The sequence below is a fragment of the Clytia hemisphaerica genome, unplaced genomic scaffold, assembly GCF_902728285.1.
Source record: "Clytia hemisphaerica strain Z4C2 unplaced genomic scaffold, Clytia hemisphaerica genome assembly, whole genome shotgun sequence".
Taxonomy (NCBI): Eukaryota; Metazoa; Cnidaria; class Hydrozoa; order Leptothecata; family Clytiidae; genus Clytia; species Clytia hemisphaerica.
The window spans coordinates 7382-72381 of NW_027104535.1; the positions used below are offsets into that span (position 1 = coordinate 7382).

Genomic DNA, 65000 nt, shown 5'->3' on the forward strand with positions numbered 1-65000 from the left:
ATCCACTTGGGGAATGACGTAATTCCCGTGAAATTATAAGTGTAGCTTTTCTATTGTTACGCAGTTTTATACATAATGACCCTAGAGAATATCATTTGCTATATATTCGTAGATTTTTTAGAGATCATTCTGCTCGTCAGGATGAGTTATGATTTACATCAATAGAGAGAGGACATGTATGTAAAGGAAAAGGCTGACTTATGAGATGTCACATTATACAAAGTAAATACTTTGACTGATACTTCACTGAGTTTTACTACAAACCGAATTGATTGATACTTTACAGAGATACTTTACAGAGTTACTTTACAGAGATACTTTACTACAGATTATATTCATCTATGAGATTATGAATTGTTACTAATTTATCGACTACATAGAGAAGATATTATACAATAAACATAGCTATTGATATTGTCCATAATTCACTGACCTCCTAGGACGAAGTCCACTTAACAATAACTCATCAGAAGCATTTTAAAGAAGAAGAAATTGAAGAAGAAGAAATTGTTTGTTTTTTAATTTATGGTTGTGGTTACTTTTATAGTTGTGGCGTTTTCCTGTCAAGAACTCAAGAGAGGACATCAAGAAGGGCAACACAGAATTGTTCTTGTGGCACGGGAAACTCTGGTGTGGCTCATTGAATACTGGGACCTGGTTTCTGTTTGACCTGTCTGTTGATAAACCGTTTCAGTCTCTGTCCTGTCTGGCTCTTATTAACGTCTGGCCATTTGAACCGTTTGACCTGATCCGGACGGAGCTATCCGACCGCTATCTGGCCTGGTTTCCGCTTCTGACCAGTTTGAGTAACGTCCTAACGTCTGACCGTTTGAACTGCCTGACCTGACCAGCACGGAGTTATCCGATCGCCATTTGACCTGGTTTCTGCTTCTGACCAGTTTGAATAAAGTCCTAACGTCTGACCGTTTGAACCGTTTGACCTGAACCGGGCGGAGTTATCCGATCGCCATTTGGCCTGGTTTCTGCTTCTGACCAGTTTGAATAACGTCCTAACGTCTGACCGTTTGAACCGTTTGACCTGAGCCGGACGGAGCTATCCGACCACTATTGGGCCTGGTTTACCTCTGATCAGTTTGAATAACTGTCTTAAACCACCCTCCCGCCCGCTACAAACACCGTCCTCATTCCCAACCGCTCCGCCTATTCCGCAAACACTGCAACTATCGTCACCCGCCACCAGCTTACACCCCCGCGCGCGCATCACCGCCCAGGGGCCTTAACAAACATCGACAAAAAATCAAACCTGATCGCAGATCACACCATAACTTGATACAACGTTCACCTATCCAACATACGCAAGGGTCGCACAGAGCCCATACAAATCATACTGAACCAATCCGAATCGTTACCGAGACATTAGAATATCGTCAAGAATATCCCCATATCCACTATTATGGCCTCTAGTATCGAGCGTCAAATCTCCCAAGCGAAGCGCAAGAGAAACGGGAAAAAATATTCTATCGGGAAAATGATTCAAGAAATAGAAACCCATGTCGCGTCGCGGGGAAGTCGAACGAAGCTGCGATTTCTGAAAGATACCTTGCAGCAAGAGAAACTGGCCGCTATAGAAAGACATGAGGACTTCATGCTACTCTTGACCGACGGACATCCGGAATTCAATGACCGATGGATAGATGACCTATCCATAAGGGTGAACGACTGTTTGGCGAACATTGAGCAATACTTCGTCGACAGAGAAAATGATACTCCTTCATCACTATGTTCTGCTGAAACTCAAAAGGCGAGAATCGAATCCTGGAGACAAAGTATCCAATTTTTCGAGGATGCAGAAAAGCTCGAAGGATCTGAAGCAGAAAAGCTCGAAGGATCTGAAGCAGACAACAATAGCGTCATTGAAGCATTCTCGAAGTTATATATTGAGCCGGCCCACTCCAACAACACTATGACCCAGACAACAGGAAACAGAGATCCTGAGAATGCGGAAGTCCGGGATACTCAGGCCATGAATGAATACGGAAGCAACTCACCCAGAAGGAATGACCCCGAAAACCGGTCCCCGGAACCTGGAAAGGGAATTTTACTTGAAGCGAACCTAACACGACTCCAAAATACCGAAACTAAACCTCATGTATCCGGAGAACACGAAGTAAGAACCCCGGACGATACGTCCAAAAGACTAATCGTGTCCGAAGCAGCAGACGTGTCCGAAGGAACAAGATATCAAACATATGATGGGACGAGGGGGCAAACCCATCACCTTGAGTCAACATCAAGAGAAGTAAAGTTCAAAAGGAGCCCTCAGGAATGGAGGGACCCCCTTCCTAATCGTTGCCTACAAAGTACATATATTATTGATAAGTACCCTCCCAAGGATAGACTCAACCCAGATGCTACTCCTTTCCCAGCCACAATCAATAAGTACAATCGATCTCGGGTCAACCAAACCAACGAAAGACATCGAGACGAGCGTTGTCAGACGAATGATAATAGGGGATCAGTTCGACAATCAGTCACCCAAGAAGGGGAGAGATCCATCGATTCATGGATAGATGAGCTGAACCTCGAGAACTTGAACGTCCAACCATTGTCCCAAAGTTGTGATATCCAGATGCAAATGTTAATACAACAAAGACTGCCTACTCAGATCATACCACAGTTTGATGGCAGTGCAGACCGGTGGGTGACCTTCATCTCGAGTTTCTACGACATGGTGCATCGTCAACCCTACCTTGACAGCTTTCAGAAGAGAACTTACCTTGTGCAACATCTCACTGGAGAACCTCTCAGGGCGGTAGGAGGTTACCCTAACGATTCACAAGGGTACATCGACTCACTCCAAAGACTCAAATATATGTTTGGCAATCCCTCCATAGTCGCACAAGCAACCATCAAGAAGGTGACAAACGGTTCCCAACTATCTGATGACGCAGAGACTATGACCGACTTTTACTACTCGCTGTCAGAATGTGTCAATACACTGAAGAAGATGAACTACATTGCAGACATCCACAGTACTTCGGTGTTACGTCAAACGCTCCGGCGCCTCCCTGATCGTTACTTGCACAAATGGGCGGAGCATTCTTTCAGGATAAGAAAGAAGGAGGAGCCAAATTTATGTCACGTCGAAAGATGGCTACAAGACAGAATCATGGCAGCCAAAGACCCATACTTGCCTTCACCTAAGAAGTCAAAGTTCAATGGCCATGTTGGAGGGAACGATAGAGATGATGAGAGGAAAATTGTCTGCTCGCACTGCGGCGAGAACCACAAGATATACCAATGTGAGGAATTCAAAAGGAAATCGTCGCAAGGGAAACTCGAGACAGTCAAGTCGAAACTCTTATGCTTCAACTGTCTCCAGAAAGGACATGGTGTTAGAGATTGCATGGTAAGAAGGAATTGTTCTGCACCCGATTGCAACAGAAGACATCACACTTGGCTCCACAAAGCCTTGTCCAAGAACTCAGACCAAGTTCTGAAGAGAGGGAATGGAGAACAAAAGCAGCCTCAGGTTCACACAGACCCAGACCAAGCTTCAAAGGAAGAAGTCAGAGAGCGAGGACAGCCTCCGGACTCTCATTCAGAGGGGAAACTAATATCGGCGACTGGAATCGGGCAGCACGTTTTTCTCCAGATCGTCCCTGTGATGATACTGAACAAGTATCGGCAATGGGTCACCACATATGCTCTCTTAGATAGTGGCAGCCAGTGTACGCTGATCAAGAAGAGTCTTTGTAACAAGTTGGGGCTCAGGGGACGTATGGAGACGATCAAGATCAGCACTATAAAGGATCACGAAGACATCAGGGTCAAGACTCTGAATATATCAATATCTTCGGCGGACAAAGGGTTCAGAGCAGAGGTGGAGAGCGTCCATTCCATCGAAGATTCGAAGTTCCGCATGCCAAGCCAAGCAATACCAAATGACATAGCAGAGAGCAGAGAATGGCAGTATATCAAAGGACTGAACATAGCAAATGTGACGTCAGGCCAAGTGGAAATGTTGATCGGAGCTGATGTTCCAAAGGCTCTAATATCATCTGAAGTGAAGTTTGGAGGTCACGGTTTGCCACATGCTTCAAAAACACCATTCGGATGGTCCTTGATAGGAAGCTACGACAAGGGAGGAGCCAAAACCAAAAAGGTTTTGACAGCACATCTTCGAATGGATGAGGAAGATTCACTCGACAGACTTGTGAGAGACTTCTGGGAAACAGAATCGTTTGGCACCAAGATACAAGAAACTAGACCATTGTCGATCCAAGACCGTCAAGCCATAGAGAGATTAGATGAAGAGACTGTTGTAAAGGATGGTCATTACGTAGTTCCAATGTTATGGAAAGGATCAGTCAAACTTCCGAACAACTATGCACAAGCTGAACGACGCCTCAATAGTTTGTCCAAACGCCTGAGGAATGACTCTGATTTCTTCAGAATGTACCAGAACAACATCTCAAGTTACCTAGAGAAAGGCTATGCCCGAAGACTCGAGGTTTCTGAAGTAGAGGAACGCACGGACAGAACATGGTATCTCCCACATCATGGCGTTATAGAACCTCATAAACCGGGAAAGATACGAACCGTCTTTGATGCGGCGGCAGAAGTTGCGGGTACCAGCCTCAATAAGAGTCTGTTCACAGGTCCTGACCTCCTAAACAGCTTGATTGGCATTCTTTTGCGATTCCGAAGATATAAGGTCGCTGTTACGGCTGACATCGAAGCCATGTTCCACAGAGTCCACTTAAACGAGGGAGATACAGACGCTGTTCGCTTCCTTTGGAGAGATGATCCCAACTCAAAATCGCCACCCGAACACTACAAGATGTTGGTTCATATCTTTGGAGCAACCGATTCCACCTGCTGCTCCGCCTATGCCTTGAGAAGAGCCGCTCTCGATCAACAACAAGATTTCTCAGATAGAGTGATAAAGACGGTGCTTAAATCGTTTTACGTCGACGATCTATTGAAGTCAGTACAAACAACAGAAGAGGCAAACGAAACATTCCTCCCCCTGATCCGGCTTCTAGACAATAGAGGCTTCAGAGTTACGAAGTTCAATAGCAACTCGGCCGAGTTCCTGAAAAATATCCCTGAAGAAAGAAGGGCAAAGGAAAACATCACCTCTCTTAAGATCGACGATAAACCAGCGGTTTCACGTGCTCTTGGCGTCCGCTGGAACCTGACCAAAGATTGTTTCTACTTCCATTCGGTCGAACCTTCTGCTAATAACACCAAAAGAGGGATACTAAAGACAACCTCGACCGTCTACGATCCTTTGGGCCTACTAACGCCATTCACCTTGAAGGCAAGATTGATACTACAAGAACTCTGGAGAGCAAAGTACTCTTGGGATGATTCAATCGATGATAATCTCGCAAAGGAGTGGAATCGATGGCTCGAGGAACTGCGCCAGATCGGTACTATCGAGGTACCTCGCTCTCTCGACATCAATGGTTACGAGCTTCAACTCCACACTTTCTGTGATGGTTCCGAAAAAGCCTTCTCGGCTTGTAGCTACGTGAGAGTCAATCGAGGAGGAGGAGTGACGTGTCACTTACTGATGGCGAAGTCTCGTGTTGCCCCACTTAAGAAGATTACCTTGCCAAGGCTCGAGCTCCAAGGTGCAGTGATGGCTGTACGTTTGCATCAAACAATCGTCGATGAAGCGGAGATGACTTTCAGTGCCATCCACTTCTGGACGGATTCCACCCTTAACCTCCAGTATATTTCAAATGACAGCAAGAGATTCAAAGTTTTCGTAAGCAACAGGGTCTTCGAAATAAGAGAGAAGTCAGAACCCGATCAGTGGCACCACATCCCAGGGAAGCAAAACCCATCTGACTTGGGAACAAGAGAAACAAATATTCACCGGCTGACATCAGATCCCATCTGGTTCAAGGGACCAGAAATCCTCTACAGGCCAGAAGAATCTTGGGGAGAGACAACTATCCCTGATATCGACCCAGATGATGAGGAAATTAAAAAGGAGACAATGAATCTAAACATCAAAACTGAGAGACCGATGATCGACTACACACGATTTTCAAAGTGAGCGAGGTTGACCAGGACAATTGCCTGGATAATTCGACTTCAACTCAAGAAGAAGCACAAGGAAAAGCATCCCAAGACACATTGACCCCAGCAAAGGAGCTGGATAAGAAACCCCAGCAAGAGAGAAGCTTAACAACATACGAAGAGAGACAAGGACGGAACGAAGTTCTGAAACTAATCCAGCAGGAGGTATTTCAAGAAAACTACAAGCAAGCTTCTTCAACCACAACAACAACAGAGTCGAAGGACGTGCCCGACGAAGTCTGCCACCCAGCCTCACCAACAACAGCAGAGATGAAGGAAGCAATCAAGGAAGGCTGTTATGGAGCTTCCCTAACACCAACAAAGACGAAGGATGCACTCCAAGAAGCATTCGTAACAAAAACAAGCCACCTTGCAAAGAAGAAAAGGGGTCCACTTATGAGGCTCGACCCTTTCCTAGACAATGAAAGTATTCTCAGGGTCGGTGGAAGATTGAAGAATAGCACACTCCCATTCGCATCAAAACATCAAATCATCCTTCCTGGGATACATCCAGCTGTAAAGCTTCTCGTGCGTCACTATCACGAAATCAATCATCACCCAGGGAAACAACACCTCCTGTCCCTCTTGAGGCAGGAATTCTGGATAACTAAAGGAAAATCAATCGTCAATGCTGTGACTCGTCAGTGCGTTACTTGTCAACGGCACAAGTCATCACCAATGGAAGTTAAGATGGCTGATCTACCAATCGATAGGATCAAGACGTCAACGCCACCATTTTTCCAGACGGGGGTCAACTTTTTTGGTCCAATTGAAGTCAAGATCCTGAGAAGTCGCATCAAACGATGGGGATGTATCTTCACCTGCCTGACGACAAGGGCAGTTCACCTTGAAGTTGCACCTTCATTGAGCACGGACGATTTCATCAATGTACTTGAAAGGTTCATAAATCGTAGAGGCAACCCAGATGTCATTCGTTCCGATTGCGGGACAAATTTCCAAGGCGCCACCAACGAACTCAAACGAGAGCTTGAGCGAATGGATCAAATGAAGATTGATCAGTCAATGAGGAGGAGGTCAATCACCTGGAAGTTCAATCCTCCAAACGCACCCCACATGGGTGGAGCGTGGGAAAGATTAGTTCGGAGTGTGAAGACGAGCCTTAAAGTGATACTTGCGGACCAATCGGTAAGCGATTTTACTCTGATTACTGTATTCACCGAAGTCGAAGCGCTTGTTAACAGTCGTCCTCTTACACACCTTAGTGACGATGTTAACGATCTTGAACCTCTTACACCAAGCCATTTTCTGATTGGACGAGCGAGCAACAACCTTCAACCTTGCGTCATTTACGAAAATGAGATGACATTCAGAAAACGTTGGAGACAAGTACAAGCGATCACAAACCAATTCTGGGGACGTTGGCAGAGGGAGTACCTACCAACACTTACGACGAGGAACAAATGGACTACGGACGTACATGAGGAGCTCAAGATGGGGCAGCTCGTGCTCTATTCCGACGAACAACAAATGACGAGAGGAACGTGGCAGTTAGCGAGGATCGAACGACTTGTGACGAGCGACGACGGTAGAACCAGAACGGTCGAGATTCGCACCAAGGACGGGACGTGTGTTCGGCCAGTACGAAAGCTGGCTCCGTTGGAACTCTCCGATTGATAAACGTTTATACACCATGAGAGTGATGGTGAACCTTGTGTTAATGTAGAACTGACATTCTAAACATGGATTGTTTGGCCGATGTTGCTTGATTGGATGCCATAATGTTGAAAGACATGTCCTTTCAAGGAGGGGACTGTTACGCAACTTAGCTCCCAATAAATTCTTAATTGGTCGATTTCGTTGATCCACTTGGGGAATGACGTAATTCCCGTGAAATTATAAGTGTAGCTTTTCTATTGTTACGCAGTTTTATACATAATGACCCTAGAGAATATCATTTGCTATATATTCGTAGATTTTTTAGAGATCATTCTGCTCGTCAGGATGAGTTATGATTTACATCAATAGAGAGAGGACATGTATGTAAAGGAAAAGGCTGACTTATGAGATGTCACATTATACAAAGTAAATACTTTGACTGATACTTCACTGAGTTTTACTACAAACCGAATTGATTGATACTTTACAGAGATACTTTACAGAGTTACTTTACAGAGATACTTTACTACAGATTATATTCATCTATGAGATTATGAATTGTTACTAATTTATCGACTACATAGAGAAGATATTATTTCCACTTAACATTATACGTATAACAGGTATATTACATATTGTAATGTTTGTAATGTTATATGATGGTTACATATAATAAAACACATCGCTCTAAAACTACCTTCTCAGAGAACTCACGAGCTTCTGATTGGTGTAATTTTATATCCAGCCATATTGTTATCATCACATTCGGTATGGTAAATATTCTTGGCGTTTTCCTCTTGCAAGGCATGATATTTTGTGATTCTGTCAATATTTTTGTCAAAAATTGTCATTAAGTCATTAAAATAACAATTGAATAATTAATTAGTTTCATCCTTCTAAAACCACTCTCTTAGGGACCTCACAAGCTTCTGATTGGCGGTTTGTGTAATTTACGATGCGCGATCCAACGATTCACGATGCACGATGCACGATCCATGCATATATTATGTTAATTATTCTAATTATGCATTTACAGGTTTTAGTAATCACATATTTTAATTCCTTCTTTTGTATTCCTGGAAAATCAATGTAAAGTATGCGTGTATATATTTTAACCTCAACAATCAAATCGAATCAAAACATAAACTTTTTTGCCCATGCTGGGGCAAATTGTTTCGCTGCTATTTTTCACATCTTTGCCCCAAGTGCCACCAGGTTCCAAATTGTTTCTACAAAATGTGTCTAAAAGTGGCAAAAGTGCTTACATTTTTTGCCACCTAATTCCAAATGATCGTTTGTATCCTTTGTGTTAAAAGTGGTAAATTCTCAATCTCCACCAAGCAAAAAACAAATTTGTTTTGTTTCGCTCAGTTTGTGTGAAAAGTAGCAAACAAAATGGCAGCTTTCGAATGCATAAATTTGATTTTAACTTTGCATTAATTATCCGTCGCTATGTAACTAGAGAATAAATTTATTCAAAGATGGCAGAAGGCATAATTTATGTTGTACCAATTGAAAATGTAATATAAAGACCTAGAATAAGGCTCTGTTGCCGTCGGAATTTTACCTAGAAGGACCACTGTTTCGGGCCCGTATTAGAAGGAACGTGGTCTCGTTTTTACACATTCCCTGACACAAGCTAGCTGAAGGAGCCACTTTTCACACTTTTTAAAAATGTTTCAACATGATGGTGGCAGAAGTGGGAACAAGGGCAAAAGTGGCAAAAGTGTAAGTGAAACAATTTGCCCCGCTTTGAATTGAATATCTTGTATAACCTTTTTGCTTTCTTTCTTAAAAAAAACGTTTCTCCGATTAAACCAATCAAATGCATCGGATTGAGACAGGGTTATAAACAAAAATTTACAATGTTGTGGTAAAGTAGGGAAGACGTTTTTTAATGAAGAGCGCGTGTATGAACTCACCTTTTTTGAGAAAGATCAAATAAATTAACTTGATCATCAAACAAAGAAAAAGATCAAATAAATGAAAGCACCAGTTGCAATTCAGTTGGTGATGAAAGGCTTTTATAAGAACATGCCAAAAGTAATAATGTAGCCAATGATTCCTTATTTACATTATTCACTGTTTTAAAAAAAATAATGAACGTACAAAAATGAGTTTGTGTTTTAATAAATTTTTCGCGCTAAAACTTTTCTATGACGTCAAGGCTTTTTCTTTCATTTTAAAAACGAGTGAGGCATGCGGCGAACATTTTCTTTCTCTCGCTATCAATTTTTGGTTTTTTCTACACAGAAGATATAAGTTATTTCAATCATTATGATTATGATAATTTATTCCCCCTTCTTTTTTAATTTTGTTTTTCGTTATTGTTATATGATGTTTGTAGTTAGCATTATGAAAACTTATTCGTGCATAATTAGAATAAGTAACATAATATATGCATGGATTGTGCATCGCGCATCGTGAATCGTTGGATCGCGCATCGTAAATTACACTAACCGTCTGATTGGTGCCGTTTTATATCCATTCACACTATCAACATCACATTCTGTATTATAAATATTTTTCGTGTTTTTGTCTTTTCTTGCATCAGATTTTATGACTCTGTTAATATTTTTGTCAAAAATTGTCATTGAGACATCAAAATAATAACTGAATAATTAATTAGTTCCATCCTTCTAAAACCACTCTCTTAGGGACCTTGCAAGCTTCTGTTTGGTGCCATTTTTTATCCATTCACACCATCCACATCACATTTTGCATGATAAATATTTTTTGTGCTTTTGGGGCCATTTGTTTCTTACCTCAAAACTTCCACTTTTGCCATTTTTTCCCCAAATGCCACCATCGTGTGAAACAAATGGAAACCGTGTTAAAAATGGCAAAAGTCTACCATTTTGCGAACTCTTAGTTACGTCAATAATTGCCGCATAAATTATGTCGGAAATATAAACAAACTAACAAGAAAACGAAAGTGAAACGCATCGTAATTATGCATTCGATTATTGCCGCCATTTACAATAACATTCTTCCACTTTTGACCCAGAATGCAGAAACAAATGCGAATTTCTTTTTGCTTGGAAAAGCTTGGCAAAATTCCACTTTTGACACAAACAACACAAATGATCAATGTAAATTAAGGTGGTAAAAATGTAAGTATTTTTTAACACTTTTGAACACATTTTGATGAAACAAATGGGAAAAAGGTGGCATAAGTGGCATAAGTGGCATAAATGGTGATGAAACAAATGGACCCTTTGTCTTGTTAGGCATCATATTTTATGATTTTGTCATTATTTTTGTAAGTAAGTGTCACTAGGTTGTTATTCTATTCAATTGTCATTTTATAATATCTAAATAACATGTATTACTTTTTTGTAATTTAATGTGTTATGTATTGATGTTATGTTATGTATATGTTATGATCTTATTATCTTTTTTCCGGTCTGCACTTTGTTGACCTGTAACCTGTGACCTGTAACCTGTGACCTGTAACCTGTGACCTGTAACCTGTAACCTGCGTCCTGTAACCTGCGGTTTACACAAACCGCTAAAATAAGAACATAATAAGGATTTCTTGGTATAAAAAATGTGTTATGATACTTTGCGCAAAGTAACGGAATTTCGTTCCGTCTTTTTCTCTTTTCTCGTTTTCTTAAATCAGGGGGTAATGTACATCTACAAAAATTGATCTTGTTCATCAAAAATTGAGAATATTTTACAATATATAAGAAAACCAAAGGAAAATTTATATTTTCAAAGTAGATGAAATATTTTGCATAATACTTTCATATATAAGATATTGGAAAAAAGGTTTAATATATAAAATATTGCTTGGAGAAAAGGTAAAATATATAAAATATTGAAAAAAAGGTAAAAAATTATAGCATCCAAAAGTTATATTTTTTGAAATGCATGTCAAAAAGTTAAAAACTTTCAAAACAGGGAAACAATTTCATAGGGAAACAATTTCATAATTTCAAACATACACTTTTTTTGATATAAGAACAATTTATAAGAACAACGAGGCTCAAAATCGCCAAAAAATAAGAACAATGCTGAGCCTGAAACTACTCAATTTCAAGCATTGTAGGGGTCAAAGTAATAAAAATTGGGTATAATGCCTAAAATACCTCACTTACATCCTACCAGACGGTGTCAATCGAACAACTTCGAACAAAAATTGCAATCGAACCAATCGAACGTAATCGAACGCGATCGAATAATTGCGATTCGATTGTCGAACATAATCAAATCTCAATCGAACGGCCGATTCCTGGGTAATATTCGATTGTGTTCGATTGCGTTCGAGTAAGGTTAGATTGGTTCGATTGATAGTTGACTATGTTCAATTGGTTCGATTGATTGTCAATTACATTCGATTAATCTTCGATTTCGTTCAATTACGATTATGTTCGATGAGTTTGATTGCAATTAAATTAATTTGGATCACTCTGTTAGAGCTATTTAGCGTAGGCGGCCGAGCGTACGAAAACAAATAAAATCTAATACAATTGAATCAATCGAACATAATCGAATACAATCGAACATAATCGAAGCAATCGAACATAATCGAAGCAATCGAACGGCAAGTCCTGAGTAATATTCGATTGCGATTCGATTGCGTTCGACAATCGAATTGCAATTATTCGATTGTGTTCAATTGCGTTCAATTGATTCGGCGTTCGATTCGTTCGATTGACACCGTCTGGATCCTATTAATAAGAACATGATAGAGACTCAAAGTGCAAAAAAAGAAAATAAGAACAGTCAAGGCTCAGAAAAATTTTACTGGTTCTTATATAAAAAAAAAGTGTAATGCAAAAAAAGAAGAAAAAAAATCTCATATATGCTGGGAAACATTTTCATAATCTGAAAGGACGTCAAAAGGAAAAAATTCCCCTAGCATTGCATAATTTTCAAAAGCATGCTGCAAATAATTAGTATATTCAGGGCTTACTTCATACTGTTTGTACATAAAAGTTATCTTTAAAGTTATATTTCAATGATCTTATTACTTAAGTCATCAAAAAAATCAAATAAAAATGTTTTTTTCTGGCTGGCCGCATGAAAGCTTTTTCCGGAAACACTACATTTTTTCATTTTTGCCTGACAGCAAAACTTTTCTACATTTTTAAAATGCACGTGGAAGAAAATGTCCAAATTCACAGCAAAAATTTCCACGTTTTAAAAGCACGTGGAAGAAAATGTCCAAATTCACTGCAAAAATTTCCACGTTTTAAACGCATGTGGAAGAAAATGTCCAAATTTACAACCAAAGCAAAGGTTTTCCACGTTTAAAATGCATATGGAAGGAAAAGTCCAAATTCACAACCAAAAGTTTTCCACGTTTTACACGCACGTGAGAGAAAATGTCCAAATTCACAGCAAAAATTTCCACGTCTTAAACGCACATGCAGCAAGAAAATGTCCAAATTCACAACCAAAAGTTTTCCACGTTGCATTTTTAAAACACCAAGGGAAATTCAATCATTAATCAGTAAATTTTACTCTGGGTTTAAATTTTTACATTAAAGCTAACCAGTTCAATCCAACCGCAACCATTTCCTTGGGTGCCGCATCTACCATCTGACCATCCATAAAAAAGCGAGTTCAAACTTTTTTGATGTTGCAAGTATTTAATTTTTCAAATATTTAAAACTGAAAAATGCTGATTTCTGCTCTGCGGGGGGTCCAAAATTACCTGAAAACCTCTAAAATTCGTCTTAAAGCATGTTTCGGACCATTTTGAAGGGTTTGCTCCTAGCCAAAATCACTTTTTTATGAAATATTTAATATTTTGCAAAGGTCCAATTTACGAAAAGTCAAAAACGTGAAAATTTCAGGAAATTTTGACTTTTTTTTGAGTTTCAGCCCTTAAAATTGAAGAAAGGGGATTTTTGAGCCAGAAAATTTGCTTTAAACTTGAAATAAGAACCTCTGCTGAGCAGAATTTGTCATTTTTCAGATCCTTCCAGAAATATTTGAGACAAATGGCAAATTCCCCAGGAAGTTTTGAAACCACAATCGATTTGTAAGTGCTCTAAAGTAGGTTCGAAGGGTAGAGTTTTAACTCTGAGTTTTAACGCTAGACTTAAGACTTAGGACCTTAGGATCTTAGGATCCAAAAGTTCAAAAATGGTCCAGTACGGCTCCAAATATAGCCTGGAAGTCTGCCTACCAGTCTCAAATTGAAATATTCGATTAAACTAAAGAGATAGCCCAAAATCGGCTTTTTCGCCTGAACTTTAAATCTCGAAAAACGTCAAAATAACCGGAATTCTCAATATATTTCTTGAAAGATTGTAGCAAAATAAGAGACACTCTAAAAATCCCACTCATAAAGCCGCTATATATAGAGACAGGGTTGTAAGAGCCTTAATGCCCCAAACACACCGCCCGCGCATCGCTCTTTTTTTTCCTTCTAGTTATTCTAGTGTAAATGGTGCCTTAATAAAATCGAACGATATTCGTCGAACGATCGAACATTTTTATTTGAATCACGAATCGTCTGTCGAAATCATCAAACATTAAAATAAAGCAAAAACAAAAATGTACAAAGATGGCTTGCTGGTTCTTTGGCAGTTTTGATTTATTTCTTGACAAATTCGACAAATTTGATTACCTCCGTACTTCTTTATCATAGAATATCCACTTGGTTTTGCAAGGTAAGTTTTGTTCACTAAAAGAGCACTCATCCCGCCCGCGCGATTTGCAAAAACCTCGCCTCATTGATTGACTTTATTTGATACTTGAAACTTGCTGTTAAAAGTCAAGGGATGATGAAGATCCTTTCTGTCACCGTTCAAACTAATTATTTTCCCTTTAACAGCAAAATAAACATTTAAAACCGAAGAACCAGTTTATCCCATTCAAGTATAAGCTTTTAAAATTGAAATTCCCTTTTCAAAATACATGAAAATGTGCTAAATTATTTTATCTCATTTTTATTTTAAAAACTGCTAATTCTGCAAGAAAATGATTATTTTTATATACTGTAGCTGGAAACTTTTTGACCAAAGTGAAATATCAAACGTTCAAAATTTGAATTTTAAAATCTTATTTTAATATAAGAGAAACACTGATTTCAAGCTGGTCCAAGAAAGACTTGATTCAGTCTGCACGTGGATCAATATATATGTCCTAATTCTTTTTGAGTCACCCAGTTTAATTTTTTTTTAACAGTTTGTAGAAATGAAATCTTGGCTTCATACTTTTATTTTTGTTGCTGTGCTCCATGCCCAATTTGAAAATGTTTTTGGAGCTAGGAAGAACCACACAAATAATTGGGCAGTTATAGCATGTACATCAAGATACTGGTTCAATTATAGACATATTGCAAATGCTCTGTCGGTTTATCGTAGCGTTAAAAGGTTAGGTATACCAGACAGTCATATTATATTGATGCTAGCAGATGAAATGCCTTGTAACCCAAGAAATTCACGTCCTGCTCGAGTTTTTAATAATGTTCAACAGAAAATCGATGTTTATGGTGATAATGTAGAAGTTGATTACAAAGGTTATGAAGTTACACCAGAAAATCTTGTTAGAGTATTGACTGGACGTGTCAATGAAAATTCACCACGCTCAAAACGTTTACTCTCAGATGAAACGAGTAATATTTTGGTTTATCTTACTGGGCATGGGGGAGAAGGTTTTCTCAAATTTCAAGAAGCAGAGGAGATTACAAACATTGAATTAGCTGATGTTTTTGAACAGATGTGGCTTAAGGGTCGCTACAATGAATTATTGTTATTAACGGACACTTGTCAAGCAGCTTCTATCCATGCTAAATGTTATTCTCCAAACATTCTAGCAGCTGCTAGCAGTCAAGTTGGGGAAGACTCTTTATCTCACCATGATGATCCAAAGATTGGTGTTCCAATCATTGACCGATGGACTTATTACATTTTACAATTTCTAGAGGGAGTTCAACCAGATAGTAAGAAGACCATGAAAGAGTTCTTCGAACAAACAAGTGATTATTATCTTGTACGTTCACACCCCCATGTACGCTCTGATTTGTTTCAGAGACCATTAGATAAGACCTTGTTGACAGATTTTTTTGGCAGTGTCCACTCTACAGAGATAACAAAACAGTATGATTTTGAACTTGAAACCGAAGAAGTCACTGTCACTGAAGACAAAACAAATATCAATAAACAACCTAGCAAGAAATATTCTTTTGTTTCCCAGATTCCAACATTGTAATATTTGGTGAACTGGATAAGCTTTCTTGTGAAATATTTAAGACGTTTTGTAATTCTTATCATTTTTTTTTTCAATGTAGAACCAAAAATCTTATTATTTATTATTTTGTTTTTACCCCTGTTTGTCTTTTGTCTTATCATTTTCTCCTGCCAAATCATTTTAATTTGAGCGAAATATTCTTTTAAAGTGGTTGCTCCACAGTGAAATATTTAATCATTTGATCACAGTATTGAAATAAGGATGTTTGAGGACTCAAATTTCATAAATTTCTTTTCTTTATTTAGTGAAAATAAAATAAAGAAATAGAAAGATGTTAATTATTGCATATGGAGTGACATCTATATTACTGGTGATTGGGCTTGTGCTTGGGTTTCGATTATGGCAAGGAAAGAAGAACCAAGTTGTTATCAACAATCCAGCCTTTGTCAATTTCCAACAAAAATATTTCCGTGTTTATTTCCTTGCATTATTAGCTGAATGGCTACAAGGACCGTATTTATATAAATTATATCATGATTATGGTTTTGTTGATCCTTTCATTGGAATTATTTATGTTTGCGGGTTTGTATCGAGTATTGTTTTTGGTACCTACACTGGTATACTTACTGACCGGCTTGGTAGGAAAAAGGTGTGCGTATTGTTTACTATTTTGTATTCAATATGCTGCTTTACAAAGCTTTCTCGTAATTTTTTTGTATTATGTCTTGGAAGAGTACTAGGTGGAGTATCAACTAGTTTACTCTTTTCTGCATTTGATTCTTGGTATATGTTTGAGCATACACAAGCTTATCAGTTCCCTACAGAATGGATGGATGTCACTTTCTCAAAAGCTACCTTTTATAACAGTGTTATTGCAATCACAGCTGGCTTTATTGCTAATTTGTTATCTGAATGGCTTCAATTTGGACCAGTTGCACCATTTTTATTTGCAATACCTTTTCTTGTTGTGGCTGGAGCACTGATCCAAGTCACCTGGTCTGAGAATCATGGAAGATCTGGCCAAGCATGTAAAGGTTGTTTTGAAGGACTACGTCTCATTGTTATGAATCGTGGTATCTTCCTTATCGGTGCTGTTCAAGCAATGTTCGAAAGTGTCATGTACATTTTTGTGTTTTTATGGACACCAGTTTTGCTGCCAGCTGAACCCCCCCTTGGTGTTGTGTTTGCTTCTTTTATGTGCTCTATATGGATCGGAGGAAGCTTATTTGAACATCTTGTAGCAAGAAAATATAAAACGACAACAATCGTTTGTTTTGTTGTCTATGGAGTCATGTTTGCTAATGGTGGAGCAGCTTTTGCTAGTGCTAATCATCCCCGTACCTCGTATTTATTATTTTTAGTGATTGAACTACTTTGTGGTATATACTTCCCAGCTATGGGTTACCTGAGAACCAAAGTGTTGCCAGCTGCACATCATGCTGTTATAATGAACTGGTTTCGTGTACCGTTGAACGTGATTGCAAGTATAGTGTTATTGGTGTTACACGATAGTCATAGCCCACACGGTATCACGCAAATGTTCACACTCTGCGCATGTCTCTTGATGGTTGGTGGTTTGTTTGCAACGTTATTGAAATTTACGGTGAATGATAATGAAATGGATGCGAATACAGAAAATGAAGAATTGGCTTAGATTATCTCTTCAATAAAACTAAAATTTTCATTTTTCTTAGTTTATTCTGATCAAAACAGGATCCTGACTAACTATCAACAAAGTTAACTTATTTGAGAATAAGTGGAGTTCCCTGCAAAGTTTTAAACCCCACAAAGGATTTTTAAAGTGAAATTGCTTACTTCCATTTCCAAAATCGAAATATCCAATGAAATATATAGAAATTTTGAAATTGACATTCTCGCCCAAACTTTGAATTCTGAAAACATTAAAATTCCCCGAGATATTAATATATCAATCTCAACCATGATTGTAGCTTCTCTTACTCGTTAAATTTTCAAATGTCAAATGTCTTGTTGTGGTGAGTCTAAGGGTGTATTAGGATTTTATTTGGCAATTGAACTTAAAATAATGTTTTATACATCTAAATCTTTTTTCCGTGGAGAACATAATTAGATATTCTAATAGGTGACTGTCATTTTTTATTATTATTCTTTGTATAGAGACAGAATCATTGGTAGTTTTAGGAGGGGGTACAGCCGCAGGGTACTAACCCATAGGGTACTAACCCTGATTTACAGAAATATTTGTGTAAGGTACCACCACCCCCTTTTTAGTACCTGGCACCTACTTTTTTGAGGAAAAAGGGAATTGGCAAAACTTATATTGTGACTTGCCAAAATCGATAAATTTATACCCATTTTAGTTTACCAACTAAATACCGATATTAACACTACTTGAAAGAAATGTGATAAATTTAGTATCGGGTACTAACTTTTTTGAGATTCAAAGTTAGACACCGCCACATGGGTCAGTACTCTGCGGCTGTACCCTCCCCCCTGGTAGTTTTATTTTTTATTGAATATTAAAATCTCAAAAATAGTATAAAAAATTTTAATCAAATATTTTATTTATTCTTTTAGCAGAAAATATATCCATAGTAATTTGTAGTGTAAAGTTATCATTCAGTTGATTTCAATTTTCTGTACAAGAATACTTTAGCATTATTTACAATCCTCAAAAGATTAGGCCATGCCCAGCATTTGCAGCATTTTTTGCATTATTTTGCAGCTTCTACTCTCAATCCTCACGCATTTTACATTATTTTAATTTATAATACTGTGATGATCAATCCCTTTTATTTCGGCTTTTAAAAATCTCCATACATTTCTTAATATATTATTTTATCATTTTCATTATAAAAAAGCAAATACGAAAAAAAAAGTGAAAATGGCAGCCGTGGATACAAACGAGGTTAAAAAGGAAAATCAAAGTCAACATGTGAAAATTGACCGGCGGCCGAAACGAAAAAAGCCTGGTTTCCACGAAGAGATGTTTGATGAAACAAAGTATTACTTTAAGAAAGGTATTAAATCTTGCACAGTTTTATTTTGATTTCACATCTCATCATGTCTTTAAAAGTTTGAGTCTGTTTCCTTTGCCTTACCCTTAGAGAGAGGAATTTAAATTGGCGTTTTTGGAACCCTTAGAGAGACTTTCCTCAAAATCTTTTGTCGATTTTCACTCGATTTTTGTCCAAATTTTGGAAAATCACGACCCTTTGAGAGAGGAAATTTTGAATTTCGTGATTTTTGGACCCTTACAGAGCCTCAATTTTCTTTTTAGTAGTTTTTGCACCCCTTTGAGAGACTTTCGAGGGTGTGAAAAAGGAACCCTAATGGCTCGCACATACCCGGCACCCTTTTTGCCTAAGTACCCCCCCCCCCTCCTCCGCGTTTGCCTTACACCAAAAACTCCATGAGCTTGTATTTGTGTCATACTGGTTCGAACGACATATCAGATATCAGATGTCTGATGTCATTACATTTACGAGCTTACAGATACTAGTCTACTCAATTCGTGATATGCACCACTGCAATGTCTTCTGACATTACATCACGGACCCAATAGTTGATTGGTTCTAAGTGACGTAAAATCAGTCAATACGTCACTTTCAACCAATCAGCTGTTGGCTCCATGGAAGACATTGCAATGGTGCATATCATGAATAGACAGCTCCAGTATTTTAGGCCTTACGACACCCCTGTGTCACAAACCCGCTGGGACCCCAGCCCCACTGGAAAATTCGGCGACAATTTCGTCCCCGCTGGAATTTCGGATTTGGAAATTGAATATTCAATGTTCAAAAAATAATTATACTTCAAAACCATCCCACTGGAGTTTTTAACCTTGGAACAATAGAATTTCTATCCCCATTGGGATTTCAATAGGAATTTTTATTTCTACTTTGGAAAAAAGTTCCACCGGGCTGTGAGACAGGAGTGTTTTACGTTACGCTCAAAACGAAGCAAGATATGATATGATGACTTTTGACATTTTCTTTTATCTTTGTAAATTTGAACCCGTTCACGTCTTGCTTTGATAGATGCTAAAGTAATGAGTGCACTATTATTTGGACTACACGATTTTTTATAAGAACATCCAAAACTTTTGAAGCATTAAGATTTTCTTATAATGCTCATAATGAGTATTCTTTTATGCAATTTCCTAAGAAAATGAAATTACAATGTTGAAATTAGACTAAATTAGGCGAGACCAATTTGATTAGTTGTTTTATTTTACGGGCTCGACCGACCTGATATTCTAAAAATCGAAATAAAAATAAAATTCATTTCGGTAGTACATTCTTATTTTCATTGCTTTACAGACTGCCAAATTTTCAAAATTTTGGTTGTTTTACCAAGGTTTTCAGAATTTTATGTTCGATTTTTCATTTTATCCATGAATTCGACCTTTTTGTGTTTTTTTTTTATTTTTTATTCTCGTCACGATATTGTGGTTTGTGCTGCCTTTTTAGAAGATTTTATAGGTGAAATTCTAATTTTTGTTTTTTCGACGACCGACCGGTTTTTTTTTCTTTTTTTTCCTTCTTTATAATTTGAGAAACTACATTACGCCTTCTTTTTTGGGTAGCTTGGCCCGTAAAATAACAAAATAAATTTGCTTCGCCTTATAGTATTTAATAATTGAACTCAACAAGCCGAAATGAATAATATTGACTTGGCGAACATAAGTATAACAGACGTCAACCGTTTGATTCGATGAATTGCTAAAAAAAGGGGAAAAGGCGATCGGATCCAGTGTTTTTAGAGTTCATTAAGTCTTAAAATGTTCATAATATTTTGGCCAAGATTTATGTTCTTATATAGTTTGTTCTTATAAAAAAGCGTGTATAATTATAAAAATGTAGTTTATGCAAACTGATATTATCCTGTAACATTTATCGTATTATCATATAATACCAATATTACTGTATGACGCGGATTATAAACGATTCAAGATTTTCTTTGTTTTTACAGGACTGCGTTTCGTGTACCCATATCCTTTCACTTTTACTGCACACATCAAGAAAAGATGGTTGAATTTGAAGTTGATCGAGTTGTTTGAAAGAGAATTTCACATGGAAACCATCGAATATTATGTAAATCTATCTTTGTTTTTTTCTCAGGTCAACCTGGTTATAGAGATTTCAACTTTTTAAATCTTTGAGAGAAGTTAACTGTATCACTGAGGCCTTTCAGCAGATTTACTCGTCATGTCATGCCATCACGTCATTATTGTAAAATTCTAATTGTGCCATTACGCCAAAAATGTTCTCCTATTACGCCATCCCACCTTTCTGATGATTTTTTAGGCGTTGAGTCCAGTGAAGTAGACTAGAGAATATTGCCATATCGGAATTTTTGACATACAGTTGACGCTCTCTAATTCGATCTTCAAGGAGAATCGAGTTTCCATCGAATAAGGGAGTTTATCGAATAGTAGAGCGTCGTTTATGAGAGTTTCTTGTTGACGGTGAGTTTCAATATTATCGAATAAGGGAGCGTATCGAATAATAGAACGTCGAATAAGAGAGCGTCAACTGTAATTCTTTTGGTCATGGTTTTCTGATTTCTTTTCTCCATAAAGGGACTGGATCTAGTGAAATGGATTTGCTGCTTGCTCAAGCAAAGACAAAAGAAATCTGCCAAATTACACTGAGTCACTTATCAGCGCCATCCAGTCTATCAAAAAGTAATAAGTGGTCCTCGGGCTAATCACAGTAATGCTTGATAACATATTTTGTTTGTTTTTTCAGGAAAACGCAATCAAGATTGGAAAGATAAAAGGTATCTTTTGATGAAAATCTTTTATTGATGAGAACCTGGTACCCTAAATAAATCTCGTTGTAGTTCTTAAAAAATTTCGAAACTTTTCTTTTGGGCGGCATCTGAAAGCTCTTAGAATGTGTTTTTTATGAAATATTTATGTTTTCATTTCATGCCCGAAGAATTAATTGTAGACCATTACGGTTCCGTATCATTTCGAAACGAAACTGTTCTGAAACAAGTGCGAACGTCAAAATTTGAAACGTCAAAAAAGAAGACGTTACAAAGGCAAAACAGATCGAAACGCTCCACTTTTTTCATCGGAACGGAACTGCTCCGAAATGGTTCCGAAACCGCCAATGTGAACACTCTCGATCTGTATAGTAGAAAACCCTAACAGAAAGACACGAAACCGTAACGTCTGAACATTTATTCCTTGTTTATTCCTTCATTGCTATGTCCAATAATTTTCTTTCAACAGTAAACGATCAGATTGTGACAAGAGATCGCAAGTTGACAAGTAAAGACATCCTCAAGACAATTGTTCACCGGTAAAAGCATGAGACTTTATGAGTTATTCCCACTGACCTTCATAAACCCTTGGCCAAGCTATATCCGCCATCTTTAATCAGAGCTATCTTTATGAAAAAGGGTTTCTGCAATGAATCCATTGCAGTGTTGAAGCCTTGCCTAATGTTGAACTTAACCCGAAAATCAATACTATGTGTGTTGAATTTTTCAAATTTGCAACATTTTTGCAACTTTTCCAACGATTCGAACGTTCTACAGCCAAACTCACTAAGTTAACTTTATATTTACGAATTTGTTTTTTTTAATATGGTAAGTGCAACCAACCATAGGAAATCGGGAAATAGGCAGGAAAGTCAGTAATCGGCAGATCGGGATCCCCCCGACAACAAGAAAGTAAACAAAACATTTTTGTCAACAAAACCAAAAAAGAACTGAAAACCTTTTGTTTAAGGTGACACTACTGATTGGCTGGGTTTGTCTTGCTACTTTGACTACATTGAATTGATTCAATTTGCTTTAAAATTATCAACAACATTAAAAAGTGCAATTAATTTCAATAGGCAATTAAGATTAAACATTATTCTCAACTTCAGTTGAGTTAGAATCTGAGAATGTGTGTCTGTCTGTGTGTCTGTCTGTGTGTGTGTATGTCCCAAAACTTTGGGGCAGCCTGGAGACTTCAAAAATTGTTCGATTTGGCTGAAATTTGGCACACTTGTTCCTTGGGTGAATATCTGGGGGTGTTTTTTTCATTTTTCAAAAATTTTGATTTTTGGGGTCTGGGGACGAGTTTTTCGCCAAAACGAGGCTAAAACTTTGGGGCAGCCTGGAGACTTCAAAAATGGTCGGATTTGGCTGAAATTTTGCACACTTGTTCCTTGGGTGAATATCTGGGGGTGTTTTTTCCCATTTTTTAAAAGTTTTGATTTTTGGGGACTGGGGACGAGTTTTTCGCCAAAACGAGGCTAAAACTTTGGGGCAGGCTGGAGACTTCAAAAATAGTCGGATTTGCTTAAATTTTGCACACTTGTTCCTTGGGTGAATATCTGGGGGTGCTTTTTAAATTTTTCAAAAATTTTGATTTTTGGGGCCTGGGAAGGAGTTTTTTTGCCAAAACGAGGCTAAAGCTTTGGAGCAGTCTACAGGCCTCCAAAATGATCGGATTTGGTTGAAATTCGGCACACTTGTTCATCGGGTGAATATCTGGGGGTCTACACCTGGGCCTATGAATGATTTGAAGCCACTGAAGTTGAGCCCAGTGCGTTGCGCACGTTCGACTATTAGAATAGAGAATTGACATTAAAGCAATAAAAGGAACTTGTTCCAAACGTCTCTTCCAAAATCATTACACATTTCTTATCTCTAGACATGAACCACCTGTTGTGCACGAACCTTTCGAATTTCTACAGAACGACCAAGATATGATTGTCATCAACAAACCAGCCTCCATACCGGTCCATCCCTGTGGCCGGTACCGTCATAATACCGTGGTCTTCATTCTCGGAAAAGACCACGGGCTAGAGCGGCTGCATAGTATGTATGTTTATCTGTGGGCCATAGGTAGTTAGGACTGGTTGCGCTCTAGTAACGACTTCCGGTTGGTTAGACGCAAAGATCGAATTAGAGAAGATTTTAAATTGAAGATTTTCAACATTTTTCAAAACTTTAGACCAATAGTTAGTCGACATTAGCGCGCAGTGGCCCTGATTACCCATCATGCTTTGTGACTATGAAGTGACCTATTCGACTGACCGTGTTGTGGTAAACAGTATGGAAATACTTAATTGTTGAATCCATCTTTTATGCGAATCTTAATCTGTGTTGAGTCACGTCTCTACAATACGCATGTTGAAAGGTATAGAGTTTTTTTAACGTAATTCCCGCCATTATAGAAGCAAACGTTCGAATCTGTAGAGGGGATCCCTTACGCAAATCGAACGTTTGCTTCCATAATGGCGGAAGTTACGTAATTTAACAAAACATGAGAAACCTCTATTTTTGTCTTGATTATTCTTCGATCATCCGATCGTTTTTACTCTTTCCTTTTGTTTTAGCGATCCATCGAATCGACCGTTTGACATCTGGTATACTTATGTTCGCCAAGTCAGTATTATTTCGACTTAAGCTAAATTATTTAAATACCATACGCTGGTCTAATCTCGACATCCGTCATCTAATTAGGACACCCTTCTTTACAGTTGGGAATAAAAGGACGGTCGGAATAATACATCAGTCGGAGTTGCTGATAGAGAAACTATAATTTTGCTTAGAAAAAATCTTTGTCTATCAGTGATTCCGACCTTTCTATTATTCCTATCTTTAAAGAAGGGTGTCGAAATTAGATGAAGGATGTCGAAATTAGACAAACTCACGGTAGTATCTTTGAAACTATATTTTTGTTTTTGCTTAGCGATCAGATAGGAAAAAATCTTTTGTGTATCAGTGATTTCGACCTTCTCATTATTCCTATCTTTAAAGAAGAATATCGGAACTAGAAGAGGGGTGTCGACATTAGACCAACTTACAGTAGTATTTTTGAATCCTTCACAACAGATGAATATCTGGTCAGAAGCAGAATAAGATACCCAACCTCGTCCACGTGTAACCTAGGCTTTATTTACGATAAATGATGGACGCCAGAGATTATCATTTGGGTGTCAATTGTCTGTACACAAACCCGATATCTACGGCTTATTTCAAAATTCATTGCCGTATAGGGTCTGTTGTCATTGTCTTCAAACCGACCGCTGCGATGGAGTGTTGGTAAGAGAGGGGAGACGAAGAGAGAAATGTTGCTATTTATAAATCATACTTCATCGCAGAGGTCTCCGTGGGGGAATTTTTTTATCAAACAGACAATGCGCACAGAGTGTACTACGAAGCGATAAACGTGAGATACACTCTGGCACAGAGTAGGTATAAGTAAGTATCAAGTATCAAAAGCCGATAATACACGGGGTACGAGGTTTTTGGCCACCGTATCAGGTAAAATGGTCTGTTTCTCAAATTTTTACCCCCTTTTCTTCGATAAGATAAGATTTCTTTCACCGAAAGAAAAACACATTTAGTATCTATCTTGAAACAACCCAGCTGGCACACAACGTTTTTTCGACGTTTATCTAACGTTCACAACGTCCATATAACGTTAGATGAACGTTGAAACAACGTTGTGGGCCAGCTGGGAAAGGGCAAAATGTTCCCTTTCAGAACACCAGAGAAAGCTAAAGCAATGGAGACAGCAGTTCACGGACGGAATGTGGAGAAAGTATACTACGCTCGCGTCGAAGGTGATTTCCCTAGGTAAGTGGAAAGTTGTTTGTTTTTGTCAATACTGTTTGGCAACATATATACTCTTTTCTCGAGTTCTTTTCTTTTTTGTCGATAAAAGTTTGACCCATCATGTAATAGATTTTTTCTTGACTTACCCTTAGTTTCTGAGAATCTTTTTATAGAATTTTTCTCGAGTCTGAGAACTTTTGTGTCACGTGAACAGCAGCTCTCACTTGAAAAATAATGATCATAAGAAACTATGAAAAATGATCAAACATATTTCTTTAGTCCGCCCATTATTAACGACTTTTAAAGAAAACCTCATTTTTTCATTACTAAGCAATGAATATAAAGTGCTCATTAAAAAACATTATCCAAATGAAACCGGACAGGCTGTAAATTTCGCATCTACAATCAGTGCCAAAATACTTGGCACAAAAGGGAAATTCCCCACGAAATTCTATAAACACAAACAATTTGGAAGCGCTCTAAATTAGGTTGGAAGGGTAGAGTTTTAACTCTGAGTTTTAACGCTAGACTTAAGATCTTAGGATCTGAGGATCCAAAAGTTCAAAAATGGTCCGGTAGGGCTTGAAATATAGCCTAGAAACCAATAAATCCCTCACAGATCGAAATATTCGATGAAGCCAAGTTGAAGGCCCGAAATTAACATTCTCGCTCGAACTTCAATTTTCGAAAAATGGTAGAATAGCCAAAATTGCCAATATGTTATGGCACTGATTGTTGGTCTGTTTGTGTCTGTGCTTGACCATCTAAACCTAATATGTGGTTAGACTGGAGATTCAAAAATAATTAACTGGAATTTGGCGCAAAGCTTCTGATTGTCTGTTTTTTTTTCATTTTTCTTATTTTCACATTTTCAGGTCTGCGGACTTAATGATATTCTCTACAGTCAACACGGCATATTCTCTTGTTACAAATTTTTCCAAACCATTAAGGGAACTTATTTTGGTGAGAACTAATTTTGGCAAATTTGATGAGTTTAGACAAAATTCGCCAAAATGAATTTTTGTTGTTTTTTTGTCTCAATATCCTTAAATTCATCAAAATTGCAAAAAAGGACAGGTTTAGGTTATTGTCATTCGCCAAAATTAGATCTCGCCAAATTTACCAAATTTTGGACCATTCGTCAAAATAAGTTCTTGTCAATATTAAAAATTTTCAAAATTTAGTAATTCGCCAAAATTAGTTTTCGCCGAAATAAGTTCGCTAAATGTAATGAGCTGTTATTGAATAATTGCCAACTCCAGTGCAGGATTTCTCGTTGTCAATCAATTTCGTTCACTTTGGTTTATATTTCTAGTGAAAGTATTGTCGTTGAAGAACCGTTATTAACCATGTCTCATAAAATCGGTGTTTGTCAAGTTCATGTAGACGGGAAACCATGCTCTACCACTTTTCACAAGATATCGTTCAATGGTAAAAGCAGCTTGGTTCGTTGTAAGTTAATTCTCATGCTTCATTCTTTTTATTAGTGTTTTTTTTTTCTTTTGCACTGAGGTTTTTAAATGAAACAATAGAGTTTCGAAATCTAAGCCAATCAGCTGTGCTTTAAACATTCTTTTGTTTTAGATCTCTATTGATAAACTTCTTTGGTTAAAAATTTCTATTATGTTTAATCCTACTAATAGGTGAATTCCCGTTGGGGGTCATATATACAGTGGAGTCTCCATAACTCGAAAACCACACGTGTAAAACAAAGTTGTTCGAGTTAAGGATATTTCGAATTATGATTAACATTTAAAAGGCATTGTTAACTGAAGGGACGAGGAAGCTTGTTCAAGTTAATAAGGAGATATTCAATTTAAAGAGGTTGAGTTAAAGAGACTCTATTGTATTATTTCCAAAAGGATCTTTAGTCCTTGTACACGAGCGTCACGGGTGATTTTTCACTTTTAGAAAACTTGATAGGTTAGCCTCCGTACTTTTTCTTTCCGAAGAAGAAGAGTTTTGTTTCATTTTTCCATAAATGTACCCGTTTCATATCAGACACATATTTCATATCAGGACAGTGTCTACCTATTGTTATATCATGCTGATATAAGCAAAAAATGGTTATTATTTCCTCTTTCTGACCAATCTTGCTCCACATCCGTTTCAAACCAAAGTGAAAAAGCTTGTAAATTAAAATTGACGAGTAAGCAAACGATATCACTCTTATTTAAAAACAAAACCTTTAACATGTAAGATTAAATAATGTTTATTTCCAATCCTTTATTCGGTGTAGGTTTACCACGTACAGGACGTATGCATCAGATACGAGTCCATTTGCAATGGCTTGGTCACCCCATTCTAAACGATCCGATTTACAATCATGCCACAGCTTGGGGTGAAGGTGGTGGAAAGAAAGGGACAGAGATTGATGTCAAAAAGGTTTGAAATACGTGTTGGGTATAGCCTGGATATATTCTTTTTAATCAAGCCTGGAATCAGAAGCCTGATATAAGGCTGACGGCAATAGCGAGTTTATGTATTCGAGATAAATCGAGGGGGACGGTATAAAGCAAAGCTGACATGGGGTCAAAATCGCCGTCCACTTTGCTCGACGACGGTAAAAACACCAAGATACCGTCGTCTGTTTAGGTGAGCAAAGGCGATATTGAGCCGTACATCAACTATCGACTTTGTTTTGTATCGATTTCACTTACCGTCGCCCTCGATATCCTCCGATACATAAACTCGGTAATATAGCGTGTTTAGGTGGTGTGTTTAGCCTCTACGCTATATGTCTTTTTAATCAAGCCTTGAATCATAAGGCTTAGCTAAAGCTGATGGCACTAAAGCGTCATCGGCGCTTAGCTTTTTTAAGCTTTTTTAATTCTAGTAAGTGAAACTAGCTTGGATTCCTAGGATATTCTAGAGATTATTATGATCAAATCTAGAATCACAGGCTCATAGGTACGGAAAAGTTTATACCGATAGAAATTGGGCTTAAAATTGGGAAACCGGTCTCTCGGAAGACGCTCTTTTTCAGACCTGTACAAATAAAACGATGCTAGTATTTTGTTTGATGAGAAATAATAGAATTGCTGAACAAATTCCAGGTGGTGGCTGAACTCATCCGAACACGTAAGGACAAGTCGTACGACGACGCCACTGGTGGTCAGGACGAAAATAGAGCTACGGCAAAATCCGAGAAAGACAATAATAATCATCGTCAGTCGAAAAAGCTGAAAACAGACGACGGGGGTTCTGTCGAAGTAAAAACGGAGATAACGTCTAATTCTTCGAATTCAATAGACGCTGATGCTAATCAGAAAAGTAAAGTTCAAAATGGCTGTTCACTAAAAGGGGTGAGAGAAACAGACAATATAAAAACGAACGGTACTTCAGACAAGTTAAGTCATTTAAATATTCAGAAGGCAAACTCAACTGAGTGTGAAACAAACTCTACGACAGAGAGCGAAACTTCTGCAATGGAGAACAAAGTTAAAGACCTTTCTACTCTAAAATGTGAAGAAAATTCTAATAAGGAGAGTGTGGCGGAGAAGAGAGAAGGAAGCTCTGGGAAGGAGGGTGAAGGAAAGCTAACAAAACGAGACTTTAAAAACATAACTAATACGACAGAGAGCAATGGAAAGATAAAAGAAAACACCGCGAGGGAGGGGAGCGAAGAAACCACGGCGATGGAGGGGAGAGAAGAAACCACTGCGATGGAGGGTGAAATTGAAGAAGAAGAGGAGTCGTACACTTCGCTTGATATTGGAGAACAGTATCATGACCCCACGTGTACTGAATGCAAAAGAGCCTGGAAACTACCCAAACAATCCGAACTTGTCATGTATCTTCACGCTCATTCGTATAAGGTACGTTGCTTTCCATTGAGTGAGTGAGTGAGTGAGTGCTTGCTGTCCTGCCTCTTCGAATTTTAGAAAAGGGTGGACAAAAAGTGAGCAGAAAAAGAGTAGTTAAAATATTGCTTATAAAAGATTTAATGAAGTCATTACATTAACGTCAGAAGAGGGCAATTTATTGACTTTTGACAGCCAACCTTCTGCCCATTTAATTGACAATCAGAAAGGCAGGGCGAAAAGTGGGGGCGTCTAAATCTAAGTTAATACATTTATAAACCTATCCGAAGTCGTTGCATGGAATTTCTAACAGATACAGACCACAGATATCTTACATAAAACACTAGATAGAGCTACTCCGTCCCTATTTGAATCAAAATAATCCACCATCTTTAATAAGTGGACCATAGTTCAGTGCCGGCAATTTGATTGATCAAGCCCTCGTCGCTTCGCGCCATTTAGATTTTTTTTGCTTGGCTGAACAAATTGCCGGCACCGAACTGTGACCTACTTTCAGCAAAGGTGCCGCATTATTTTGCTTCACCTCCCTTGCTTGGGAAAATACAGAGTAGCTCTATCTAGTGTTTTATTTAAGATATCTATGATACAGACTTTTTCCGACATTTCTTCCTTGTAAGCTCTGATCTAGTCTCTTCATTCTTTGTATTGTGGTCAATTATTTAATTGTCTAAGATATTCGTAATTATGTACCTGGTTTTCCTTTCAATTTTCAGGGCCCTGGTTTCGAATATAAAACAACATTACCTGAGTGGGCGAAAGATGATTGGTTAAGAGATTGATGAAATTAAGATAAAGAATAATACAAGAAAAACTTTTACACGATTAACGATTAAGACATTCTCCATGTGTATTTTTCTCTTTATAAAATCCCTCTCTAGTTACTTTGCTATAAATTTCTTACAACTTTTACGTGCTAGATATTAGGGCGCGGGGCCTTTAGTTTCATTGTCACATTTGTTCTCTGTTCAAAAATACGCACGGCGCTTTGGTCCTCGTTAGACTGCTCTGAACGATACATTTCCCAGAAGATTATCTTACGTGAGGCTTCGGTTGTTCTTTCTTTAATTTGCTCCTAGTTTTTCTGGATTGTGCTCTCTGGGGTTTATCAATCATTGAGGTCGGGGGAAGGGGGTTAGGGAACTAATAAGCATAGTTAAGGAGTTCGTTTTAAGGTTTACTACAAAAATTTTACAGAGCTCATAGTAGATAATCGATTATATTGAGCCTCGTATATTTGTAAAATATTTTATTTTCACACACAGTAAAAATTAAACAAAAAGTAAGATATTGGTTGAAAAATCTGGAAAATGACGATAGCAATAGGATTTGAAGGAAGTGCAAATAAGATTGGGATTGGTATCATTGAAGATGGAAATGTTTTATCAAACGTTCGACACACTTATATCACACCTCCTGGAAAAGGTTTGATTTTGAAATTCATTTTTAGACGGGAAGTAGAGAAATCTTTATTAAACTAAAAAAATTCCCTCCCTTCCTGCCATCCTTCTCATGGCGTTTCATTTTTTTCCAATCTAGTAAGGGCCTAATACTATATAAACATTCAGAAGAACTATTTTTATACAGCAGTATCGCCATGTAATTACAATATTGATTGCCTTTTCAGTGCCGTAGAAGCATTTTTATTAATTGGGCTGAGGATTGGTAACAACGCGAGGACAAACCATGGTTTGGCCCAAGGGAAAGCCCCCATGCCCCTGGCACTTCTTTTTATTGAATTTTTATCAAATTTGATTGGATTCTGTGTGAGTGACTTATTATTGATAACTATTGACTAATTTCGTTCATTTGTTTTTCTTTCCAGGATTTCTACCACGTGACACGGCTAAACATCATCAAGAACATATTTTAGATATTTTACAAAAGTAAGAACATCTTTTGTAGAAATCCTAATGATAAAAATATTTGCAAAAATTTCAGGGGGGGTCATGCAATTGCTCCATGACACAATGATCAGTAACTACCATTTTGGGAAAGTTTTTGTCACATCATCGCCAGCAAATTTTACTCCGCTGTTGAGTAACTTGTTTTCCATGCTCAAAAAAAGCACATCACCTCATAAAATAATTTGCGGATTAAAAATTAATTTCAATTCAAAATTCAAATTTCAATTTCCTCTAAAAAATTGCAATCATAAGCTCAGTTACTGAATTCCGGATATTCTTAGTAAATTTTTAATGCAAATTTCATCATGAATAGGGTGTATTCATAGTATGGTGTATTTAAGGGAACCTTTCTTCTCTGCATTATCAATTCTTTCGGCAAAGAAAAACAACGTTAAACCGGCTATATCCAATTTTATCGATTATTTTGTTTCTTATTCAGAGCACTGGAAGATGCCAATATCAAACCAGAACAAATCGATTGTGTTTGCTTTACAAAGGGTAAGGTCTATTGCGCCATTCCATTTTATCTCCATACAGGGGGCGGACGAACATTTCCACGGGATAATCCGAGAAAGATTTCCTGGATTTCGTCCACCGTCACTTTAAAGTACAAAAAGAAATTAATTTTTTCCTAGGTTTTTTTCAAAATTTGCCATTTTCCAGGGGGTATCCTCACATTTCCAAGAATTTTATTCTGACTTGAAAAGGTTCGTCCTCCTGTATGGAAATTTAATGAAACAGCCCATTTTCTTTGTTGTCCTCGCGAGCGAAATAGGTGCAGTTTTTGAAAAAGGGGAATTTTCTTAAGAGAAATAGAACGGGAGCTAGCCAGTGGTTTTAAAGCTACTTCCTTGTGTTTTACCATTCTAGAGAAAGGTGGGAAGATCGAGCAAATCTTCAAGTGTTTTTCCACTGAAAAGGCTATTCCATCACTACAGTCGACTCTCGCTTATCCAAACAACTTTTATTCGAATCTTTCTACAATTCGAATTTATTCTTAGTTCCCATGAGAGAGAAAACCTCTTAAGATATTTTCTAGGATTTAAATATCTCCGTTATTCGAACAAATAAGATTCCTCGTTCGAGTTCGAATTAGCGAAAGTCAATTGTACATATTTGGTGATGTTAAGAGAGGTAACGTCCGATAACCATATTATTATATTAACGATAACACTAAAAAAACCTGAAAAAGTGATCTGAATAGAAGTTTTGATTTTTTGTAGGACCAGGTATGGGAGCACCTCTGGTCTCAACGGCTGTGGTTGCACGCACTGTAGCTCAGTTATGGGATAAACCTCTGGTTGGTGTCAATCATTGTGTTGGACGTATCTTTTCATTTGAGTTACAATGCCTTTCACCATCAATGCCGTTTTCCGTTCGTGGCATCCCCACATATTTTATCCAAAATGATTATCCAAATGGACTGTTCCATTAAATTTCCATTCAGGGGGGGGGGGTTGGACGAAGCTTTTCAAGGCAAAAAACGATTCTTAGAAATTTCTGGATACCCCCTGGAAAATGGCAAAATTTGCAAATTAATCCTTAGAAAAATTCTTTTCATACCTTAAAAGTGAGGATGGAAGAACTAAAATCAGTCTTTTACTCCCTGGAAATTTTAGAATAACCTTTAACCCTCTTGAAAAATGAAAAAATACTGCTTTATATCTCCTGGAAATTCTTCTCCGATTACCCGCTTGAAATGTTGGTCGACCCGTTCTGTATGGATATGAAATGGAATTTCGTACTCGATTTGTTCGTTTACCTTATTAGGAAAACCTCATCCTACTGAGCGAGTGGTTCTGCAATCCTGATTCCTTCGTTTGCCTCCTAGCTATATCAGGATTGGTCAAGCAGGAATTTTTCTAAGCACTTTGAGCTGGGCCCTTTTTTGTAAACTTAGATTGAATTTCTAATATACTTGAAAGGGAACTTGCTCTGCAAAGCTGTACATTGATGAAGCTGGGGGTCTTGTGGGTGTTCAGAGGGCGAAGCTCCCAATTTTTTTGAATATGTAGATAATAATTAGTTAGTTTTGCTCATAAAAAACAAAAAAAGTTTAATTTCGCTAGAAAAAATCTATTTTGGATTGAGTTTCAATCCTTGGTCAAACCACCACACTATTAATAAAAGTCAACTTTACAGCTATATCAGTACAATAAAATATGAACCCAATATGTGTCAATCCTTAACAAGAATAATTATAAAGATATTGAAATGGGGCGACTCGTAACGGGAGCGCAAAATCCAGTCGTTTTGTACGTCAGTGGTGGTAATACGCAGGTCAGTGATTTATTTCTACTCTATAGTATCTTTCCAACGTAACGTTATGGTCACCGTTATGCTAATTATTTATTGTTTATTTTGCAAGTTGTTTTTTTTAGCTTGAAATTTATTGTGAAAATGTCGAGTGAAAATCAAATCAAATACGTACTGTAAATAATGGGTTGTTATATAAAGCCTAAAGGGGTTAGTGTCTTAAATTGGGTGTGGATATTTTGGGGTGAAAGATAGATCAATGAAAATCTAGTGGTAACAGATTCCGTGAAATAACATTTCTATCACATAGGATAAAAAAGACCGGAGAGACCCAATGATCTACTATTTAACCATGGGCTTTGTTAATGACTCTCTTGATTTGGATGAACAACACATGATTCTTAAATCATTTCTTTTTCAGGTGATCGCATACTCACAACAGAAATATCGGATTTTTGGTGAAACTATAGATATTGCTATTGGTAACTGTTTGGATCGATTCGCTCGAGTATTAAAGGTATTTCTCATTTTTTTTAACTGATTAAGATTAGATTTGAAAATGTTGGAATAGAGAGATTTTCGTAAAAGGAAACTATTTAATATTTCTGCCAGGAACCATTCATCTGATTTATCTGATTTATTAATTTCAATTTTCTATGGACCCTGCTAAAAGGGTTCAATTGAAAGTTGGACTTCCCTTATAATTATTCTAGTTATCAAACGATCCAAGCCCTGGTTACAACATTGAACAAATGGCCAAAAAGTAAGACACATTTCAAACGTTACCACATATCGTTAAATTTTTCCAATATAATTTTCTCTCCTGAGACACCATGTATTCAAACGAGCCCGCAGGGTCGGATACAGGAGGTAGGCTATCTTATTCATGGAGAGTAATTAGTTTCAATATAAGGTAATACGATAATAAAGTGCACTCTCCTCCATTGGTTATAGCCTCCCTCTGTATCCGAGCCTGAGCCCGGCTGCTTTATTAAATCTACGGTGAAAAAGCGCTCAAGGGTTTCTCGTGCAAGTGTGTCTGATTTAGAATTCGACTATTCCGCCATGTGGATTTCTATTTAACCTTAGATTTTCAAACGTTTGAATTTCAAAACATTCGATTCCGGTAGGTCGTCATTCAGGATGAGAAAACATGACGGACTAGTCAGCTCAAAATTTTGGCACATTTCCCTTATTATAGAAAGCCCAATCCAGTCAAGGAGTTATAAACTGTAATTATATGGCTGATTACATTTAGCTTAGAAATGTAAGGGAGGAGCGGGGTGATTAATCCGTAATAGCTCTGCTGTAATCACCCCTCCTCGAAAAGAGAAAAAGGAAATTTTCGAAGAAATGCCTTACGTTCAAAAACTAATCGATTTCATAGTTGCGCAATTCGAATATTTTAACTGTTTGGTTGATCATAGTGGATAAGTGACACTTGAGTGTCCCACTTGAGTGTCCCGCTAGAGCGTCCCACCGTCCCACATCCCACTTATCTAGTTTGCCAGTTGGTTGTCATTCGCTTCTATTCAGTGACAAAAGTAAAAAAGGAAGATTGGAAAAATATGTGAACAAAAGTAAGTATTTACACTGAAAGTTTCAAGCTAATGGCCTTAACGTGTCTAGAAACTCCCGTAACTTTCTGTTTTCTTTTATTACCAGAGGAAAGAAGTACATCGAGTTACCTTACACTGTAAAAGGGATGGATATCAGCTTCTCTGGTATCCTCTCATTTATTGAGGTATGAATAAACCGTTTTGTTTTGTCCCTTACGAATTTGTTTTTCCCAGTTTGTTAGAATAGTTATACAGTGCGCCCCAAAAAAACGGAAAAATTGTCATATAAAGTAAAATCCTCATAATTTAGGCCAAATTTTATGACTCGTATACTTAATATTTCGATCTCCAAAATTTGTTCAATCATCTTGGAAATCTATTGATTTCAATTATTCCAAGACCAGCTTAGATAAGGAGTTTTGAGGATTTGACTTTATATTTGGCCGTTTTTTTCAGGACACGCTGTATGTAAGTTCCAATTAAAAGGTCCGCAAATTGGAGAGTAGACTGTGCAGTAGAGATCCTTCTGTTGAAAGATTCTTTATACAGATGGATGTGTGTTGTCTTTAAATCCAATCTTCCTCATGTCTGGAAATGAAGCTCTCGTCCACGAACGAGAGTCCCTTTACCCTATTCTCGAAACAAATTTCGATGTTTCTTTCATACTATTTAATAATTTAATGGAGTCTCCATAACTCGAACACGTAGGGGAAAACACAAAGTTCTTCAAGTTAATGTGATATCGAGTTATGAAGTAAGGTTTATAAGGCAATGTTAATTAAAGGGGCCATAAAACTTGTTCGAGTTAAGGAGACATTCAAGTTATAGAGGTTCGACTTGAAGAGATTCAGCTATATTTATAGGGTTTGTTAAGTGAAAGGACCATAAAACTTGTTCGAGTTATAGAGGTTCAAGTTAAAGAGATTGTACTGTACTGTACTGTATATCGTTTTGTTCAGGCAGCAGCTGACAAGATGATGAAACGTGGAGAATGCACTGCTGAAGATCTTTGTTTTTCACTCCAAGAAACTTTATTTGCTATGCTCATTGAAATTACTGGTGAGGTTCGATGAACAGTCGGTACAAAATAATTTGATCACCTTAAGGAAACTTATTAAATAATTTGCTCACTCGCCAAAATAAGTTCCCGCCAAAATCAATTTTTTTGTTTTTTTGCCTAAATGAACCCTGAAATTCACCAAAATAAGGCAAAATAGAACGCTGTCATTCGCCAAAATTAGTTCCCGCCAAAATTTGAAAATTTCGCCATTCGCCAAAATAAGTTCCCGCCAAAATTAATTTCTTTTAGGATTTTTGCTGCCCGCCAAAATTAGTTCCCGCCAAAATTAGTTCCCTTAAGGTAATCCTTCTCAAATTTGTGGTTTTGAGAATTACTAATACAAATCTGAATTGTTGTAACAAAGATAATAAAAAGTTTGAAGGGTCATGATGTCACATAGACTATCCTATCGTCGACAGAAGGCCACTAAAATGGGAATAATTCAGGAGACGGAATAAATTTGAAAATGAAGTTCATCCCGGGGCCGAAAAGCAATGGCTTCCGCCATTATTTTTTTCCGTAAACCGCCGTGTTGGCTGTAAACTTTGTTCATATATCTATTTCCCGCGTTTACTATCCTTCTATCGGACGAAAGCATCGTGTAGATATAACAGCAAAAATTGAGATTTCTGTGGTTTTTTTTTGTCCTGAAGAATGCTTTTTAAAATTTTGCAAGTTTTTCCTTTCATTTTTTCTTTACACTAGAGCGAGCAATGGCGCACTGTGGATCAAACGAAGTTCTTATTGTGGGTGGTGTTGGATGTAAGGAGTTCATACTCATTCATACGCAATTTCCTTACAAGCCCTACTAAAGATATCTATCATATTCTTTTTACACACTAGATAGGCTAACTGCTTCCACACCCTTGGAAGTGTGTCCAGTTTTAGTCCGCCATGTTATTTTCCAATTTACCTTCGATTTTCGAACGTTCGAATTTCAAAACATTCGAATCGTGCTGTTGATGACCAGAATTGAAAACAAGACGGCGGATTAGTCAGCTCTAAATCTGGACACGCTTCTTGTATACGGGTTGCTGTAAATCAGAACTTTTACCGTCCTCGATTTTGCGGGGCGGAATTGCGGGTTATTCCAAATGGCTTCAGTCACTCTACCGTCATCAAAAGTGCAAATACATAAACTCGCTATTACATCTAAAGTAGGGGTATAGTGTAAATGGCAATGTTTTTTATATAATTTCTATGTTCGTAAATCTTATTTTTTGTAGGCAACAAGCGACTACAAGAGATGATGGGTATGCAAAACTTTTTATCATCCTTTTCTCAATGAAGATGAAGATGTTTGATATTTTCGTAGGCTTATGAGAGAGTTAATGTAAAATTCCTACATTTGCCAAAAATTGCTAAAAAACAGATTTCACCATCCACAGCCGGACCAGGATAATTTGTCAATCTCAATGTTTTGATTCCTCTTTGAGTATGACGAACAGACTTTATTTGCAAATTGAACCCGTCATCGCTCGATAAGATCGTTTCTTTTGCAAACTTTGTGCTCGACATCCTCACAGTGCCGTCCTTTAAACTACCTATGTGTATCTTTACATTATCAGGTAAAATGGCTGAAGAGAGAAACGGAAAACTATTTGCCACGGATGAAAGGTAAACCTTGAAAAATTGAAATTGCTTAAACTTTACACCAATCTGAACCGATCATGAATTTATTGTGATACTAATACACAGGTAGCAAAATTAAAGTCTGAAGACAAATCACGCTTTAACTCGAAATCTTTAAATGCTTGTTACATAATATTATTATCCATATAGCGGTCATTAAGTAAGTCTATCGGGCGAATAATCAAACTGCGCGGGCAGAAAAGAACAACAACGACCTCAAACTGAACGCTATTGTTATATTTATTTCTGATTGGTCGGAATTTATCAACAAGTAAAACAAGTAACATGGGAAAACAATCACGTGATATTATTATATTATTTTGCAACCCGTGTATTCATACCGTTGGGAAATCAGTTAAGTTTGTCAAAATTCTTACAACTCTTGACGAAAATCCTTTCAAGCAGGAAAAATTGATAAGCATGATAAATTTGTGCAGATTTGTTACTATTTTTAGATTCGTCGCGTTGTGATGCTATTTTTTTCGAATCGGTACGAGTTATATAAAATACGAGAAAGAATATCAAATTGTTTATTTTCGTTTAGGTTTTGTATCGACAATGGAGTGATGATTGCTCAAGCAGGCTGGGAAATGTTTCGTTCAGGTCACGTGACCCCTATGGATGACACGTGGTGCACTCAGAGGTGAGGAGAGAAATTATTCCTCTAAATTTCGGAGAGTAGAAAGTGATTGTTTTTCCTGAGTCACTATCCATGTACTCTGTACCAGAGTGAATCTCGTGTTCATCGTTTTGGAGTACAAAATAAAAATTCCCGTACTGAGACCTCTGCGATGAAGTATGATTTATAAATCATCATCATCATCATCCTTCGATCTAGGTCCGAGAGGAAACAAACAATAACCCTCTCTCCACAATTCACGATCAGCCATTACTGTTCCGAGCTCTAGCGTTTCCAGGCCTGTTTCCCGCTTTAGAGTGTCGAGAAACATTCGTTTCCTCGAACGTTTAGGACCGACAGGACACCAAAGTAAAAGATCTGAGATTATTTCATGTTTTGAACGATGATCTATAAATAGCAACACTCTCGTCGTCTCCTCCGTCTGGACTCAAATGCAGCGGTCGGTTTGAAAAAACTCAAATCAGAAAAAACGATGACAACAAACCCTCTATGGCAATGACTTTTGAAATTAGCTGTAAACATGGGAATAGTGCTTGAAAAGTTGTGCACGTGGGAGGGAGGCCTTATTAAATGATTGCCTTAGGAGTGTTGTTTGGAAAGATTCTTGAATTCATTGAAGGAAGCGGACAGGCGAAATACAACGACGTGGTTACTAGTCTAGTTTGTAAATTGATTAAAAATGGCTCTGTTTCCTTTGTCCAAATTATGATTTCAAATGTTGAACCTGTTTTTCTTATGCTGTGTGTCAGCTAAAACCAATAACAGTGCTCAATGTTAATGAAAACAGAGCTTTATACTAGTTTGAGTAAAGAAAACGATTAAGTTTAATTTCATACTCTACCTGTTCTTCTTGTGTTTTTGCTAAACATTCTCCCATTCTTTAAACCTTTTAGATATCGAACTGACGAAGTCGATGTTCTTTGGCGTGATTGAAACAATTGAGAAGGTCAGATATAAGGATGTATCCAGAACCTGTTTGTCCAGTAAGGATGTTATGTAAAAATATGGATTAAGAAATGTCTAGAAACTGCTCATATACCCTGATACATCGTATTGGCCATGAGGATAATTGACTAAGAATACAATCCAATGATTGCTACTTGCTGTATAATGAGACTTTATTAAAGCATGAATGATAGCTTTTGGTGTCGGTGGGTGGTTTGAGAGTATAACTTTCCATGCAAGTTCTGAGGAAGCAATCTCTATGTTTTCTAACAGAAAGATGTAAATAGACGCACAAGTTGTATGTTACGATGCATGCATGCTAAAGATGTGTTTACTTCCCAAAACAATATGTTTCTTTTTTTTTTGGAATACATGTTTTTTTTATAAACAAGTGTCTGCCCCTACATCAGGCTCGCAATATGCTTAGCATTCTATTGTTAGGTTGTTTAGCCATTGTTTAGGTACCAAAAACTGAGCCTGCATATCGTGCTTATAAACGTTATGCTTGTAAAAGAAAAAAACATGTATTTCAACTTCGTACAAACTTTAGATGTAGTTTGTTCAGAGCTTTTTGGAGTGTGAAGTCATTTACTTTACTCTGGCACTATGATCAAATCACATCGAGTTGAAGGTTTATATTACCTGTCCCATAGGTTTTAATCGTCTGCGGTAGTGCGGAATTCGCTCTTTTTACGTCTGGAATGGCGAAACCCACCGAAAATTTGGTGCCAATTCCGAGATTCCAATACAAAACCGTAGATAAGTATAGAGAACCCATTTCGTAGGTGCCAGCAGCCTAAGATTCCGACCGATATTTCGGTAAATCTCGAAATTTAGGTTTTTGGTATCAAGGATCCTTGATTTAGCTTCTGTACAAAATACTCGATCCAAAATTTTTGAAGGCTTTGGATGTTCTTAACCTTTTTTTGAATTGTTGAGCATAAGAATGTTCTTAACATGCTCTTATTTTTGTGCATTTTCCTGAGAAAATAGGCGTTTTAGAGTATAAAAAACCTTAAAATGTTCTTAACTTCTTAATATTTAGGCCATTGAAGCATTATCTTCTTAAATATAATTTGTTCTTGTAAAATTGTAAAAGAAAAATAATTGAAACAAACCTTTGCTATCTCACTGATTACTTTGTTAAAACGCGAGTAGAAACCAACCTTTCAAAAACAATGAAACAAGATTGCGTGCGGTATTTTGTTGTGAGAAAGTCATAAAGGAATTCCTGTCACTATTAACGACTGAATATTGACACTGCAATAAAAAATTTTTGATGACTTTTGCACATTTTTTCCTTAATTTTTGTTTCTTGCAAAATTTAATCTCTTTGAAAATTGATAAATTGTGCAATGCTCATATAATCATATCTCGAATACATTTTGTCAATACACGTTTTTTTTTATAAGAACAAACTATATAAGAACATAAGGCTTCGAGACCCAAAAATTTAAGAACATTCTAAGAACATTCTAAGACTTTGGAGACTTAGATTTTTTTATAGCATCCTTTTTTTTCAAATAAACTTACTGCCTTTCCATAAATTTGTCGGAAAACTCTTATGTAACAGCGTTTCGAAACCGAGAAAGGTGTTATACTTATGTGACGTAATTCATGAAAAGCTTCTTTGCTATATGATGCTTTGTAGCTGTAAACAATTTTGATTTGTTTCGGTTAATGAGATTTATCCGAACCAATCTTCTATATAGGGCTTGAAGCCATCCATTTCCTCCATAAGTTGCGCAATGATACAGATGCCAAATCGAAAGTACAATTTACCGCTATTACATCCAAAAATGTAGATTAAAGAAAGCGTCAAAAATGAGTTTCAAGTCTTAAGGTGTCTGTTTCTCCTGGGAACTAGGTCGGTCGAAGCATGTTGTGGATCAGGCTAATCTAATTTAGTAAAGAATCAAAAATCTGACGTTTTCATCACCCCATGTCTTTCTTGTTCATGCTTTGAATTTTCAAACCTTACAAGATGCATATATTTCGAGTTCTTTTTCTACTTATTTGTGTTAAAAATATCGGCTGGAAAAAGAGCTTTGGGCTTTACTTCATTGGTATCGATCACACGGATAATTTACTGATATTTTCGTTCCTACAATCAGTGCCATAATATATTGGCACTTTTGGCTAATTTACAATTTTTCGAAAATTGAAGTTCGAGCGAGAATGTCAATTTCAGGCCTTCAACTTGATTTCATCGATTATTTCTATCTGCGAGGGATTTATTGGTTTCTAGGCTATATTTCAAGCCCTACTGGACCATTTTTGAACTTTTGGATCCTCAGATCCTAAGGTCGTAAGTCTTACGTCCAGCATTAAAACTCTACCCTTCGAACCTACTTTAGAGCACTTACAAATCGATTGTGGTTTCAAAACACCCCGGTGAATTTCCCTTTTGTGCCAAGTATTTTGTCACTGATTGTACTTGAAAACTGATACCATGTTTATTTACTTTTTCACATACTTGAAGCTTGTAGCTTCTAAGCGTTTATTTACCTGAAATTTGTAACTTTTAAGGACTTCTTGGTATTTAGAAAGATCAATGTTATTTGTTTTTCATGTACGTGAATGAATTCGTTTTACGCAATACACTTTCGTAGTGACAATATTGTGTTTAAAAGTCGAAGAAAATATTTGTCTTCTATATCCTACATACCTTTCCCTAATAGCGAGTTTATGTATTTGCACTTTTGATGATGGTAAAGTGGCTGAAGCGATTTGGAAAAACTCGCAGTTTCGACCCGCAAGACCGAGTACAGTAAAAGTGCTGATTTACCGTCGTCCTCAGTCAGTCAGGATGTAGACAATTCACCGTCTCCGTCGCAGAAAAAAACACACATAAACTCTGCAATATGGGAAGGATAACTGAATTTCCCTAATATCTTTTTTTGATTCTTAATAAACTTTCGCAAAAATGAATTCAGAAAATTTCGCGATTGCTTCGGTTCGCCAAATTTACATTTACTAAAATTTTAACTAAGTCAAAAGACAAAAGTGTCAACAATTCAAGTTTGTAACAATTTTTAAATGTTTTCATTCACGTTGGTTATGCTGGTGAAAAAGATTTTTCCTGAATTTGCGAAAGTTTATGTCGTAAAATTAGCAATTTTTCCGCCTCGGGAAACTTTTAGAGCCTAAAGTAAGTTTTCTAAAGTGAAGATAAAAAAGTAAAAAGAGGTACTGTATTGCTTCGAATAAACGCCCTGGGCGTTTGTTATTTTTTTTGGTTTTTAGGAGAAACGTCTATTCCAGGGGGCGTTTAAAAGAAAGTGATGTTTATAAAATAATTTTTAACCGACGTAATCTTTCTGCTTTTATCGCTTTTTGAGCACAAATAATTGCAGGTGTAAAAATAGGTCAAAACTTGTTTAAATAATTAAGTTTCCCTTCAAATGATCTTTTCTTACACAGCTACTTGTTTCAAATAAACGCCTCTCCTAGAGGGAGTTTATTGTTTATTGAAAATTTTTCCTTTAAGGAGGGGCGTTTATTCGAGCGTTTGAAACACCCCCTTGTTTGACGTAATATGGTATTTGAAAGTTTACAATTTCACGTTCGTTCGGTAAGATTGTAAATAGTGAAAGATGAAACTACCATTCTCGTCATAACTCAATCAACCTTGATTCAATTAGAATGTCTTGCCAAAGTTTGACAGCGTTGGTCTTTACTGTGATGGAAATGAATCGGCCAAGATCAATTAAAAACATTATTACTGTCACATTTTCCAAGAAAATGAAGTAGTTGGGGCTTAGAGTTGTTTACAAGCCGTGTAATACAGTAATAAAGGTGTATGATAATAATATCATCTTTTATGAAATTTTGTGCCTTCAACTAGTTATGCTTGAGACTTTACTACAGTTATTGGGCTCTTCCAGAAAAAAATTTTACATGGGGGTGGAGGATATAACAATTTTTAATGATTTACCCCCTGGACAGGGTTACTTTTAGCCCCCGGACAATAAGTTTTACCCCCGGACAAGCATCTGCTGACCCCCCGGACACACCAAATTACCCCCGGACAGAGCAAATTTACACCCCGGACAAGCAAATTTTGATGATTTTTTCGCTACCCCCTGGACAATATATCCTCCACCCCCCATGTAAAATTTTTTTCTGGAAGAGCCCATTGTAGCATTGAAGCCTATAAATGTTCTTAAAAACATATTTTTATTTTCACCATTTTATGGGTACTTTCGCGGGTACTTTTGTCCATTTTTCTAAGAAAATAGGTGTTTTAGGGTCTGCAAAGCCTTAAAATGTTTTTAACTTGTTCTTATTAAATTCGAAGCCTTGTGTTCTTATATATAGTTTGTTCTTACAAAAAAAAACGTGTAATTCTTGGAATGATATTAAAACATGCATTTATTACGGTCACTCGGTCTTTGACAAAAGGTTTTCTGCACTTTATTCTGACGAAAATACCTTGCAGCTAAACCGGCTGGCTGATAATCAGAATTCGTCAAACGACTTGACTTGCAAGTTTGTACAAAAGATCGTTGAAATACACTTTTTTTTATAAGCATACGGGAAAATCGGGTCGAGGCTCAGTATGTTTAGCAAAATCTCATTTTCAGCCTTAATTTATGCTTATTTATGCTTAGACTTTTTAAGTCGGGACATTGATTCGACTCAAAAGATTACATATTTTAACTAACTCTAACCCTAACCGTAATCTGGTCCAAAAAAACTTAAAACAGCTTTAAAATTAAAAGTAACCCTAAAAAGGTCAGCGTTTTAGAAAAGCTGCGCACATTTTTTTGCATTTCAGCTTGGATGTATGCTTAGCATTATGCTTATTTTTACCGAGTTTGAGCCTAAGTATGCTTATAAACGTTATGCTTACAAAAAAGTGGGTATTTGAAAACATGAAAAGTTTTGTTTTTAGATAAGAAGTGATATCGTTTGCTTACTCGTCAGTTTTAATTTACAAGCTTTTTCACATTGAATTGACACATATGTGGAGCAAGATTGGTCAGAAAAAGGAAAAAAAATAACTTATTTTGTTTATTCAGCACAATATAAAAATAAGCAGACACTGTACTAGCCCGGGGTCCACTTAAAGCTTTTTGATAGACTGGATGGCGCGATTAAGTGGCCCGGTAATATATGGTAATATGCTTTTGCTTAGGCGGATTGTAAAACAGTCCGCCAGATTTAAGTTGTTATTGGAAGGTAAAAACAGTATGAAGCAATGTTTTTATTTGAGAATAAGGGATTGCAAATCTGTTAATGCTGTTTGTTTCTCATTTTTGAGTATATCTTTCAACTCCAAGTAGTTTTTTTGTTATTTGGATTTTAATTTGTTTTTTTCAAAATGGCAACCTCGTCAAATTCTCCTAGTCTACTTCACTGGACTCAGCGTCATAAAAAATTATCAAAAAGCAAAGTTCAGCCAAAAGTAGACTCTAGTCTAACACTGTCCTGATATGAAACGGGAACACCTATGTAAAATAAAAACCTTTAAACATTGTTTGTGCCAACGTTTCGGTGATCGCACGGACTGTAAAATGGCTGCGGTCTGTTGGCGTAGGCGAAGACGAAAGGTCAAAGTCTTCCTTCCGGACCGAAACATTAGAGCGTCATTTAATAAGAGCATGATGAAACGACGCAATACTAAAGCGCTTCGAAATTTATCAGACTGCAATACGGAACATTTTTACTTAGAGAATCACTTCATCGTATAGTAAAACACCTTAATACACCTTTTCCACCGTAGTGGCGCGGTCAGGCGCGTACCACTATTATTTAATTTACCCTAAACTTACCCTAAACTTGATTCAATCCTTTTTTTATACTTTTGTCTATTGTCTTTAGGTGGGAAAAAAGACTGGGACGGTTTTAGGGTGGTAAAACAGACAAAAAATGCATGCGCGGCAATTGGTGGCTACGGTCGAAAAGGTGTGTATAGTTAAAGATTACTTGAATCCTACGGCTAAGGTAGAACCCTTCAGCCTTAATTTTAAATGGGCCCATCGATAAGAAGACATTATCTGATGGTTCGGTTTTTTCAACTAACTGATGTTTATTTTGTAGCATTTCTTAATGGAGTAATTATTGACCACAAAGTATGTTTAGCGAACAGGAAAAGTCAATTACAGAGAATTTGTTTCTTATTAAAATTAGACTAATGATAATTATCCGTAGAAATGCTGAGATTTCATTTTTTCGAAATTTCCGATGTAAGATATGGCAGATTACAGAGATTACGCCCTCTTTTCAAAAAATGGGCTTTTCCATTAAAAACCATACAAGAGGGTGAAAACAAATTTCTTGGAAAATGTGTAGATACCCCCTGGAAAATGGCAAAATTTGTAAAAATCTCCTTGGAAAAATTATTTTCATATCTTAAAGTGAGGACGAACTAAAATTAGTCTTTCACCCCTTGGAAATTTTAGAATAACTTTTTACCCCCTTGGAAAAATGAAAAAACACAACAAATTTTTCTTGAATTACCCTCTGGAAATGTTCGTCCACCCCCTATGGTATGTATGGATGTGAAATAGAATGGCCCAATATATAGAAAGAAATTCAAACAGTACGTAAAATCTATTTTTTTCACATTTTGGTATATATTTACTCTACCTTTCTCAAAATTTATCGATACAGCACGGCTCTGATGTGTCGCGAGCACAGAGTACAATGTCTGGTAAACGCTGTGATTTCCCTAGGAAAGTATCCCGGGATAGGGCCTGGTCCGATGATGTCGGAGGGTTAGCTTCTCTTTTCTCTTATTCTCAAAATTTATAGCAGCCCGGTTAAGCATCACCGATTCAGGCGGAGACTTGGGTGGTTCAGGCGGAGACTTGGGTGGTTTGATTCAGGCGGAGACTTGGGTGGTTTAGGCGGAGACTTGGGTGGTTTAGGCGGAGAATTGGGTGGTTTGATTTGGGAGACCACTCTGCCAATAACTTTTCTTTAATTCTTCCTGAAATTTGACAAATAAAAATTATATTTTTTTTCCTATGGGGTAAAGCTAAGTAATCATCTTGAAAAATATTCATTTCTTCCAACAATTATCCATTTGACCCTTTGAGTTGTCGAAGTTTGGTAATACACAATCAGCAAATTTTTTATGTTTGTCATCCTCCAAAGAAGTATCATTAAGTATACAATTAGTTTGTTTCTGATTTAATTAAGTATGGCGCCTGAGAAAGTCTTTCAATTGCTTTTTGCCACAATCGCAGCCTTTTCAGATCTTCAAAGAGGCCACACATATATCGTACCGCAGCGTGGAATTTTTTACTCGGTACGAGAGTGTGTCTCGCGTATAAAGTAGTGTACCGTCGTTTTGTATAAGATTCCCATTTCCGCACTAACATTCCATTGCTACTTTCGTACTGGAGCCTACCTAAGGAGGTGATCAGACCAATGAACTATAAGCCCGAATGGCTAGAAGAAAATCTCTTTGGTAGGATTTGAAGCCAACAAATCCTACCAAAGTTGCGCGGCCTTGAGCGGCTCGACTGGTTTTTACACAAATGACAGATTGAAACTAAAATTTACCGCTAAATTTCGAAAAAAATATCAATCGTTAACAAAGGAATTGCTAGATTTATTCGTCAAAAATACGGCGCATTTTTTAAGGCTTCACTTTTTCTTGCCTGAGAAAGGTTAGCGATTCTACTCTAGCCCTTCGGGCTTTAAATTCAATGGATCAGACCTCTTAACTATAAGGACCAGACTTTGATGAGTTTGAGCTATGAAGGAACGGTCTTAGGAACTTAGGAAAGTAGAACCTAACCTTGAAAACTATCAATGGAAGACTATGTAGTTCTGAGAATCTGAGAATATTTAATACAAAGGTCATACATTTTTCAATACATTTAAAAAGATACGTACATACCTAGGTCCTGAAGCTGGTCAAACTCTTCTAAAGATCCAGAGGGCTGAGCAGCATTTGCTCAGCGTGGAAAACGCTATTGGGTGTTTGGTGGGCGGTATTAAAGTGTACCCGAAGGAGCTTTAGTACACTTTTCTAGCGGAAAAAGACAAAGACTCCGAGTAGTTGAAAAATAAGCTTTGGAAAGTTAGGTAGTTTGGGCTGCCCGACTTTTAACCCTCGGACCCTTAGCTAAAAAGGAGGAAGAAAGGGGAAAATTTTGTGAATTTTTCTACCCTTATTGCAAAGAGAATATAAAAACATATGTTTTTATATTCTCTTTGATTATTGGGACTAAAGTCTGTCTCGAAATAATTTGCAGCTGGAGAAAAAAATGGCTGTAACTTTTGATAGAATTCGAATCAAGTTGCGGTTTTGTGCTCGTTAAAAAGATATTCGTGAGTGGAATATTATCAAGTAAAAAAATTGAGAAAAAAAAGGAAAATGAAAATGAAAAATGAAGAAGAAAAAAATCAACTTCTTGTAGAAATGTTGTATAATTATCATTTTCACAGGAGCGACTCTTCAATCTTAGATCATCATCACTGTGAAAAAATTTTTCAAAAATATTCATTTAATCAAAAGATATCAAACAAAGTTTATTGCTGGTTGATCGACAAAAGGCAGTTTTTTTCGTTTTTTTTTGTCGCTTTTTACTACTTTATAGAGTCAACCAGCAATAAATTTTGTTTGATATCTTTTAATTGAATGAATATTTTTGAAAAATTTTTTGACAGTGATAATGATCTAAGATTGAAGAATCACTCCTGTGAAAATGATAATTATACCACATTTCTACAAGAAGTTCATTTTTTTCTTCTTCATTTTTCATTTTCATTTTCCTTTTTTTTCTCAATTTTTTTACTTGATAATATTCCACTCACGAATATCTTTTTAACGAGCACAAAACCGCAACTTGATTCGAATTCTATCAAAAGTTACAGCCATTTTTTTCTCCAGCTGCAAATTATTTCGAGACAGACTTTAATAAATTCTCGAATAAATTGACCAAATTTCGATCTTTCTGGGAGCAAAAAGGTGAAATTTCCTATTTTTCCGACCCTTAGTGGGACCATGAAGGTAATAAAGATAGATGGAGAGTCAATGCCTTTTGTTCTATTCTGATTTATCATCGGATGCAAACAGCTGTTTGGTTGCTTTGGGAATAAGATGATTAATTTTGGGTATACTCGTGGGAATATTTAAGATGAATGAAAAGACATTCCATTTTTAACAAGTATATTGAAGTATAATAGCCTTGTCATGAAAAATTGAAAAAAACTTCACATAATAAGCACAATACTCTAAACTTCTAGGGGAAGCTGCCCATAAAGCCATCGATAGATTTAAAAAAGAATTACGTGTTACGATTAGGAAGCTTGTATCGATCATTTTGTCAGAGTATGAAAACCGCTGCTCACTTAGACGTGAATATTTTAAGATAAGAAACTTTCAATGATAATGTGATGTGACTCTCAATGTTTACAAAATGCCAGCCCAAAAATATATCCTTATGAAATTAATGTATTCTTTTATCCTTACATCAGTTGAAACTATTTCGAATCGTATTTTAACTAAGATTTCTCGCAAAATTAAGTTTTTCAAAATCAACGGACCAGCCTCTTTCTGTTCTTTATAAATTTACATTTCGGATTTTTTTGCTTCCAATGATGGTACATCAAAGAAAAGCCGCTTTGAATAGATTTATAAAAGATTTCAACGACCATTTAGGTCATTACCGAGACGTTTTCTCTCCATCTATATCTTTATTACCTTCATGGTTAGACTGGCACGCCAGTCGGGCTGGAACGGTATCACGCGGGAAAAGTGAGCGTAGGAGTTAGGTAAGCGTAGGAAGAAATTTTGTCGGCGGCGAGGGCTGAAAGCAGCCTCTCACCAACTTTTGCTCGCTCTCCTACGCAGCTCCTATTCTAGCAAACGCCCGCCGCCTTTATGTTCCCGCCCTCTGACATGATTAATTTACAGACTAGTTTGCTAGTCTACTTCATGGTGGGACTGAAGTTTGATTTTCGGATTTTTCCAACCATTACAGGGACTACCAGGTTCCAAAAAAGGCACTCTTAAGGGCAGCACATACCCTACCCTTCTTCACTTGCCTAAGTACCCCCCGGATATCGGGTATGTTTACAGACAACGAATCTTCAGGTAGTTTTCATTTGGAGAAAGTCAATTTCCCATATCGGTTATCAATATGTATTCTTTCATATACGTATACCGTTTGACTATTTCAATTACTCTCAGCTACCAATGTTAGGAATTTTTCTCATAAAACGTTTGGTATAAAAACGTGTAAATCAGCAAAATCGGTCTAGACAAAGACAAAGTAAAAACATACGTCCAACACAACATGCATGGGGTAGCTAAGCACAAGTCAGATACTGTGAAGCCACCAATACAAAAAGCGATAGAATTTCTAACTGTTCAATAATAAAAATTAATGGAAAGGAAAGAGAATATCCTGTAGCGAATTTTCTTTGATAGTTCATTGATATTAATCAAATTAAGTTTTGTTCATCTTTTTACTTTTAGCTTATAATTTCATTCAGAAATACATTTACCAAATATCACAGAATATCATGATCTTGAAAATTTTTAAATATGTATATAAGCGCTGATAATTTGGCATTTTGAAAAAACTTTAGGTGTCAAAAATTGTCATTGGCTTCAATTAATAAGACATTTGAATTAATTCTTTTTGTTTAGTAGCCCCAACGATGAAAGCAAAACTGAATGAATGAATAAGGACAAAATATTTAAAACAAAAACACTAATATTTTCTCTCTCTAAGAGAATACAATAATGAAAAACTATACATGGTGAATATCAACATAATAAATCCAATTGTCGTTTTAACAAAAATAAACTGCTTTTCTCATCAGAATTCAAAAGTATAAAATAATCTTCTCTTGCATATATACAAAAACGAAATAAAAATATCAAAATATGAAATCAGCAAACTAAAAAAAACATTGCCATATTATATATCAACATACTACAGTAAGACAAAGTCTCTTAAAAAAACAACGCAAGATTTAATACAAATTGAAATGGACTACAGAATTTTATGAAGAGTTTTATGGAAAGACAAGAGTCCCTCAAATTTGACACCTGAAGGATGTTTTTACTAAGAATGATAATGTATCATTTTTTTTTAATCTAAACACAAAATAAATCTAGGTTCTAATCTAAAATACCAATAAATATATGTAATTTTAATCTAAGTTGCAATAACACAAGCAAAATAATGTACTGTAAGATATTGATTGCAAAAACTGTTCAAATTCACAGCAGTGAAGTTTCTAAGAGACTTGATGATTGAGCTCGAACACTTATCAAATTGAAGATGGTCTTTTTGCTAATTTGCGTTGTGAAACAATTTAAAGCCTTAAAATATCCGATATTATTGGAAATTTTGTAAGCAAGGCATTTTATAGTGATCTACTAGGAATTGAATAAATTAATGATAAATTCCTAAATTGAAATGTTTCGCTTCACAAACATTTCATCTAATTTACTGTCCAAGATTTTGCAAGTGCCTCTGATACCGTTACATACTTTTGAGGCCCAAACAAAATATTCTTGTACTCGTTCTTCAGTCCAGCCTTTGGGAGTCTGGCGTTCCAAGTCTCTCAAATTATATAATTTATCAGCAAGTGTTAACAATTTTTGCTTCATAACTAACAAAGGAGGTGACTTGTCTATTTGAGCTTGTTTTCGTTCTTCTTTGGCTTTTGTTTTTATCATCACTCACTTCATAACAATAAGTCTCATCGTGGAACCAAAAACATCCTCGATTTCATCCAAAGTTTCAGTATCCTCGACTGCTTATCATGCAAAAGCTCCTACTAAAATATCAATATCTGATATGAGCTTCGTCTGAATAATGAGCAACTCCAACCGGATGATTATAAAGGTGTTTGATTTGGTCTTTCCTTCTTTGATCTTTGTGTTTTTATAGCAGCAAAGTCCAATAGCTTAAGCAAACGTTGAGTGTTGTTCAAGTCTGAAGACATTTTAGAGTTGGACGCAGCTGCCATCTTGAATCTATGTTTATGTTCTCTGATTTAATTCATGTCTCAACTACATGAAATATTTATATCCTTTCGCGCTGAGAAATGATTACGTAATGTGGACCTGGTTTCTATCTCATGATAAAAGTAAATGACAGTTATGTGCCTTTTATGGAGCTTTCAATCGGCTTTCAATGTACAAATGATCACCACAATGTCTTGACAACATTACAACAAAAACATGGTTCTAGATTACAAGAAAATGATTATCATAAGAAAGATGACGTATTTTAATAATAACTTCATTGAGACAAACGAAGAAACACTCCCCTCCAGGCCCTTCCTGTTCTAGAAAATTCGTAAAAGGCAGAAAATATGCGATACTTTGCCCACGTAGAACCAAAGATTTTTTTAATAAACTTTATGATTGATCGATCATAATATTATACATCACGTAAACAATGGATCTTAGTTGATTAATATAATGAATAAATGACACATAAACCAACGATATGATAATTCATAATAATTAGTCGTCACACCCTACACGCCCTCAATCAGTTCATCTACGTGGAGCCCACTCCTCTCTTGAAAACTGGGGACTGGGACAGAATTGTCACCGCAATGGGACTGAAGTCGTTTATAATGCGTGTAATACAGAAGTATAATGAGGGTGAAAAATATCGGAACCGGAAAATTACACGTAATGTCCAAATCAAATCAAAATTCGGTAAATTACTTAGGTTTCTGAAAACACATTAGACATGACAGGGGAAAGTAGATCAAAAACAAGAAAGTGAATAATTTTATTGTCTTAATTTTCCTAATTATTTTGCATCACATATGTGTAACAGTAAATCACTAAATACAAAAATGATAATACGATTGAATATTGGATAAAAACTAGTCTGAGTCACAAACCTCTATAGATATGCTTCCTATATTCTATAAGAAATTCTTTATCGCTATAAGATGAGACGATGCTTAGATAAAAACAGGCCTTTCTTCACCGGTCCTAATTGGCGATTAGGACCCATCCATCATAAACTTGACCTAACTCAGAAAGAAATGGCGAGTGAAAAAGGAAATTCAAAAAGGACAGAAAGTGGGCACAAAGTTGGCAGTTAAAATCTTCGCTTGGAAAAGGTTGAAAGAAGACATTGCATTGACGTCAAAAGAGGGCTATGCATAGGCCATTTCACAGTCGCAAAGCGTAATGTGTAATCAGGACCACTGCGCGCTAATAACGACTTACTATTGGTCCAAAGTTTTGAAAAAAATTGAAGATTTTTGCGTCTAGCCAACGGGAAGCCGTAATGGAGGCGCAATCAGTCCTGATTACCCATGATCCATTTCGACCGTGAAATGGCCTATTGACTTTAGACAGCCCACTTTATGGCAGCTTTAATTCACAATTAGAATAGGCAGGGCGAAAAGTGGGCCGTCTAAACTAGAGCTCAAAAAACGGCTGAGATAAAAGCTCAATAAAACCAACCTTTGTGCCCAAACTTTATTATTTTTTTCTATAATGAGACTGGGCTATCCAGAATTTTATTTATTTACATTTACATTTATTTATTGACGAGAATTTGATGCAAGTCTATTTTAATATCAAAACGGACTTGCATCCTATTCAACCTAGGAATAGGGAATAGTAAATTTATATCATATTACAGGAATATAGATAGATCTTGACTAGAATTTTGAGCGGGACCAAATATTCCTTGACAACACTGAGTTTACTCGAATTTTAGGGTTAGGCGGCTGCAATTCAAACCTTGGCTGGGATGCAGTGTTTCGTATCAATAGATGAAAAATAAAATAGAAATAAAAAATATCGATAATAAGTGAAGATCGAATAATTAAAAAACAATTCTATCTTTGTGAATATTCATTATAACTCAAATATCTCAACATTCAATCAATGACCAGTTAGGAGACGGTTCATCTAATTTCAACCAATTAAAATCATCCACGTCACGCCAGTTATTAACATCACGTGGCAGTTTCGAATTTTCGAAATCCTCTTCCAAAGTTTCATAATGGAAAATATATTTACCGAAACTCAATTCTTCACAATCCTCAATGATTACTTTGCTGGTGACGTGAACGAAGAATTTGGAATTGATCGAAGTGTGAATTCTCAATTGTTGGCAAGCAAGATTCAACTCAGAGTCAATACAATCATTCACAAATATAGATCTTGCAATAGGTCCGAAAATACACGGCTGTTAATGACGTTGTTAAGTCTCTAGCTGATGGAGCAGCACCTTGATGTAAATAGTACACAATTCGAAATATTGGATAAATTTAAATCTTTGCCAGTACATTCGTTAGAATCGAGATTCAAGGTTTCGTCAAGACGGTCTGAAAACCCGACATTTGACGACGACAATGACGTTATGACGGAAATAGTATTCTTTTCCTCCAACGGTTTGTCCTTATTGGTCTTGGAGGGCGTCAAACGTTGTCGTGATTTGAAAGCGAACTTCTTTTTCGGCATTAATAGGTCTCTTTTCTCGATAACCTGAAGCCTGACCTCTTTGACGATATCTTGCGCACGCCTTACGTCATAATTCGGTAGAAACGCCAACGAGTCAGAGATAAATTTCCAAATATTCGAAATATTTTGAAGTACGACGTCAAATTTAGCGGCACGTTCGAAAACAGGTGTTTTATCAGTCAGCTCATTCAACTGATGCAGGATCTGACGTTTCTCTTTATTGAACGTTTCTAAGAAAGCTTCAGCTGTTTCGTTACTGTTTTCCGTGTGATGCGTTCGCGTCTGTTTCTTGACCGCGTAGTGCGCTAAACGTTCTTGACGGCGTACCGCGAATTGCGCCAACCTCTCTTGATGTTTACGTTGTAACGTTGCTTGGTATTCTTCGTCACCCATGGTGATTGCTTTGTTATTTTTCTTTGTCTATTTGTATTTTTCTTAGCTTTTTTCCTAAAGAACAAAGATATGAAATGTTATAATAAAAGAATTGATAAATCTCTGTCTAAAAAAATATGTCGTAACTTTCGCTAATCAGAACTTGTATTATTCGAATCTCTGTGTAATTCGAACAAATTAGACTTCCCGTTCGAGTTCGAATTAGCGAGAGTTAACAGCTTGGGGTTTCCACTTTCTCAGGGCCTAATCATGTTGTAATACACAAATTTCCTACTACACATTTTCTTATAAGCAAAAATGTAAAAATGGCGGAGAAAATTCAGGAAAATCTACAAAAACATTCGAATTCAGCATCAATTTACGACATTTGCAGCCAATCTGAATGTATTACAAGTGAAGAAGGAAGATCCAAAGACACGCTTGAATGTAAGAAGTGCAATCGAATCGTACACTACATATGTTCTTCAAATCTAGTTATGTCTAACATACAAATCGAGAGCTTTTATCTGTCAAAACTGTGTCGTGATCACCTATTGGAAGGGGTTACTTCATGTGAAACGTCAAAAGTCTCAGGATTCCGAAAGTAGATAAAAGCTTGCGAAAACATAATGAAAGCCCAAGACGTAGAAATCAATCAACTAAAGTCCAAAGACGTCAATACTATGATCAGCGAAATGAAAGATAGCTTTGAGAAGATGGAAAACACCATTGAAAAGAAAGAAGAAGTAAGACCACGAAGCTACGCAGCAGTTGCGTCGAGGCAAATCGAGAAGAACATAGAAAACGCATTTCGAAGGGAGAAACAGGAAGAACGACAGATTCAATCCACAGCATGTAATTTAATTCTTTATGGAGTTGACGAATTCACTGAAGATTCAGAGGAGTCAACCAAAATTTACGACGAAGAGTACCTTCATGAAAAAGTCTTACCTATGAAACTACGCTTAAGGAATATAAAGATAGAAGAAACTCAAAGAATCAGGAAATTTTCGAAAGAAAGAGAAGATGAGAAACGCTATAGACCAATCAAAGTCCGATTTGCAAACGAAGAAGACAAAAATACAGTTTTTGGAGCGATCACTAAAGGAGCAAGATTGCCCTTCCGGATAACAGAAGACCTAACAAAAAGTGAAAGGAAGACAATTAAAGAGTGGTGTATGAAAGCCCAAGAATTGAATAATTCAATAGAGGACACAAACTTCAAATTTAAAGTTAGGGGGAACCTCTACCTTAAGAAAATTGTAAACCGAACAAAGAGCGGTTCATAGACGTGAATTTTCAGATCACTGGCTTACAGTGTTTGAGTAACCCAAATTGACGCCAGAGGTTGATTCCAAGAAGTCAGACTAAGTAATATTTTCTAAAAAAGTTCAACTCGATCATTCAGTTTTCCGTCTATCTACAAAATGCTATAAATATACAATATTACCAAGAAATATACAAAACAGAAATGCTGTTTTTTTAAACAAAATGATCCGTTAATTTATAAATATGAAACACTTACAAAATTATCTTTTAGAAAAAGACGAACAAAAAGAATTATTGTTAAATAAAAAAAGGCGTTGTTAAAAATTTCACAAAAGAGCGTTCAGTCAACAGAAAGTAGTTCTGAAAACACCAAATTTTGCAATAAATGCACCATTTAGGGTGACTTTTGCATCAGAAATGCGATTTTATTTCGCATGGATAATTAGACGATTCGTTATTTGGGTTATACCATGGAACTGTAAATTATTATATACAATCTTTATGGAGTATAAGAAAATAAATTCATTAGGTGTAACAGTAAACTCTCCATATATCGAATTTCTATTACTCGAATATTTCTGTAATTCGAACTAAGATATTAGCCCGCTCAGTTGGAAAGTAGTTCAAACTACTCTCTGTTATTCGAATCTTTCTCTATGGTAGTTCGAATAAAATTTTTGTTCCCTTGAAAATCGAATTAGAGAGTCAACTATAGCAATAATTCAAGCGTGATTATCAATCAGTAGTTTCACTTCCGAGGTTATCTCTGAACCCAGTACATTCTTTGTCCGGCGCAGAGATTTGGTTTTCACTGATCGTTCGATAAACGGTAATCCTATCAAAACACAAATGACAAAGCGCCGCCAATTTCTGTCGAATACTCCGTTGCAAGAAGACGTAAATGATTGGTTCAATCAGATTGTTCAGACAATTTAAACCAATCAGAGCGATCGTTACATCACGACGACGCGCCGTATTATTGACAAAACGTTCAATGATGGTGGGGACCAAATTCAACAAAAAATACGAAAGAACCAAACATGCTGGAATCAAATACTTCTTGAATAAGTCACGTGATAACGTGCTTCCCGCTGATTGGACATTATCCCTGGACGATCGTACGCGGATGTATATAGTGACGTAACTGAACGCCGTGAATAAGACAACAAATCCGTTATACGAAAATGAAACTTCTTGACGTATCTTTATGCTACCGTTAAGCGCCGCTACGTATTTCGTTGCCAGTCCAAAAGTGACGGATAAAATCCATAACAGAGCGATTTGAAGGGCGAACATTTTCCGACTCATGACGTGAGAGTATCGAATATCAAGAAACGCCAATGCAAGTCGATCCATACTTAACAGCAACAAATTCACCACGTAAGCAATGTATATGGTGTAGAATGTGACTCGAAACGGTATGTTCGTTGGTAAACTATTTGCGAATGAATAAACAGCGTATACATTGACTGCTAGCAAAGCGATGGAGACAGTACTTAGATGTAACAGTAATAGCGATTGATTGGTCATTTCAGATGATTTGGTTAATATGAGGATCATACCAACAATGTGAAATAGAAACGCCATGGTAATGATGACATATGCTATGGCGATCAGTGCGGTAATATTACCATCGTTCACAACGGTTCCATCGGTGAAAAATTCTCCACAATCTCTGATGTCAATCCACATGATTGTGGGTTTTTTCTCAGGAGTTGTTTAATGTTCGTGAAAAGTTTTCCTAAAATTATCTTGCAAATGTAATTGATCAAGTCCAGTGGATTCCTGAATGAAGGGTTTCGAAGTACTTCAACTTTGTGAGTGATTTCCCCCTCTTCAACTAAGTCCAACTACAATCTAGATGTTTGGTTTGAACAAGAAGGATGTTCGATTCCGTCGTTGGAGCAATTTTTTCTTTCACCAAAACAATGATATCACTATTCAGCGATCATCTCATTTGTGTCATAAAAAAGTTTTTTTTCTTTCGTTCTGACAGTCTTTAATTTTGAGTCAACCAAAAAAGCCTTTCCTTTCTTTATATTCAAACGTAGTTTGATTCAACAATGTAATATCAGTCACGTTGCAACAAAATCAGTTGCTTTGTAAACACAATACTGCTCTTTAGAAAAAGCTTGATTTCACCAAGAGACTTCTGTTTCCGTCACAACATTTGAATCACCGCATACGACAGCATTAAACAGCTTCACAGGACACTGGTGTTTTACTGTTCTTTCAATGAAAGCTTCTTATTCATTCGCAACACACCAATAATCCTCTCAACCTCTGCATAAGAAGACAACAAAAAAACCTAAAATAGACGGAAGAGCGAATATAACATTATTACAAGACGCTTTTTGATGAGCTATTAAGTAATGTAATATTTTATCATAATTAGATATGCAACCATGGAGATTGTTGAAACAAGCATTCTGATTGGCTAGAATCTTATCATTATAGAAAAGAATTAGGTCCAATTCAATTGAAATAGGAATGTGGTAAAATCATCACGGATGATCAAATTTTCTTTAGATTCGAAAGTTTATCCATCCCCCCACGCTTAACATTATCACTAAAACCCAAACAAAAGCTAGTTCTTGATAAAAGATTATTAAAAAAGACTTTGATAGGTCATAGAGATATGGCTTTATTAGTCAGACAGAACTTTGTCAGCTTCTTAATCTTTAGAACAGACTTTAGAAAACACAGATTCATGTGCTAGATGTAACTTTCTTGGATAAAAAACGAGATTTTTTTAAACACAAGTACGTAAAAAATCAGTCCAATAAAGCAAACATGTTATGGAGAATGTTGCAGAAAGAAATTTTGAAATGACAGCTCTGCGTCTCTACAAAAATAATTTTCTTATGTAAAATTGAACTAATCTTTGCATAATGTCATAACGTTACAAACGTACTGATTTGCTGAGCTCATTATAAATCGCCTTCTTATAGTCAAATCACAATTTAATAAAACTCATCATAGTTCTTTGATCAATGTTTAATCTGATGACCTAGCAACACTGCCCCAACTACTCATAATAAAAACGAACTTCACAACGAACAAAAAGGGTCTAACCCAGCTTCTTACGTCATGTTATTAAAGTTTTACGAGCTTTACATTATTTTTGCCTAAATTTCGCTTTGATAAACGAAAAAATTTGTTCCCCTAAATGAAAGTTCTGTTTGGAAAATACCGGCATATTATAATAGCGTGACAATCTCTCTTTTTACTTCTGACCTACGCACAGAAACTGATGTAACTACCATAAAAGTTGTTCAGTATAAATAGATTGCATATAGGTTTCTCTAGAATATCGTAAGTTAGTCTAATATCGACATCCCTCGTCTAATTCCGACACCCTTCTTTAGAGACAGGAATAATATGAAAGTTTAAACACTGATTGAAAAAGGCTTTGACCACTAAGCAAAGAAAAATAGTTTTGACCTATCTTTCAATTTCAGCTGATAAAAAAGGTGTCGGAATTAGATGAGGGATGTCGACATTAGGCCAAATTACGGTAGCTAACCCCCCCCCCAATGCAACTGCATAAATTTGCAGACAGAAGTATCAATATCGAAAGTACGTTCGAACGCTCAAATAAACAAAATGAATGGTGGTATAATATTAGAAAATGACTTTTGTTATGCAACTCCACCGCTATTGGCTACCGAAAATACTCCATTATTACGCTAATACAGATATGTTAGTTTAGAGACCCACGCATGCTTAGCAGAATTAGAGAAGCGCGGTTGGTTTCGTGAAAAAAGAAGAAAAAGAGGAACTCGTTGAAAAGACAAACTTTAACCATAAGAAAACGAAGAAACTCGTTGTGAGTAGGAAAGAGAGTATGAGTAAGAATATAAAGAAAGTTTCTTTTCAAATACTGTAGAGGAGGTTGTAGAGACAATAGATCACTTTTTTAGAGCCCCTTGAGAAAAAAACATTTCAATTTAACGGAGCCCTCTAAAGCATTCACTCAACGATGGTTTAGTTAGCTGAAGGAATTTCTTAAATTTCTTCATTTGCTTAAAGAAAGCCAAAAGATTTTGAGTGGGCATAGGAAACCTGCAACACATGTGAAAATGACCCATCTAATCATCCTGAAACACTTTAAAAAGTTCAAAGGAAGTCGTCTAATTGAATCAGTTAGCAATTTGTTACTTGAATGAATTGCAACAAAATTGTAACAAGCAACGCTTAGAAACTTGATACACTTTATTATGGCGGAGGCCCGGAAAACCCGAATTTTTGTAACTCGGGTTTCCGAGGCTTATTACAGCTTGAAAAATACTATCATGATAACTTTTAGTCACATTTCAAACTTGAGCTGAGCAAATAAAAACTTTGGAAAAACTTTTATCTAACGTGATTGAATTTTTGAATAGCTTTCACGGATTCAAGCAAGATAAACTTTATCAAGCTTTTTTAAGGAATGAAGCGTGGTTGATTTTAATGTCAGATTAGCAGGACAGTTGGTCAAAAGCTTTGCTGCCAGAGCCTTTAGAAAAATATCTCAGGGATTAATACGACCCAATGGAATATCAAGGAATGCTCGTCTCTTTTCATAGTTTTAATTTTGCATTGGGAGGGATTCAATCCCATAGGTTTCTGGTACTCAACGACCTGGTTGCAAAACATACCAGCTCAGAAGGAGGAAGTCACCAACACTGTATTGACAATTATTTACAAAAAGATCTCGTGGCTTTCAAACTTTCAATTTCTTCTCCAAAACACAAATTACACTAATCATTGAATATTTGGCCACTAATTTTTCTCTGTCGACCACGTTCTTAAAATACAGTCAAGAAATTATCAACCAACAAATGACAAATATGTCAATCATGAAGCTAGACCACTAGACACCGTTTTTTTGTGGCCAAAGAGTCTAAATTTGGAGCACATCTAGGCACCAACCCTTAAAATATCAGTGGGTTTAATGACGGGTGGGTAGTTAATAGTCAATTTACAGAGTAATTGTGAGTAGATTAGCATTGAAAACTCTTAACCTTAATTCTAATAAACCCATATCTCTCCATATCTTATGAATCCTTTTCTCAAAAAAGTACGCTACTCAGAGATTGTCGGAGGAGGTTATGAACAAACAAGCTAGATGCTGAATGGACCTACCTGATGATGAAAGTTAGATAGCAATGCGAGAAGAAAAAAATCAGTCAGAAAATATAGCGTTTAGCGAAAATGCATAACGCAATAAATTCATCATTGATTGTTGATAAGGGGAGAGGGAAGGGTTGTAGGGAAAAAACAAATAGAAAGTTCTGGTCGCAAAAATCAGTTTTATTGACAATTGAATCATGCTTGATGGTGAGCATTGTTATCAATAATGTTTTTGTGTCAAAAACATAGAAATACAAGGAAAAAAATCTAATGAAAATCTGCAAAAACGGCGATTTCCGGCAAATTCAACCGGAAAAAAAAATTTCTCAAAAATCGAACTCAGCCATGTTTTGAGCATTGCGAATACGCATCTTTCTGCAAAAAAATCAGAAAAAACTAAAGATGAAAATTCGAGAAATGTAAAAAAACCGGTTTTTCCGGCATATTTCCGGCATTTTCGGCCGGAAAAAATGTTTTTCGAAAATCGGGCTCCGTCACATTTTAGGTATTGTCATATTGCATCAGTGTGAAAAATTTCATAAAAAAATATAAAGTACAGCTCGAGAAATTCAAGAAATACTGTCTTTCCGTCGAAAATAGGTTGTTCCGGCGATTTTTAAATAGTTCCGGCTTCAAAAATCAATTTCATTGAAAATTGAAACATGCTTGATGGTGCGCATTGCTATTAATAATGTTTTTGAATGAAAAAATAACCAATTATAAGGAAAAAGCCCAATGAAAATCCAGAAAAACGGCGATTTCCGGCATATTTCCGGCATTTTCGGCCGTTTTTTCTCAAAAATCGGACTCGGCCATGTTTTGGGCAATATTAATACGTATCTTTGAGCAAAAAATCAGAAAAAACTAATGATAAAATCTCGAGAAAATGCCAAAAAACCAGTTTTTCCGGCATATTTCCGGCATTTTCGGCCGGAAAAAAATGTTTTTCGAAAATCGGGCTCCGTCACTTTTTAGGTATTGTCATTTTACATCAGTGTGCAAAATTTCATAAAAAAATATAAAGTACAGCTCAAGAAATTCAAGAAATACCGTTTTTCCGGCGAATATCGGCTGTTCCGGCGATTTTTAGAAAGTTCCGGCTTCAAAAATCAGTTTTATCGACAATTGAACCATGCTTGATCGTGGACATTGCTATTAATAATGTTTTTGTGTGAAAAAACAACGAAATAAAAGGAAAAAGTCCGATGAAAATCTGCAAAAACGGCGATTTCCGGCATTTTCGGCCGGAAAAGAATTTTTCTCAAAAATCGGACTCTGCCATGTTTTGGGCATTGCTAATACGCATCTTTGTGCAAAAAATCTGAAAAAACTAATGATGAAATCTCGAGAAAATGCCAAAAAACCGGTTTTTCCGGCATATTTCCGGCATTTTCGGCCGGAAATGATTTTTTTTCGAAAATCGGGCTCCGTCACATTTTGGGCATTACCATTTTGCATCATTGTGCCAAAAATCAGAAAAAACTAATGAGCCAATCTCGAGAAAAGCTGGTAACAGACGGACGAACGGACAGACGGACGGACGGACGAAGGTTAATATTTATAGGACCTCCATGTAGGTCCAACAAGACCAGTTTGGGTACTCTGGAATATAACTCGATAGGGAAAATCATAAAAGGGAGGAAAGTGTTAAGTAAGCCCTTTACAAAAATTACTAAAGGTACATCAGAAAGGAAGTTATAAGATAAGGCAAACTTAAAAAGAGAGCAACTAAACGTTACGCATCAGATCTTTCGTGACAAACCTTTTTTCTCATCTGTATCTCCGATGAACAAGAGTGCTATTCCCATACCTTCCCATTCGGTTCTTCATGGCGGCGTTTTGTGCGTCTCGGACGCGTTGGAGCCGCTCATTGCGTCGTTTCTCAAGCTCTGATACTGGAACGTACATTTCGTCTTCCTCAGACCTTTAAACAATGAACGAGACAGTTAAAGGTATAATTTGTTTAGGATAAAAAAAGAGTCGCGCCTCTATGCTGACAAAGCATTATAAACAAAAGAATTTCTCAAAAAGCTTGTACGGTGCCGAAAAGGGAGTATGTTGTTATTTCCTTTGATTGAGAGTGCTGTGTAAGCAAATAACATGAGATTAAAACAACGACTTATAAATATATTAAATATATTTATAAGTTGTTGTTTAAATGAAACACGTTAAATGATTTCCATCAAAGGAATTTCTAGGACTTTGTGAAGGTGGAGGAAAACCAGGAGAGGATGAATGAAAACCAGGAGATAGATGAATGGAAGTTAGACTTATACGAGGATAGATCAGTAATCAAGACTTTAAGACACTCTTCTGTAACAGCTTTAATCATATCAAAATTCATCTTGGAGAACGACAGCACGTGCTACAGACCCTTTTTCTTCAGAGACTCTGCATTCTAGGTCTGACCGACCCTTGCAGAATTTGAAGTAATCTATGATGAGTTAAAATACAAAATCCATAATTGATATTGATACATACAGATATTCACAGAGTTTCCAACAACCAGCAAAGCAGGAGAAGATGATGGAAGGGATTGAGACAATCAACAAGATCAATGTCGACAAACTCATCTAAAAATCAAAGAAAATATGAATATATTCACATTTGTGTTATCCTTGAAAAACCAACTGAGGAATGCTTAAAAGCAAGAAACGAGTATATCTACAATAGACCTCATCGGAGTTTTTGATTTTTCTTAAAGCAGTGATGCATTGTGGGATTGTTTCGGGAGTATTAAAATATAGAGATCTCTTAGGAATCCCTAGAGGGAATTCTATTGCAATATTCGAGAAACAATCCCACAATGCATCGCTTTTTTAGAAAAATCAAAAATTCCGATAAGATCTATTTCTGAATTTTCACATTTTCTCGGTTTTTAAACTTTTAGGGGCTACCTAGAATATTTTCCAGTATGGGGCAATCTAAATCCTAGGGACCACCCCCGGGGGGAGGGGGGTACTAGGGTTGCGAGCTGACGGGGGAGTGCTGCCCGACTTTCGAACTTTGGACCCTTACCGGGACTAAAAAGTAGAAAACAAAGGAAAATTTTGGGAATTTTACGACCCTTAGCGGGACAAATTTGACCAATTTTGACCAAATTTTGATCTTTCAGGGGGTAAAAAGTTGAAATTTTCCTATTTTTCCGACCCTTAGTGGGACTGAAATTTGATTTTCTGATTTTTCCGACCCTTAGCGGGACTTTGGAAGTCCAAAAAAGGTACCCTTAAGGGCGGCACATACCGTACCCTCCATTTGCCTAAGTACCCCCCCCCCCCCCGAGGACCACCTAAATTCTTAGGGGCTACCTAGAACCTGCTTATAACCATTAATTTTTGAAAAAGCAATAAAGTTTCTATGGTTATGTTCTTCTTTTAAGCATGTATTGCCCCTACTTGCCCCTTAGAGACATCGCACAAGAGCAAGACGTCTTTTAATAGAAAATAAAATAACTGTTTTTCCTTTTTTCAAGAAAGATTATTTGAAATCGATATTTTGGTCTATACGTTAATGTGTGGAGCATTCTGTCACCACAGCACAATGGCTAACATTATTGAGAGAAGGTGGGACTTACATCTTCGAATTGTGAATAAAAATGTTCACAAGTTAGTTCTGAACAGAAACTTTTCGTCAGTGCATCTGAAAAGAAGAAAATTATCATTTATTGTTTATAAGAAGTGCACCTTGGGTACTAATTTTCGCGGTCGAAAAAAAAAATCAAAAATGATCATTGATTGTTTTAAGAAGTGTACCTCGGGTACTAATTTTGGCGGTCGAAAAAAAAATTCGAAAAAAACAGCATTTCACAGAAATGAATTTTCGCAGTTTTACCTATTTTGGATACATTTCTTTCATTTTCAAATTTTTTAATTAAAATCACCAAATTTGTAATTTGCGGTTTCTAATTTTGGCGGTCTAGCCTAAAAACCGTGGAAAAAGCGAAAATTAGTTCCCGCGAAAATTAGTTATGGTTAGGGTTAGTAATGAAAGTGGAAACTTTTTATTATTAAAATAATGTCCAAAAACGACTCAAAACCCTATACGACTTTTATGAATTTTTAAAATGAAATCAAAGAATCACTCAGTGTAAACAATGATAATTATAGCATAATCATTGAAGAAGTTAATTTTCTTCTTCTTCATTTTCAATTTTCATTTTTGGATATTTTTTGAAATTTTTCTTTTTGATAATGTTCCACTCCTGTTTTTATCTTTTCAACAAGCAGTGAACCGCTGGAATAATTCAAATTCTATCAAGAGTTACAGCCTTTCTTTGTCTCTTTAGTAAGTTTTTCATACTTAAAAATGTCGAAACAATGTCACAAAAGTGCGATTTCAGGAATGACTACAAAGTAATTAACTTTTATTTTTTCAATGAAAGAAACTTTATCATGACTCACCATAAACATGATGTCTCATTTGGTTGGTGGGCAAGCATTTATTGATGATTTTCTGAATAAAAAATAATTAAAAATTATGCAGCCCTCGAAATTCAAGTAAAAGTAAGTCGGCACGTAAGTGCCGTCCAAATCCGGCCGAAGGCCGGCAAAATTTTGCCGACCTAAGCTTGTTTTTAGGTCGGCAATGCCGATCTGAGCTATATTTTAAGTCGGCAAAGTTGT

At 36.6% G+C, this 65000-nt stretch overlaps 8 protein-coding genes and 2 pseudogenes across 9 annotated transcripts in view; 6 read left to right on the top strand and 4 right to left on the bottom strand.

Moving 5' to 3' along the window:
- The first annotated feature begins 1414 nt into the window (after positions 1-1414).
- On the top strand, positions 1415-6034 carry LOC136822536 (uncharacterized). The gene has a single exon (XM_067078802.1). It carries the CDS (start codon positions 1415-1417, stop codon positions 6032-6034), a length of 4620 nt encoding a protein of 1539 aa, XP_066934903.1.
- A 293-nt stretch (positions 6035-6327) lies between these two features.
- LOC136822503 (uncharacterized) lies at positions 6328-7692 on the top strand. Its single transcript, XM_067078770.1, has one exon. It carries the CDS (start codon positions 6328-6330, stop codon positions 7690-7692), a length of 1365 nt encoding a protein of 454 aa, XP_066934871.1.
- Positions 7693-14800: 7108 nt separating this feature from the next.
- LOC136822531 (GPI-anchor transamidase pseudogene) lies at positions 14801-15939 on the top strand (annotated as a pseudogene).
- A 195-nt stretch (positions 15940-16134) lies between these two features.
- Positions 16135-18103, top strand: LOC136822528 (molybdate-anion transporter-like). Its single transcript, XM_067078794.1, has one exon. The coding sequence runs from the start codon at positions 16157-16159 to the stop codon at positions 17477-17479; it is 1323 nt and encodes a 440-aa protein (XP_066934895.1). The 5' UTR covers positions 16135-16156; the 3' UTR covers positions 17480-18103.
- Positions 18104-18666: 563 nt separating this feature from the next.
- LOC136822515 (pseudouridylate synthase RPUSD2-like) lies at positions 18667-30151 on the top strand. The gene is made up of 11 exons (XM_067078779.1): positions 18667-18824; positions 20779-20900; positions 21558-21588; positions 22049-22118; positions 23465-23631; positions 24153-24201; positions 25306-25398; positions 26693-26829; positions 27617-27762; positions 28434-29195; positions 29915-30151. Exons 1-11 carry the CDS (start codon positions 18689-18691, stop codon positions 29978-29980), a joined length of 1779 nt encoding a protein of 592 aa, XP_066934880.1. The 5' UTR covers positions 18667-18688; the 3' UTR covers positions 29981-30151.
- A 310-nt stretch (positions 30152-30461) lies between these two features.
- On the top strand, positions 30462-39538 carry LOC136822516 (tRNA N6-adenosine threonylcarbamoyltransferase-like). 2 transcript variants are annotated; one of them, XM_067078781.1, is made up of 14 exons: positions 30462-30623; positions 31024-31084; positions 31545-31603; positions 32329-32430; positions 33312-33385; positions 33783-33878; positions 34075-34124; positions 35027-35105; positions 35880-35979; positions 36686-36742; positions 37207-37233; positions 37549-37597; positions 38157-38255; positions 39146-39538. In XM_067078781.1, exons 1-14 carry the CDS (start codon positions 30509-30511, stop codon positions 39183-39185), a joined length of 1008 nt encoding a protein of 335 aa, XP_066934882.1. In that variant the 5' UTR covers positions 30462-30508; the 3' UTR covers positions 39186-39538. The 2 variants fall into 2 exon arrangements, with proteins under 2 accessions (XP_066934882.1, XP_066934883.1); XM_067078782.1 differs by lacking the exon at positions 36686-36742 and having other exon boundaries at positions 39146-39267.
- A 10820-nt stretch (positions 39539-50358) lies between these two features.
- Positions 50359-51061, bottom strand: LOC136822504 (guanosine-3',5'-bis(diphosphate) 3'-pyrophosphohydrolase MESH1 pseudogene; annotated as a pseudogene).
- Positions 51062-52809: 1748 nt separating this feature from the next.
- LOC136822505 (tubulin-specific chaperone C-like) lies at positions 52810-54054 on the bottom strand. Its single transcript, XM_067078772.1, has 2 exons — positions 53407-54054; positions 52810-53347 (listed from the first exon to the last, which is right to left on the bottom strand). The coding sequence occupies exons 1-2, from the start codon at positions 54013-54015 to the stop codon at positions 53030-53032; spliced, it is 927 nt and encodes a 308-aa protein (XP_066934873.1). The 5' UTR covers positions 54016-54054; the 3' UTR covers positions 52810-53029.
- Positions 54055-55803: 1749 nt separating this feature from the next.
- The window catches only part of LOC136822513 (uncharacterized), a 10958-nt gene continuing 1761 nt past the window's right edge, over positions 55804-65000 (bottom strand). The window contains exons 2-6 of the mRNA XM_067078778.1: positions 64779-64830; positions 63953-64017; positions 62860-62951; positions 62141-62302; positions 55804-57546 (exon numbers count right to left, since the gene is read on the bottom strand). Of these exons, the coding sequence (XP_066934879.1) occupies positions 62149-62302; positions 62860-62951; positions 63953-64017; positions 64779-64797 (330 nt within the window). The 5' untranslated portion in view covers positions 64798-64830 and the 3' untranslated portion in view covers positions 55804-57546; positions 62141-62148. The remainder of the gene's footprint in view (positions 57547-62140; positions 62303-62859; positions 62952-63952; positions 64018-64778; positions 64831-65000) is intronic.
- LOC136822506 (histamine H2 receptor-like) lies at positions 55999-56955 on the bottom strand. Its single transcript, XM_067078773.1, has one exon. It carries the CDS (start codon positions 56953-56955, stop codon positions 55999-56001), a length of 957 nt encoding a protein of 318 aa, XP_066934874.1.

Coding starts and splice junctions, on each gene's coding strand:
- LOC136822505 (XM_067078772.1), bottom strand. CDS start 54,015: ATGGGTGACGAAGAATACCAAGCAACGTTACAACGTAAACATCAAGAG. Junction 53,348..53,406: donor TATCCAATATTTCGAATTGT/GTACTATTTACA, acceptor CGTCATTAACAG/CCGTGTATTTTCGGACCTAT.
- LOC136822506 (XM_067078773.1), bottom strand. CDS start 56,955: ATGTGGATTGACATCAGAGATTGTGGAGAATTTTTCACCGATGGAACC.
- LOC136822503 (XM_067078770.1), top strand. CDS start 6,328: ATGAAGGAAGCAATCAAGGAAGGCTGTTATGGAGCTTCCCTAACACCA.
- LOC136822536 (XM_067078802.1), top strand. CDS start 1,415: ATGGCCTCTAGTATCGAGCGTCAAATCTCCCAAGCGAAGCGCAAGAGA.
- LOC136822528 (XM_067078794.1), top strand. CDS start 16,157: ATGTTAATTATTGCATATGGAGTGACATCTATATTACTGGTGATTGGG.
- LOC136822515 (XM_067078779.1), top strand. CDS start 18,689: ATGGCAGCCGTGGATACAAACGAGGTTAAAAAGGAAAATCAAAGTCAA. Junction 21,589..22,048: donor CAAGATTGGAAAGATAAAAG/GTATCTTTTGAT, acceptor TTCTTTCAACAG/TAAACGATCAGATTGTGACA. Junction 22,119..23,464: donor CTCAAGACAATTGTTCACCG/GTAAAAGCATGA, acceptor TCTTATCTCTAG/ACATGAACCACCTGTTGTGC.
- LOC136822516 (XM_067078781.1), top strand. CDS start 30,509: ATGACGATAGCAATAGGATTTGAAGGAAGTGCAAATAAGATTGGGATT. Junction 31,604..32,328: donor TTGTGTTTGCTTTACAAAGG/GTAAGGTCTATT, acceptor GATTTTTTGTAG/GACCAGGTATGGGAGCACCT. Junction 33,386..33,782: donor TCAGTGGTGGTAATACGCAG/GTCAGTGATTTA, acceptor TTTCTTTTTCAG/GTGATCGCATACTCACAACA.